The sequence below is a fragment of the Trichomycterus rosablanca genome, chromosome 19, assembly GCF_030014385.1.
Source record: "Trichomycterus rosablanca isolate fTriRos1 chromosome 19, fTriRos1.hap1, whole genome shotgun sequence".
In the NCBI taxonomy this organism is placed as follows: domain Eukaryota; kingdom Metazoa; phylum Chordata; class Actinopteri; order Siluriformes; family Trichomycteridae; genus Trichomycterus; species Trichomycterus rosablanca.
The window spans coordinates 2,341,354-2,413,442 of NC_086006.1; the positions used below are offsets into that span (position 1 = coordinate 2,341,354).

At 41.5% G+C, this 72,089-nt stretch overlaps 3 protein-coding genes across 4 annotated transcripts in view; all 3 read left to right on the forward strand.

Moving 5' to 3' along the window:
• Positions 1-18,722, forward strand: part of tamalin (trafficking regulator and scaffold protein tamalin) — a 20,886-nt gene extending 2,164 nt beyond the window's left edge. Inside the window, exons 2-8 of the mRNA XM_063015238.1 lie at positions 4,331-4,383; positions 5,787-5,841; positions 9,422-9,524; positions 12,482-12,575; positions 15,042-15,108; positions 16,903-16,969; positions 17,352-18,722. Of these exons, the coding sequence (XP_062871308.1) occupies positions 4,331-4,383; positions 5,787-5,841; positions 9,422-9,524; positions 12,482-12,575; positions 15,042-15,108; positions 16,903-16,969; positions 17,352-17,863 (951 nt within the window). The 3' untranslated portion in view covers positions 17,864-18,722. The remainder of the gene's footprint in view (positions 1-4,330; positions 4,384-5,786; positions 5,842-9,421; positions 9,525-12,481; positions 12,576-15,041; positions 15,109-16,902; positions 16,970-17,351) is intronic.
• A 29,562-nt stretch (positions 18,723-48,284) lies between these two features.
• nr4a1 (nuclear receptor subfamily 4, group A, member 1) lies at positions 48,285-60,103 on the forward strand. Of its 2 annotated transcripts, none has more exons than XM_063015695.1 (7): positions 48,285-48,371; positions 52,356-53,119; positions 53,794-53,923; positions 54,079-54,242; positions 54,328-54,530; positions 55,313-55,491; positions 58,288-60,103. In XM_063015695.1, exons 2-7 carry the CDS (start codon positions 52,358-52,360, stop codon positions 58,542-58,544), a joined length of 1,695 nt encoding a protein of 564 aa, XP_062871765.1. In that variant the 5' UTR covers positions 48,285-48,371; positions 52,356-52,357; the 3' UTR covers positions 58,545-60,103. The 2 variants fall into 2 exon arrangements, with proteins under 2 accessions (XP_062871765.1, XP_062871766.1); XM_063015696.1 differs by having other exon boundaries at positions 52,447-53,119.
• A 10,402-nt stretch (positions 60,104-70,505) lies between these two features.
• Positions 70,506-70,814, forward strand: rprm3 (reprimo, TP53 dependent G2 arrest mediator homolog 3). The gene has a single exon (XM_063014939.1). It carries the CDS (start codon positions 70,506-70,508, stop codon positions 70,812-70,814), a length of 309 nt encoding a protein of 102 aa, XP_062871009.1.
• Positions 70,815-72,089: the final 1,275 nt, after the last annotated feature.

Below are 72,089 nucleotides of genomic sequence, written 5' to 3' on the forward strand. Positions count from 1 at the left end.
CTACTAATGTCCTGACCAAAACCCTTATAAAGAATATGTGAACTGTACTGAAACGTTACTAGTACACTAAAAGTATTAGTCAGAACATCAACAAATTTGGTCAAACTCCAGTTTTACCTTTGATTATGGTTGCCCAAAATCCCTTATTGCATCAGAGGTAATCACGGGTTACCTTTACTTAGAAATAGTCAACACGCCACATCATTTTAATGTCATTGAGGAAATTTAGAACAACCGATTGCCTTATCCATGGTTTTGATAAGTGGGAGGAAAAATGTCCTTAAAAACAATCTGTACAGACACAGGTTTAACATTGGATTAGCTGCTAAAGTGAGTAATATTAGTGTTATTAAAGCACTGATGCAAGACTATACATCAAAACAGTGTGTGTGTGTGTGTGTGTGTTGATATTGATATATTACACAATCACATACTTTGGTTGCAGCAGTTGGATGTTTATATTACAGTTCATTGCAATAGTCGGTAATTTTAAGGAAACTTTAGGTAAAAGAAATGTGTAAAGTGGAGGGAATGTTAAGCCTATTTGATTAATATTACCTCTCAGGTTTGCATAACCTCAAGGTTTACAGGGCATAATAGAGGCCTTGAGTTTCACGATACAAAACCCTAAAACCTTTCCCTCCCGAGAGCTGTTTTTCTTTTAAACGGCCCTCGGTTGTACGAAACAGGAGAGACTTGGTGTTAATTGTGAGCACAGGGGGCTATTTTAGTTCTACGCCCGGGTGCAGACATATGGAATCGTGTGCACGGTGTCGGTGTCGCTACATCCTCTCGTTTGGACCACCCACACACACACTCTTGTGACCGAAGCTTTGACCTCACGTTCATTTGACGCACTGTAAGCAGTAAGCGGGGCGTAGTACAATGCCCCCCAGTGTGACTGGCCAAGCGGTTTACGAGCTGGCCGAGGGACAGTGGCTGTTGTCTGCATTGTTTTGCGATAAGTTTCTTGCGTCAGCAGTGGATACGGTTCGTCATTGCAGTCGCCGCGGGTCAGCGTGCCAGTCCCAGAATCAGGAGCTGGTTTATGCTTCATCTGAAGTTCTGAGAGCCATCGGGATTGAATTTTAGAAAGTCTGGAGTGTTCCTGGCTAATTAGAACGGAAGTTGTTCGGGGGGTGTTCAAGCCTGTCAGCAAAGGGTCACTGTGGATGTAGTTCTCACACCAACCAGACAGTTCTGCCTAGTTTTCTCGAACCATCTCAGATAAGAACCCTCTAGCGCTACTTGATTTGCATACAGTCTACTCGGTTTTTATGTGGCTTTGGTCAAAATTGCTGCAAGTCAGAGCAGAAGATGAAAGTCGCAGCTTTAGACGACTTTCCCTGAACGTCTCTTCTCTTCAGTGGTCCCTGTTTCTCAAAATGCCTGAGCTTGATCTATTTGAAGGGAATTATAAAGCCTGTGTTCTTCAAGTGTGACTTCCAAAAGTGGGTTTAAATCAGCCCACCTAATTGTGTTGAATGATCTTGGGTAAGCGTGACCAATGGTGATGCCTAAGACCCTTAATAAACGGAGAACTGGTTTGATGTAGATCACTGATGGGTTGTCTTCTCAGATTTGCATCCGATTTAAAAACACTTCAGCTTCCTTTAACCTAATCCTAATTCATTACCATGGATAGTAAAACTGACTGGGTGCAGCAGAACATCAGGGTGTCTGAAACCTGGGTTCAGACCTAGCCTCGGGTTGGGTCGGCGACTCTAAATGGTCCCTTTGTGTGAGAAAGTGAGTGTTATGTGCTCTGTTGGATTGTGACTTGTCCAGTGTGTGTTTCCAACCTTAATGTATCTTTGGACGCATTGTGTGGCCAGTCAGGAGATGGATATATATACACTATATACACTATATACACTATACGGCCAAAAATATGTGCACCCTTGTTATTATTCAGCCAATCCAACACTAGTGCCTGACTTCTCAAATGCTGTTTTGACTGAATGGGCACAGGTGCCCACTGACACACTCCAAAATCTGTCGGAAAGCCATACCAGAGCTGTACCTGATATAGCTGCCAGAGGGGATCCATATTAATGCCAATGCATTTTTGGAATCAAGGTCAGGTGTCTACATACTTTGGTGAATAACAAACTGTGCATAACAAACTGTTTAATAGTTTGGACATTTTGTTCTATATATTTTTAAAAAAGGTGGTAAAATGACTGACTTGCCTTGTTTACCATCCTACCATAACAGGTCTAAGTTCTATCAAAAGTAGCAGTTCCAATTCAAGCTAGAATTATTATTACTAGAAGCTAGAAACATTATTACAATACAAATGTGGATTGGTTTTCTTCTTATAACCATTTAATTTATTGTTTACTTGGACATTGAATTATATTTTATATCTTCAGTGAAGTTACTATTATAGAGGTCTCAGTACTGCAGGACATTGAAGTTATGTCTTATATTTTCAGTAGAGTTACTATTATAGAGGTCTTAGTACTGCAGCTGTAAGTGTATAAGTAAGACACAGACGAGGTATCACCTGCTTTACTGTGTGAGTACAGCACATTTAACAGAGCCGCTTGTTGCCCATTATGAACAGTCCACTGTTATCCCGCTCTCACACCCAAACCAGCCGTCGGTCACAACAGCGTATTGTCCGGCCAGCAGATTTTGCCCCCTCCTCTACGTAACCATTCCTGAGGGAGCCTGCGGGCTACTTGGAAATAAATGAAGTCATTGAAGAGCATTCTCCGAGTGTAGGAAAATAAAGAAAGGCCCACTTTTACAAGACCAGAAGGGCGCGGGTACAAAGTGCACTTTCACTGGAACAACACTCCGGCCCATTCAAGGTTGAACAGGGGTGAATTGACTTGAGTGCGAACACAGAACGTGGGGTGTACTTCTAGCTCGTCTACCCCGTGGCCGGGTGGGTCTCGTGTGGATCTGGCCCCTACCTCAATGCCGTTATTGTACACAGATGCCAGCAATTCTTTGCTTACACACACACACAGGTCTGTTCATGTCTGTCTGATGGATCGCTCTGGTCGGACGGTTCGAACAGCAAACAATGACTATTCAGCGTGGACTTATCCGAAACATCATCTCCAGCACGTGTTGTCCTGTTCGGAGTGGGCGGACGTGCATTTCAGGTTTATCTGTTGTCGTCGTAGCCACGTCTCAGCTTAGCAAAACAAACGCACGCGCTACGCATTCAGGTACTTAAAGAGTTCATAAAGGAGTTAAACCAGTTTTTTGTTTCTCTTTCCTTAAGGTTAAAGGTAGCGTGGACTCACAGAGAGGATCATTGTTTGCTTTTTCTTTTCTTCTTTGTCAAGCGACAACTTTGAAACTAAACACGGGCGACGAGTTTATTACAAAATAATATTAGAACTGCAGCAAATCACATTGAGCTACATGAATTCCTCAGCAGTTAGATCCCTTTAAATAGGTCTCAGCAGACAGAGAACATATTTATTATTACATACCGGCAATTTTAATAACATTTAATTGAAAATTATTATCAACCCCCAGTCTCAGTTCCTGCTGAAACATCTTTTTATACCTTTTATACCCTTTTTTAAAGCATCTTTACCCATTCTTCCCATGTAAAAGCTTCCAGCTCATTGAGGTTTGTTGGCGTTCATGCTGTAACTGCTTTCTTTAAATCCCACCCAAGATTTTCTTTGGGATTTAACTTGACTTGGATCTGTGTTTGGGGTCACTGCCTTCTGGACAGTCCAATTATCACAAAGATTCAATTTCAGCACAGAAGGCAGTCCATGATACCAGTCATGTGGTCAAGACTACCAGTTTCTCAACATCCTCATCATCACTGACCAGCCTCCTTGCTTAACCCTTGGGGTAGTATTCTTCTGGTCAAAAGCCTCACATGATCCATGTGGCTGAACGGTTCCAGTTTATTCATTCCTCTGTGAACTGTGTGCCAGAACTCTGCAGGCCATTTTTCAATTCACAATGGTTTATTCGTGTTGTAACCCAACTTTAGGTCCTACAGACTAGCAGTAGGTTTTAAGTGACATTGCATTATAAACAAAATCTTCCGCCTCTCTAAATGCTGCATTATTCTTTTTCTGTTGCTGTATCAACTATAAAGACTTAATTTTAAGAAAAATCCAGCTCTACAGAAGATTTTAGAGTTTGGGAGTTAGATAAACAAACATATAGATAGATAGACAGACAGACAGACACTTTATTGATCTTGAAGGAAATTGTCCATTAGTTTTTTGTAGCCGTATCATCTAATTTATCTTACAGCCCAGTCTGAATATTTATGTGACCATTATGTGATTATTCTGCATTTGTGTACACACACTAATACTTTTATCTGTCTATCTTTTAGAATGGAGGCTTACAGAAGTGGAAGCCCCTCACTCTGCCTCCAGAGCCTGAAAGGTAATTCCCCATCATGTTTCTTCTTTTCTCTCAGTGGTTTCAGTCTGAGTGGTTTTATTGTTTACAGGTATCTTAATCTGTCACTATGATTCCCCCACTGTCAACAACGTCAAAGTCGTGTAGTGTTAGATCATACGGTCCAGCCTGGGAATCACCTAATTCTCATAAACTAAAATCTTGTATGTGCTTGTATGATGATGTGTTGTAGTGTTTGCGGGCAGGTACTGATTATGACAATAGGAACAGATTTCTATTATTAGTTAGGTAATAATATCACATCGGCCAGTGTTATAGGTACACTGATCAGCCATAACATTAAAACCACCTCCTTCTACACTCACTGTCCATTTTATCAGCTCCACTTACCATATAGAAGCACTTTGTAGTTCTACAATTACTGACTGTAGTCCATCTGCTTCTCTGCATGCTTTGTTAGCCTCCTTTCATGCTGTTCTTCAATGGTCAGGACCACCACAGGACCACTAAAGACCAGGTATTATTCAGGCGGTGGATGATTCTCAGCACTGCAGTGACACTGACATGGTAGTGGTGTGTTACTGTGTGTTGTGCTGGTATGAGTGGATCAGACACAGCAGCGCTGCTGGAGTGTCCACTCACTGTCCACTCTATTAGACACTCCTACCTAGTTGGTCCACCTTGTAGATGTAAAGTCAGCCACGGGGTGCTGTTGGCTGGATATTTTTGGTTGGTGGACTATTCTCAGTCCAGCAGTGACAGTGAGGTGTTTAAAAACCATTGAACCATTGACCATTGAAGAACAGCATGTTAACAGCATGTTAACATAAAATAACTATCAACATGTTCTAATATTTATTTATTCTAGTATTTATTTGTAGGTAATCGGGCCCTAGCTCTTGCTCTTTCAGTCACCATCAGATCCAACAACACATATCTAGATAGATGGATGGATAGATACTTTATTTATCCCAAAGGAAATGATTATTATCTGGTAGGGAATCCCCGTGATCTCAACAGCTATTAGAGATGATTAAATTGGATTAAATGTTTTGATAAGGAGAGCCTGTTTTGATAATGACACGCCTGTAAATATCTGATTGAATCAAAGCTGTCGTCTTGTTTTGACGTGATTCATGATCCGCTCTCTGACGTCAGTTTTATTTTCAGTACACTGTCGTGATAGTTTTCTAACAAATAAACAAACATCTAAGAACTTCTGCTAAACCGTCTATTCCTGGCGCTTTAAAATAAGCCGGTGTATCACCGGTCTCATGACTTTTGTATACGGTGATGACTTTGTAGTAGCGGACGCACATAATACCATCAAGAGAATTGTCTGGCGGCAACAGGCGAGCCTTATCTGGGTAAACACGGCTGTATCCTTTAGACCTTTTACCCATAATCCTTTAAATGTGTCTTGACAGGAAGACGGTGGTCCTGGAGAAGAAAGATGATGAAACGTTTGGCTTTGAGATCCAGGTAAGAAGATCTGTTTTAAACATTATTAATTAGATGATTTATTTTAAACCTAAATGTACTCCATAACCTCACAGCCTCAGTGTAAATATGAGCAGTAGTTCTGAGTGCAGGTTTATATTTAGTGCTGGATGCTCGGTCGTTTTAGGACGTTGGACCCCTCCTTTCCGGCTTGTCCTTCAGATTTAGGATGTGACATCAGGACGCCGTCTGTTGGAGAATAACGACCTCAAGATGTCGTGCCTTAGGCCCGTTTTAACAGTCTGTGCGCCTCAGGCGTGATGGCCGACTGCCACATGAACACAAAGACGTTTTTGCATGTCGTGGTGCATCAGTGCTTCCGAAACCCCTCCGGGGTAAAAAGAGAAGCTTGAAGGTTTACTCAGAATTTGGTCCTGGGTTTTCGGGAGTTTGCGTGACTGTAGCTTCGAGGTTGTGGATTTCGTTTTCTCTGTGCTATGACGCTTGTCGTGTGTGTGTGGATTCCCCCATTCGTGTTTAGGTACAGTAGGTGTTACGTGCACCTCTTTCTATGACTGGGTGAAGTTTCGGGACACCCTCAGAAAGAACATGTTAACCTCAAGTACTTTTTTGGGGTTTAGGAAGTAACGCAAGTGACTCACAGACTCACGACTCGCGCTGTGACTTCCCTGAGCGTTAATAATGGAAATATGTGATGTATTTTCCATACTGGGTGTTACAGTTTATTAATATAGTGATATTAATATCTTTTTTAATGACAAATGGGTTCATGTGCTCATAATGTCACACATTTAATTACTAAACCAGTAAGTTTAATATTAACTTTGTTCTTTGGCTTTTGTATCAGCATCATTCATAAGTTGCTGGCATGGGGGCAGAAATATAACCTATTGGCGGTTAAAAGCAGGCAATCCACCTTCTGCATGTTATCGAGAATTGGAGGAAAACCAGAATACCTGGAGAAAACCCACCCGGACACTGGAGGCGAGACTAGAACCCATTTCCATGTGTTCTGTGTTGCTGTATGCACCCAATCCGTCAAGCATCCCTATAAAAAAAAGTAGCTCAGTGGTTAAGGGCTACTACTGGACTAGTAATCAGAAGGTTGCTGGTTCGATTCCCACTACAGCCAAGTTGTGCCCCTGAGCAAAGTACTTAACCTTGTGTTTAGTAACAATAATAAGCCACTTTGAATGAAAGCGGCCACTAAATGGCGTAAATGACAATAGGGTGGCACAGCAGGTAGTGTGGGTGCTGCGCAGCATCCAGGTCCTGGGGTTAAAAAAGTCATGTGAGATGGTTTGCATGTGTGTGATTCCCCACTGTAACCCCAAACCAGATAAAGATGCGTGTTTTTTGATTGACTGGTAATGGACAACTTTAATCCACAGTTATTAGGCGTGGCTTATTTCCTGTCGGGTAAAGGGTGATCATTTCCAAGTCGTTAAAAAGGCGCTCATTTGAATCTGTATTTTAGCAAGCAAAGTATCAGTGATACCAGTATGCAAATAAGATTTAACAACCTTTGCAACAGAGATCAGTGTGAGATGTGGAAGTGTGAGTGCTGAAGCTTTTCTTCCTTCAGTTCTGGTTTTATTTCTGCATGTCACAGAGTTCAGTCCGTTTCTTGCTTCCTCCATGTGTGTGATCTGGCGTGTGGATGGCACGAGCATTACAGGATGCAACGTGGAGCCTTCTGACCCCTGTTTATTAGGAACGTGGCGATTATTTATTATGTAAATCCAAAAGCAGAGGCCATGATCTTATGCTGCATTCGGTAATGAAGCTGGATCAGACTACTGTAAAGCTGTATGAGATTATAGTGAAGCTAAATCAGACTGTAGTGAAGCTAGATCATGCTGTACTAAAGGCTGATCTAGCTTCACTATAGTCTGATCCAGCTTCACTATAGTCTGATACAGCTTCACTATAGTCTGATCCAGCTTCACTATAGTCTGATCCAGCTTCACTATAGTCTGATCCAGCTTCACTATAGTCTGATCCAGCTTCACTGTAGTCTTATTCAGCTTCACTGTAGTCTTATTCAGCTTCACTGTAGTCTGATTCATCTTCACTATAGTCTAATCCAGCTCCACTATAGTCTAATCCAGCTTCACTGTAGTCTAATCCAGCTTCACTGTAGTCTTATTCAGCTTCACTGTAGTCTGATTCAGCTTCACTGTAGACTGATTCAGCTTCACTGTAGTCTGATTCAGCTTCACTATAGTCTAATCCAGCTCCACTATAGTCTAATCCAGCTTCACTGTAGTCTTATTCAGCTTCACTGTAGTCTGATTCAGCTTCACTGTAGTCTTATTCAGATTCACTGTAGTCTGATTCAGCTTCACTGTAGTCTTATTCAGTTTCACTGTAGTCAGATCCAGCTTTACTAAAGTCTAATCCAGCTTCACTACAGTCTGATCCAGCTTTACTATAATCTAATCCAGCTTCATTATAGTCTGATACAGCTTCACTATAGTCTGATACAGCTTCACTATAGTCTAATCTAGCTTCACTATAGTCTCATATGGCTTCACTGTAGTCTGATCCTGCTTCATTATAGTGTCATACAGCTTCATTATCGTGTCATACAGTTTCACTATAGTCTGATCCAGGTTTTTTATAGTCTGATCCAGCTTCACTATAGTCTGGATCAGGCTATAGAGAAGCTGGATCAAACTGTAGTGATACTGTGAAGAACTGGTGACCTGGATAATGCGGTGCTAAAAGAGGCAAAAATTGGATAAATGAATTTCCTGTCCATAAGCTGTAAACTAAAGGCTTTAAAAAAGTTCAGATCACTGCAGGACGAGCTGTTCTACTTCACGTCTCTAAACGGAAGAACCTCACCCAAAAAGAGAAGTTTCAGATGACTCGGGTTTCAGAATTACGAGTGAAATGAGGATGTGACCCGGAGCCCGAGGTTATTTCACAACGACACCCAGACCGCTGAAACTGTTCCTCAAACTGTTCGCCTGCAGGTTCAGAGGAGCTTGGGGTTAAAATTTCAGTTCCCACCAAACGTCGTAGGTTTCTTTAAACCTGAAAAGCATCTGTCAGATTCTCCCGTGGCTTGTTGTGATTTTCCTATTTACCCAGGGCATAGGGGTGTGCCTTGTTTTTAAGGGGGTAGTTGTAGGGTGTGTAAAGTGTCTATAATGTGACAGGCAGGTCAGATATAAATATTGATCAGTGCACAAGTGCTAAAAACCAACACATACGGTCTAATGCAGATGTTTGTGCACCGCTGGTTTAGACGGATAGAAATAAACACTTTTCCTTGTTCAAATGCACATTTTTTATTTATTTACATGTAACTCATTGTATTTAAATAAAACACAAAATGCAGCCTGCACAAATGTGTTGTATATAGCTGGAATACCTTGCAAATCTAAAAATAGACGACGTGTTTACTTGTTTGCATCCGTGTAATGACTGATGTCCTGTACCGGGTCAGATTTGTTTCTGAATCTACGCCCCGGACCGGCCCGTGACGAAACTGTTGCAACACAGTATTTGAAAGCTCCGTGTGTATGTTTACAGATTGCGAACGCCCTAGACACGCGAGACTCATCTATAACTGTTTGTTTCTTTTTTCCAGACGTACGGGCTGCACCACCAGGACGAGAACTCGGTTGAGATGTGCACCTTCGTTTGCAGAGTCCACGAAGACAGCGCGGCTAAACTAGCCGGCCTTAAAGTCGGTGAGTGTGTGCAAAGTGCATTAACACGTCTCGCTCGGTGTTTGATCAGGCCGGTGTCCACTTAAACTGCTATTCGGCACCCGGACTATAATAAACAAAAAACTAAATAGAGCGTGTTTATTGAAAAACAGTGATCCTTTAAATCACGATACTGCCGTGTCATTGTTGATGGTTCTTTCGGAATAGTACCAGCATTAAAATGCCGCAGTGTGAGAGATGTTTGTTAGGTTTGGTTTGTGCTCCACCCTGTCTTGTTTCGTGACCCGGAGGCCTTATGTTACTGTGTCAACACGGCCGTCTGAGGAAAGGTAAACATCACCTGTATGTGCGCCTGTTTTTTAGTCAACAAGCCCTCTAGCTGTCTGCTGAGGCCATGTGGAGTTCAGGACTTTCCTTCATCATGCAGTTAAACCAGATACTGTTGCTCAGACGGCCCTGATCTGCCCTGATTGTTAGTTTTTTAGAGACGCACGGTCAACACACTTTATTGTTATTAGACCTACTTAATAAGAAAGATTAGAGATAAGGCCAAAATTGGTTGTTATAAATCAAGCAATAGCTATAAAGCCAAGTCAAAAGCCAATATATCATTTACAGCTGTAATGAATGTGCCTGGGGAAAAGACAGACGTGTATTTTGCTCCTATGCACAGTGAGGAGGATGATAAAAGAAGCATAAATTTGATCATGATTGAAGATTGTAGTGTTTTGGAGTCGTCTAACCTCCAAATCATCTACAGTTAAATGTCACCTCCACGCATAAAGAGTGTTTTTCCACTAACCACCACCACAAGGACCTGAAGTTCCCCAAAACCATGCACTGTGGTCAGATAAAACAACAACAACAACAACAAATCAACAGTAGGGACTGTTTGGCTCCAGTATTCATCAAGCTTTTTCCTCTGTAGCACTCATAGGTCTCTCCAAATGTAAAAAGCAGCCGTCAGATCTATTTTCACCTACAAAAATAGCATTTACAGACCCTAGCTGTTTAGCATAGGAGTCTGCCATGTTTTTGGTGAATATAGACTTGTTGGGGTGTGTCTATAACATGACAGGCAGCCAAAAACCAAAAACACCCAGGTACCTGAATGATCTGGAGAGATCTTGGGTTCCTGGCTTTAGATTCTCCAGATAAATCTCATCAAGCATTACAGACAAAGACTCTGAATGACCAGGAGATCCTGACCTGATGAGGTTCCTCTGTATCATTTAGAAATAATAGATTGTATGTTAGGTTCAGCCTAATGCTTAGTTACGGCTAAACCACAATGATTGTTCATTTCTAGGTGACTGCGCCCCCCTACAGATTCATTGGAATGATCCGGTGTACTGGTGCTTTCCACTGGTGTGGAAATATTAAAAATCTCATTCGGGAAGTTTGCACGCCTTTCCCCTCTGTACAAGCAGATCATGATTGCTTTTCTGCCCTCGCTAATCAGCTAGCTGTAAACATGACGATTATTTTAGACCTAAACCGACTGACCTCAGATCAGACGTGGCCTCCTTACTGCCAGTTTCACTTCCTACATGCTTTACATACTTCTCTCTATTGTGCTGGGTGGCGTGCGCTCACAAACGTGTGACCTAATCACATTTGGTAGCGAGGCGTCAGGAAATATAGGATTACATCTTAATCCCGAAATACCAGAGTAATCATTCATTTAAAATAGCTGAAACTAATTCAGCCTCGTTATGTATTCAGCACAAAAGAAAATTGACTGAGTCAAAAAAAGTCACCATGTTATTGTCATTAAGTCATTATAAAGTCATTATAAAGAAATAGCTCAGCATTATTAGATACTTTAATAATAGATGTCCATTCTTTCGGCTGCTCCTGTATTTAGGCGTCGCCACAGGAACCTGGTCCCCAAACCAAACCTGGCACAGTTTTTACCCCGGATGGCCTTTCTGACCCTTCTATTTCTATCCGGGCTTGGGACCGGCACTGTGAGCACACCGACAATGGCCAGGCTGTTTCGGTTCAAAAGTATTGGGACGCCCTTTCTAATTTTAGAATTCATGTGTTTCAGCCAATGGGTGGCACGGTGGCTTGGCTCACAGCAAGAAGGTCCTGGGTTCGATCCCCAGATGGGGCGGTCCGGGTCCTTTCTGTGCGGAGTTTGCATGTTCTCCCCGGTTCTAGGTGGGTTTCCTCCCACAGTCCAAAAACGTGCAGTCAGGTTAATTGGAGACACTGAATTGCCCTATAGCTGAATGGGTGTGTGTGTATGTGTGCGTGCCTGCCCTGCGATGGACTGGCATCCCGTCCAGGGTGTTACTGTGTGCCTTGCGCCCATTGAAAAGCTGGGATAGGCTCCAGCACCCCCCTCCCCCGCGCAACTCTGATTGGATAAGCGGTTAAAAAAGTGAGTGAGTGAGTGTTTCAGCCACAACAATTGCTAACATATGTAATAAAGCAATTAAATAAAGTACGTGATATGCTTTCAACTTTACAGCAACAGTTTATGGAAGGTCCTTACCTGTTCCAGCATGACTGTGTCCCAGTGCACAAAGCAAGCATTATAAAGACATGAAGAAACTCTAGTGTTCTGCACTGAGACCCTGACCTCAGCCCCACTCAGCAGCTTTTGAATGAACTGGAACATCAACTGATGCGTTTTTAACCAACATCAGTCTTCTCAGTAGAGCAGCTGTTGTTCTAGCTGTAAAAACAGGTCACTCTATTTTAATGCAGTTTGGTCAGGCATCCAAATACTTTTGGCCATACAGTGTATATCGCTTACAATTGTATGAAAAGTTAATACAGGCAAAATGTTGAAATTACTGTTGATGGTGGTTATGTTAGAGCTCTAAAATCAGCAGTTTATTCTTATTTATTTATTATTTTTTGAATTGTACTAAATGACCAGCTAAGATCTGTTCACCTCTGGACCTTCATTTAATGTCACATAATAATAATCACCGTCACATAATCTTTCTTCTAACCCGATACAGGAGACACCATCACCAGTGTCAACGAGACCTCAGTCGATGGATTCCGCCACAAGGACATCGTCCAGCTCATCAGATCAGCTGGAGACACTGTTAGGTGAGCATGTTCTCCATCACCTCTTCATTATTCACACCGGGCCGGGTGGTGGACCTTACGTTTTGTGCTCTGGTACTGATATATGTAAAGGTAGGGCAGTGGAAGCCCAGCGGGTAAGGTACTGGACTACTAATTAAAAAATTGTCGGTAGGACAGTTGTAGCCTAGTGGTTAAGGTACTGGACTAGTAATCGAAAGGTCACTGGTTCAAGCCCCACCACTGCCAGGTTGCAACTGTTGGCCCCTTAAGCAAGGCCCTTAACCTTCAGTTGCTTAGACAGTATACTGTCACAGTACTGTAAGTCACTTTGGATAAAAGTGTCTGCTAAATGCCAAAAATGTAAATGTACAAACCCCACCATCACCTGAGGCCCTTAATCCAAAACATGTATATTATATAGTCAAAAGTATTTAGACACCTGGTTGTGAGCTTGCTGGACTACACAATTCAATAACTAATAGTAATAAATCTATCTATCTATCTATCTATCTATCTATCTATCTATCTATCTATCTATCTATCTATCTATCTATCTACTATCTTTTCACAATACACAGGTCAGGGATCTATGCAGGCCACCGAGCTTTTCTTCATGTCTTCATGCTGGGAAAGAAAAGGGCCTTCCCTAAACCATTGCTGTAAAGTTAGAAGCATATAAGTTCCTTTATATAATTAATTTATTACACCTGTTAGCATCTATTGTGGCTGAAACACATAACGTCAAAAATTAGCAGCGGCGTCCCAATACTTTTGTCCATACAGTGTATTTTCCAGTCCTGAATTATATATGGTATTGCAGTGAAGTTACCACAAAGTGCCACAGTAAATCCAACACGTCTGTTCCCCCGACTCTTTCAGTCTGATTAGTTTGTGGTACTTCAACGTTTTTCATAAACTCTGAGACGTTTCTTGATTGAAACCAAACCGCTTTCGGCTGATAAAAGATTAAAGAACCGGGAGAATGAAGTTCTGGTTATAAACTGGATGTGAGGAGTCAGAACCACATGAAGAACCAGTGCTGCATGCTTCTCCTCCGTGCACGCCTGTTAACGGCATTTATAAATACGAAATGCACCGGGCCTGTAAAACCGAACCCTCCGTGGCGTATCCATGTCCTCGAGGTGGGACGGGAAACGTAATACGTGCGTGGGAGTCGGTGCTTGTAAATTGCTAATCTCAGACCCAGACACGATTGTTGAGCAGGGTCTGGTGTTGAAGGCGCTTCAAACGTGCCTGATAGACTTACTTTATTGCTTTCCCAGTTCTTACTTATAGTATTGTGGGATTCGATCACACGACGTGTAAAATAAGCAACCACAAGTTGTCTGTGATTTTTACCCTGACAAAACACAAAAGGAAATATATTTAATTAATACAAATGCTGGCAATCTGGTCACACTGTGGTTTACAACATGTAACATAAAGCCTGATAAAAGTGGTTTATTTAATGATTATTCTAGTTAAATCTAGTTCAGTGACAGTGTCTGCAGCAGATACTAATTGGCCACCGTATCTGCTATGTGTGGGTGGGATCTTTATACGCTGTGGCAGAAGTGCAGAATGCAGGGGCGAGAAGAGGAGGGCTGTGCACTCGATTTGGCTTCCGCTGCTGAGGGATACCCGATTGCATCTGAGGAGAGCACGTCACTGCCCAAGCCTCTTCCGACACGGAAGCCAAATCGAGAGGAAAATGGGGAGAAAATGATTAAAAAAAAGACGTTCAGTGCAGATAATTCTTAAATACTGAATTTTATGCTATAATTAAACTTGGTGAGCTTAATATTCAGCTATGTAATACCATTATTAAATAGTTTGCTTTGTATAGCAACATGCCATAAATTACGTACCTGTTGTGTATTCCTGCTATGGTGGATGTAAACATCAGTAAGAGGGTGATAAAACTATGAAGCTATAAAACCCTGCAAATTCCTTTAAGTATTTTCATAAGCCGGTATGATTGGTGGTAGAATTTACTGCTGTGCCATGACAGACCGGAGATAAACACACTCACCCTGAGCATAGCAGATAACTAGAAGCGATGTTGCAATACGAATGGCTTACTTTTTTATGCACATTGCGGTGTAGCCTAGCGGTTAAGGTACTGGACTAGTAATCATTAGGTCACTGGTTCAAGCCCCACCACTACCAGGCTGCCACTGTTGGACCCTTGCGCAAGGCCCTTAACCCTCAATTGCTTAGACTGTGTACTGTCACAGTACTGTAATAAATAAATGTGAATCCTAAGCCTTTCGGAGTCCTAAATTTAGGTTTTAGTATTTGCAACACCCAAATTAAGTTGTCTGTGCTAATTCTTTTGCTAAATACTAGTCAATTAGTAAATTACTGAATTAGGGGGTTGTGTAATGTGTTGCGTAATAAGTGCTAAATGAACCTGTGCTTATTACACTGTGTTACTTTATGATATTGTAGTTAATTGTGCTGTTTTTTGTCTATTTTTATCCCTAGGTTAGAGACTGTATACAGCAGCGCTATAAGGAAAGCAGAGCTCGAAGCACGTCTACAGTATTTAAAGGTAAGCACGTACAAACAATGCAATTCACCCAGACATCTAACGATTAGCCATAATAATCCGGGCTTCTCCATCCACGTCGTGCGTTCTGTCTGGATTTGGATCTGAAGTTACATAAAGCCCATCATGAGCACACACCCACCGCGATACACGCCACCCGGGCCCTGCCGTTCCACCTGTCGGCATGCCTGTCCTCTTCTAATCCCCCCACATACCAGCACACAGCTGATGGAGCAGGTTTAAGCAGAAGTGCCGCTCACCACCGCATTCCTCTACAGGCGTACAGGCTGTTCTGCCGAAGCAGAAGTGGTTTAACGTCGTTACAACACGCTTCTCGGGACAGACGTGGTCAGTGCAAGAACACGTCTAGACAGATGATTTGCATCGCTAGTGCGGATTTCTGCTTTGCATTTGTGTGGAGCTGGATTAACAAATGTCAAGCATTTATAACATCAAGCTTTTATGATTGGGAAAAAGAAGGATCATTGTTGGTTGAGTACACCAAGAGAACGGTACAGGCCTAAATGCTTAACTACAGTGCCTGTAATGTATTGGAAAACATTTTCACTGGCGTGGTTTGGACTGTATTCCTTTTAAGAGTAATTTTTCAAATCCACACATGCTGACTGATATTTTTTTCATGATAGCAGTGGTCTTTTTCAGTATGACAAGGCCCTTCACCCACAGGGAATGGAGCTTTTTTAGTTACCAAAGCTCAACCTGTAGTGATTTTCACCATAAAAACATTGATGAAGGGAAATATACCATCCAGTACAGATCCAGAGACTTTAGGCATCTCTGCTAAGTGGCCAAACATCATATTATAAGATTTTTCTGGTGATGTCCTTCTATAAATTATGATCTTCATGTATTTCGAACAATCCGGAGTGCCAAATGTCCTGTCCGAATGTTTAAAATTCCTGTGAGAAGCCTACCAATACCAGTAGTTCAGTGATTGCCCACTAGCTGGTGCATGTCTCTCTGTTTATATGAGTGATGGGCTTTGTCGGGAGGCTCTCTCTGTTCTCACCTTTTTCTCTGTTTTATGCTTAATGTTTGCAAGTTCGAGTGCTTAGTTATGTACCAGAACTGCTCCAGTAACCACCAGCAGTGTGTGTATATATATTTATATTAATATACTACATTAAGGTTCATAGTTTTAGTACTGACAGCATATTTTGGCTAATTAACATCATCGAGGGTGAGAACTGACATTGATATGAACTTACACCTAATCAAACCTTTAATTAACACACATTATACTCCTTAGTCAATACAATCAAAGGCTCCACATTCTCATGTTGGTTATTTGTGGGTTTGTCACTGACAATTTAAAGGAAAAAATGTGCAGTGTACTGGGAAAAAGTGCAGATAATGCGTTAAACACAATCAGTCATACATGCGAACAATTCTGTATTATTTATCTACTTTATCACCATTTTAAAGCTTTAAAACTGACTGGCTTTGCACTGACACCATCCAGAGTCAGTCAGATGCTTTTATCTTGCAGTACTCATGCAACACATCATGAAAAGCAGCAGATTCAACAAGCACTAGAGTGTAAGGGGTGGGTGGGGTGGGTTCTAAAGTTATTTACGGTTTTCCTCACTCACAGGGCTCTTGTGCCCTGCAAATATCCAGTGAAGACCGTACCAGTTCCATTCAGACATTCTGCTTTGTCCTCAACAGAAAAAGTTTGCGTTCTTTTATTATGCACGGATTAGTTCAGTAAACATGTTCACTCTGACACAAAACCGTCCTGACATGATCTGATGTGTCTGTTCTTTTTTTCCCCAGCAATCCCTGCATGAGAAATGGGATGAATACCGGTCACTGATGGTCCAGGAGCAGAGACTCGTCCACGGTAAGGCTTTATCTAGCGCTCGTGCGACTGATACGTGTTATAGAGTTATAGAGTGGATATAATGCAGGCAGTTCTGTGAACATGTGGATCAGATCTGAGATGCAGATGTTTGATTGAGATGGTCAGTGTATTAGATGTTGCCAGAGTGGCTGAAAGTCCATTTTCATATGAAATAAGAACGATTGTAATGCACATTTGCTCATAAGACAATATAAATGACACAAAACGTAAAAAATATTTCTGGCCATGTATTGTGTCTTGTGCATTGCAGTAACTAACCAGTCAACTGGCCAATTATATTAAATAAAACGTTTAAAATAGCTGCTAATGAACTTAATCACATCATTTTAAAAAGAGTTTAACATGTTCTCCTTCGTCTCAGGCATCGTGATGAGCGACGTGGCCATGTACGAGTCTCTGGAGTCCGCCGGCGTGTACGGCAGCCTGGGCGCCCCGAGTCCCTCTGCATCACGCGCCCTCCACTGCACGGGCAGCACCAACAGCAGTATAAGCCAGCTCAGCGAGGACGACCCGCTCTACCAGACCTGCTTCTACCAGCCCGAGGCCGGCAGGGCCGACTCGGAGGACGCCAGCGACGGCTCCGCCAGCCTGGACGACAGGCCGCCGCGCTCACGCCAGCGTCTCCTCCGGCCGGCCAGCGAGCTCTTCACCTCGGCCAGGACGTCGCTGAGCCGCAGCGCAAGCACGCGCAGCTACCTCAGGGGACCCTCGTCGTCCGCGCCGTCGTCTTCGGTACCCAACGGGGAGAAGCAGCCGTGTGGCGGGTTTAGCTCGCTGCAGAGGAAACCCAAGCGGCAGAGCATCAGACGCAGGCTGCTGAAGTACATCCCCGGGCTGAACCGGTCCCTGGAGGAGGAGGAGAGCAAACTGTGATGCAAACGCACCCAAAGACTGCAGCCTGCGTACCAGCAACACACCTGAGACCAAAACTGAGACCAGGATGACATTTTTGGCATCAATCCGCTTATGCACTGATATTTGGTGGATATTTTTCTCACTTTAATACTGAAAAAATTGAAAACGACAACACAACAACAAACAGATGTATTCTGACAGTCCTGTACCTACAACGAGACTCACCATGAGATGCCAGTGCATCACTCCCATTATATAGTGGCTCACTTCACCTGACAGGCAGCTGGTAACCCGTCAGTAAGGTGCATTTAGCCAAAAAAAAGCCAAAAAACGGTCGTATCTGTGCCTTTCCTTCTTCTATTATCAGGCCAATCAGTAGTATTCCACACAGTGTCCTTACATTGGTGCACCGGGTATGTACGTACTTTGTCGCTTTGGATAAAAGCGTCAGCTAAGTGTCACAAACGTAGGTTTTACCACCACTTTATCCTGGTCAGGGTTGCAGCGGGTCCAGATAGGATAGGATAGGACAGGATGCCCGTTCATCGCGGGGCCCTCCAGCCCTCCCTCGACACGTGCCTAACCCAGTGTGTCCATTTGTTCCTGGTTGAACTAACAGCTTTGGAAGTATTGTTGCTGTCTAAAACCCGAGAGCTCGTTTAGTCAATAAACACGTGTACATAATGTCTGTAAGTTATTTATTTATTTTGATTTTTTTCTTTTTAATTTTCTAAAGCTGTAAAAAAATGAAGGATTTGTTTCTTTTGTATTTTTGGTTTTGATGTGATTTCAGTCGTGTTTGTTTTGGCTTTTGTGAACTTTGTGTCTTTTGTACTTCAGAACGAGCTTGACATAAAAAAATAAATGTGTGCTATCAGCTCTTGATTACGTGTCTTTATTCCAGCTGTGGATGTTTGTTTGAATGAATATTACAGGCTCTTACCTCAACATGAACTGTACTAACATAGTAATATATTTTCTCTCACATTACACATGACATTATAGGTTACTGAATTCTGGCTCTGTTGTGCAGCCACTGTTGGGCCCTTGAGCAAGGCCCTTAACCCTCTCTTGACCGTTCTCTCTGACCACAGCTACCAAATCAGCTGGAATATGTTGGAAAGGAGTTTCAATGTACGGTTCACATGTAGATGAGATGTATATATGACAAATAAAGGCGTCCCATCTGCTCTAGATTATTATTATATGAATGTTTTGGAAGTCTTGGGAATCAAAAAAAGAAGGAAGATTATCATTAATGAGAACTAAGCTTAGTCCCAAAAGTGAGTCTATTGTGAATACGTGGACTGTGAATGGGTGAATGGGTGTGTGTGTGTGTGTGTGTGTGTGTCTGCCCTGCGATGGACTGGCACCCTGTCCAGGGTGTTACTGTGTGCCTTGGGCCCATTGAAAAGCTGGAATAGGCTCCAGCACCCCACCGCAACCCTAATTGGATAAGCGGTTAAGAAAGTGAGTGAGTGAGTAATCCTTCCTTCCTTTCTTCCATCCATCCATCGCTCACCTATATTGCATGTGGGCTGTGCTGCACAACACCATCGTTCTGGAGATCTGTTTTAACTGCTAAAAATAATAAATAGTAAAATAATACCAAAGCAGGACTTGGAGGCCTAATTGTACTGTACTGGGTAAAAACATTCCACTTTTTGTACACAAACACCTCGAGTTCTGTTCCAGTTCAGGTCCTGCAGTTGCAGGAGAGTCCTTCAGTTCAGCTGCTAAATAAAATGTGTTGGAATGTGTAAAAGAGAGAGAGATGACCCCCACATTCCTCCTCTATTCTTTATCTCGAGGCCAGAACTGAACCTTGGCCTCCATGAGCTAACGAACTCGCGCATTTCCATGGTGCTTTCTCCTCAGTGTCTTCCCTGACCCGGAAGGTCAAATAATCTCCCCTCAACTCCTCTCTCGTCTCTAAAGCAAGCATTGTCCTCGACCACTCAGTGCCAGTCGGATCATGGTGCTCTTTTGGTGGCCGCTGGTCGTCCTGCGTAGCCGGGTTTAGTGTTTGTTGAAGTATTGTTCAGGCTGAATGACTGAAAGCGGGTAATTCTGTGGCTGACGTAAGCAATGACGTTTAAGCATAATGAAGTCGTTAGGGCTTTTAAAAGGCTGGGGATGTAAACAGAAAGTGAACGAGTGCTTTACAATCAACAGTTAAATAATTACAGTTAGGCACGACAGAACAGGAACCTAAAAGTAGTTCTGAAAATACAAAACCATTAAATGTATCTTGTTTTGTTTAGGAAAATATTTACACTTATTAAAATACCAGGATATACTGTATAAATGGGAATTAATATAATTTGGAAATAATCCCAAAAAACACCAGGGCTCACATGTGCACCTTAGGGTGCTCCAGTTTATTAAGGTGTATGTGAGTTAATGGGTCCTGGACAGGACGCCAGTTCTTGTTGAGATGGAGTTGGACTCTTTAAAACTGACCAGGATAAAGCTGCTAGTTAAAATAAATACATAAATAAATAATTGCACATCAGTACGTCGGCGTACGTTTCTTAGCTCGTACACGAAACGAAATATACAAAAATATACTCTTACTGGTTAGAGGAGGTGCTGGAAATTATTTTCTTTGTGCATCAAAACACTTTTCCGCGATCGCGACAGCGCCCGCCTGTATAATAGCTCAAGCCAGCCGGTCGGAGACGGTTCGGTTTTTCGTGCGCCACCCTGTACCATTAGTTGTTTTGGACTGGGATGTCCAACAAGCCCATGGTCAAATGTTCAAATACTTTTGACTACATGGCTTAGTGTAAAGGCCTCAGATAAGCAAGAGGTCACTGAACACATCGCTCCAGAGCAAAAGCTGCATGTGTTTGTATAGCGGCCTGTCAGTGTCAGACTAAAAGTGGATGTAGTTCTAATGCCTGATGGGAAGGGATTGAGTGGAGCACTTGTCAGTGAGCTCTCAGTGCCGGTCCCAAGCCCTGATAGAAATAGGGTGGTTGTGTCAGGAAGGGCACCCAGGGTAAAAACTGTCCCGAATCTGGTAAGCAGATCAGATCCACTGTCACGATCCCTAAATACAATATTAAAATCCCCATGAAAAAAGGTCCAAATTTTCACTAATGTGATTTATTTTGGATATTTTCTGTTATTATTTATTAATGTAGTAAAATTTCAGCTCTAGTGGTTTTTTTTTCTATTTTATTGATGCATTTTCTCCCATTCTCTCCCAATTTATCGTAGTCAATTTGTCTTCCGCTGCTGGTGGATCCCTGATTGCAGTCGAGGTGGGTATATTGCTGCTCATGCCCCCTTTTTTACCCATGCACTCTGCACAGGCGCCTCTATCTGCCAGTCAGGGTCCTTACACAGCGTTTGAAGACCCCACCCACATAGTCCGGTCATCCCGCCCTAGCAGAACCGTGTCTGCTGCAGGCACTGCCAATTATGCCCGCTAGATGGCGCCCAGTCGAGTTTCGAACCGAGCAGTGACTGAAGCAGCAAAGTGTGTCTTTCTTGACGCAACTAGAGGATTTTGAGGTGCAGGTTTAGCAGGGGAGGTCAGCATGTTTGCATTTGTGAGCAGTAAAGATTGTATTGGAGTAAAAGGTATGTGGAGGCACGTCTGTACTACGACTGTTCGAAGGAATGTAAACAAGCCAGCATGTCTTTTTCAGTTTTATTATTGTTCTACACAATTTATATTTATGTTTTATATATTAATTACTTTAACATTTCAGTTCTTTAAATGTTTCCACCTTAATAGTCAAAAGTAGAACAATTACTGACCAGAGCAAATTTACCTATTACAAAATTCAGTGTGTTCCTAATAATAACATAAATAGTTTGAGGTGTGGATTACGAATAATATCTATTTATAGTGACGGGTGTGAAGGTTCGTGCGTGTGTCCACGTAATTGTGTGTGTGTGCATTTTTCATGGGTGTGTGTTTGCTGACAGATCTAACATTCAGCAAACAATGTCAGAAAAGTCACATGATGCTCAGTCAGTTCAGTAGATCATATCAATACCAGAAGACGACACTTCTCTAAAAATCTGACCAAGCCGGTACGCAGGGATCATGAGGATCATGAGGAACTGACCCTGTGATGCAAAAAAAACTGCTGCCTCATTCAGGCCGCTCGACACAAAGCTCTTTGTTCTCGGGACACAATACCTGGCTGGTAGATCTAAAGAGGAAGTCTAGCGAGTCCCTGGAGTTCACAAAGCCCGCTTGATCCTTCAGCCTCCTCCCACATTCCCACAAACTCCCTCTGTTCCAGGAGTGTTCCTAATTACGCACTAGCGCGTTCTGCCCTGAGCACAGGGTTCCAATATAACGCAGCTATTGTGATGAGCTTCCAAGCACTCAAGTTAACCTTTTAAAATGATGAAGAGGAACAGTGTTAATCCATCACACTTAATATTAAATATCGATGGAAATGACCGGTCAGGAATACCCTGGACAGGGTGCCAATACAACAATGCTATTGACCACGCAGACATGATTGGCTGTGGCATTTGTGGGGGTGGGTGGAGGTGGGCACCCTGTCCAGGGTATTTGTGCCTTTCAGACCCCCTGCAAGAGGATAAAGCAGCTTATAAAATATAAACAACCCCATAATTAAAAAAATAGTTAAAATATAATATAAATATAAATGAATAACCCCATATTTAAAAATTAGTTAAAATGAAGTATAAATATAAATAAATAACCCCATAATTTTTAAATGGGTTAAATATAATATAAATAAATGTAAATTTTTTGCATTTAGCAAACGCTTTTATCCAAAGCTACTTACAGTCTAAGCAATTGAGGGTTAGGGGCCTTGCTTAAGGGCCCAACAGTGGCATCCTGGCAGTGGTGGGGTTTGAACCAGTGACCTTCTGCTTACTAGTCCAGTACCTTAACTGTTTGGCTACAACTGCCCTCATAAATAGCCTCTTAATTTTTAAAAATATAAAAGAAATATGAATAAATAACCCCAACAAAATGAGTTCAAATATAAATATAATAAATAACCCCATATTTAAAAAAATTAGTTAAAATATAATATGAATCTAAATAAATAACTATATAATTAAAACAATTGAGTTAAAATATAAATATGAAAAAATAACACCATATTTAAAAATTGGCTTGAAATATAATATAAACAATTAACCCCACATTTGAGTTAATCGTTGAGTTAAAATAAAAATAAAAATAAGTATAAACAACCCTATAATTAAAAGAATTATGTTAAAATATAATCTGAATATATAAATAAATAACCCCATAATGTTTACAAAAAATTAATTAAATTCCCATATAAAAATAAATAATTAACCCCATAATTAAAAATATAATATGAATGACTTAAAATATAATATGAATATAAATAAATAAATAAATAAATAAATAAATATAAATAAATAAATAGAATTAAGTTAAAATATAAATATTAAAAAAGCCATAATTAAAAACAAATGGGTTAAAATTTTACATATTATAAATATAAACAAATAACCCCATGATTTTTACAAAAGTTGAATTAAAATATAATATAAATATAAGTAATAAAACCCCATAATTAAAAATTGAGTTAAAATATAGTATGAATATAAATTAATAGCCCTATAATTAAAACAATTGAGTTAAAATATAAATATGTATAAAAACATAATTAAAAAAATGGGTTTACATTCATTATAAATATATAACCAATAACCAACCCCATAATGCATATTAACCCCACACAACATTACTGTTTATATTTGTGTGTACCAGTTTGTATTTCATACTTTTGTGTGGTTTTAGGTTCATATCATTGTTGTTGTGTTGCCATGGAAACGGTCATCACTTCTCCAAACAGAAGCACATCACATGTACATGTTTCAGGTGTGGTGAAAGGTTGACTATTGATTATCAAGAGATTAACAGGGTACGTTGCACCATCAGACCACCGATTGCACCACGCCCACCAACACCCTCAGATGGCACTGACTAAACCCATGATGTACCAGTGTTTACCGTTTAGAGTCTCTGAGCATGATACACCCTGACAGGAAGCGTGGTACTGTAACTTTTTACTCAGATGCCAACTTTAAGCCCGACTTACACCACATCAAGAGGTCACGTCATAGTTATTTTAGATATAAGTGGGTGACATCTATCATGTGACTCATATGAAGAAGCGCCATGTGACAACTTTCAAACCTCATGGTGGGCGGTGGCTGAACTTTCTATGGTTTTAAGGCCATTGTTATGGAAATGAAGTAAACAATGGTAACAACAACAGTAACATTCATTGTCTGTTTTACCACTGCTTTATCTGATTCAGGGTGGTGGTGGGTATAATTCAGGGGCAAAATGCAGGAAGCACCCCAGACAGGTTGCCAGTCCATCACAGGGCACACACACACACACCTAGGGTAATTTAGTAGACACGAAGAGAACATGCAAACTCACAGAAACACCCACTCCCTTGGAATCAAACCCAGGACCTTCATGCTGTGAGGCAACAGGGCTACCCACCAAGCCACCATGCCACCCGACAACAATAACAGAAGTAATTTAGCTGGCAGACCAAATACAGTAATCATGCTAAAACCACCACAGTTAAGAAATGGATCAATCAAAGCAACCAGGCTTAGAGGAACCCTGCTCAGGAGGCTATTTAGCAATTGGGGGCTTAGACTCTAAACCTTCTGATCAATAATCTAGTACCTTACATGCCAAGACATTAGTGTCCTATCTTAATATCTCACTCATTCCTTCACTTTCTTAACCGCTTATCCAATAAGGGTCGAGAGGTGGGGGGTGGTGGAGCCTATACCAGCTTTTCAATGGGCGCAAGGCACACAGTAACACCCTGGCAGACACACATATGCACACACTCATTCACCTATAGGGAAATTCATTGTCTCTAATTAACCTGCCTGCATGTTTTTGGACTGTGGGAGGAAACCAAAGCTCCCGGAGGAAACCCTTATCTTAATATCTTATTATTTTATTTATAATGACACGGCTTTGATAAAAAATATTAATTCCCTGAAAAAGTACAGAGCAATTAATTTTAAGAAATAAATTATTGAATAGGATTTGTAGCAATTAAATGAACAACTTCAATTTTTTAAATCAGACATTCATTCATCACTGAAAACCAAAAATACAAACGTTACACAAATGTTTTCCTTAATAATAACAAACAAAGAAAAGAGCTAAATATAGGAAGAATAAATGTGAAGAAGACAAAATTAGAAATAATAAACTTGGCATAGCATTTTTTTAGCGTGTGACAGATAAGAAGCAAGTAGACGTGACGTGGGCCTGCGTTTAAACAAGACAAAGAAAGAGAGAGTAAAGGGGAGGATGCAGATACAGATACAAGTGCTGCATATCTAGACAGGATGTGGTGAAGCACCCAGAAGGAAATGCATCACAATATCAACATCTATGAGAGAAAAAACCCTGAATGCCAAATGTTCTTTCCACGTACTGAAACATTTGTGGATATTTTTAAAGGGTACATGAGGACAAATGCACACGTTATGCATAGACTTGTATTAAAATAGTAGTGGTGATCAACTAGTACAGTCGTACCTTGAAACTCGACATCAGTTGGTTCTAGGAGTGGCATCGAGTTTAAAGGGGTTGAGTTTCAAGGTATTTTTTCCCATAAGGATGTTTGGGAAACCTGTTAATGCGTCCATGGTCCCGTAGAACTGCATATATTACATATAGTGGGTAGCACTGTCGCCTCATAGCAAGAAGGTCCTGGGTTCGATCCCCAGGGGGCGGTCCGGGTCCTTTCTGTGCGGAGTTTGCATGTTCTCCCCATGTCTGCGTGTGTTTCCTCAGGGAGCTCCGGTTTCCTCTCACAGTCCAAAAACATGCAGGTAAGGTTAATTGGAGACATTAAATTGCTCTATAGGTGAATGAGTGTGTGTGTGTGTGTGTCTGCCCTGCGATGGACTGGCGCCCATTGAAAAGCTGGGATAGGCTCCAGCACCTTCCGCAACCCTGATTGGATAAGCGGTTATGAAAGTGAGTGAGTGAAATACAATATAAGCTGCACTTTAGGTTTACTTATTTATTGTTTTCTTTTGCTTCTTAATCATGGAGATGCTTGATCTTGGAATACCATATTCCTTAGCACGTTCAGTACCGGCGCATTCACATGAGAAGCTGCTGTGCCGTTATTTCCTGTGTAGTGTGGCGGTTCACAAAGTTTAACGTGACTTATTGTACTAAAACAACGAGCGAGCAGTAATAAATAAGATAAGTTTAGTGCTCCTATCTCCTTCTTTTACTACATTAAACCACTGAACCAGACTGAAGAAGTCATTCGGATTGAGTGACGAAATGTATCTCTACAACAAACTTGTGTCCAGATGAACTGATTCAACTTTGTGGATACATTAAACCACGTTAAGCTTTATTTTAAACCAGAAGCGTTTTAGTCTCTGGGAGAAGCTGATTATGATTTTCACCATTTCTCAGAACCTCGAGCTGTAACACAAGTTTAAAAGTGAAACAGTGAGGAGAATCCAGATAAACACAGATACATAAGGAGCTTTCAGACCGGATCTGACGCTTATTCCACACAAATGCAGATTCGTCTCATATTCACACTTTGATGACGTTTCACTGCTCAAGTCAAGTGCTGAGCAAAGTGACAGGCACACACGTCGAGTTTAAGGGTACAAATTTTTTGCCTAAGGGTGTCTAGTTTTAAAGATTTCAAGTTACGAGGTACCACTGTATATAAAAAATATTGTTTATTAATGAATGTAAGGATGTGTAAGATGCCACAACTGAGTTCTAATCACTGATTTAAAAAGATGTAGCATGATTTCCTCTAAAGGTATGTGGCACTTTGGTGTGAAGCGAGACAGACTGTACCGCAGACAGAGGGACACTGAAAGAAAAAACCATGACAGACAGAAGCAACATGTATCAAAATCTGTGGAAACACAAACACAATGACTGCATGATTAAAAGATCTGCTGGTATTTAGCCAGGGTTTGATAAGAACCTGTGTGGGTGTTGATCAATTCTCTGCGTGGCCAGACTAGTTCCATCCACGCCAATATAAGCCGAACAACATTTGGTGTTGGCGAACGGCCCCGAGGCTCATTGTGGGAAACGAGAGGAGATCAAAGGCTGTAATGTGGAAGAAGAAACAGAAAAAAACCCTGAAGCTCATAAACGGCTTGTTTTGGTATCAGAGGTGGCCTTTGTGACTGCAATTAGAGGATTTAGTTGGCACCAAGTTTTATTAAAGTTTGAAAACTTGGTGACCGAGTGCAGATGGGGTTTGTTTGTACACGCAGTCGAGGGTCGAATTTCAATGAGATCTGTAAAAGAGAAGAGACGTCAGGGTAGCTTTTAGAGACTTGTTAATCTGCCGTTTCGATTAGGAAACTACCACGCTAATTTATTCAGTGCAGGTCCATACAGGGTAAAAGTGCGACATCTAGTCTATAAACAATTCTACAGCAGAGAAAAAAACATGTTATTTCAACCCTCCAGTGCATAAATCCACTTCAAATACAGACACAATGTCTTATAACTTATAAGGAAAAAAGTATTTCAGCAACATAAATGAATTACGTTAGTACTTTGCTCCAGTACTTTTGCCCCGGGTGTAAACTGTGATTTTAAGACATCTAAAGGAAGAAATAATTAACTTTACATATCACAATCAAAAGGTCATGTGTTCAAATCCCAGCTCTTCCATGCAACCACTGTTGGGCCCTTAAGTAAGGCCCTTAACCACCCCAGTTCCAGGGGCGCCGTACAATGATGCTGCACACAGAAGAAACATTTCATTGTACTGTGTACCTAAATATATGACAAATAAAGGTGATTATTACAATGTTTTACCATTATTATTATTATTTATTATCATCATTTTATCATGTTTATTATTATTATTATTCATTTTACCATGTTTATTATTATTATTATATTATTACTATTGTATTATTACTGTTATTATTATTATTATTTATCATCATGTATACCATGTTTATTATTATTATTATTATTATTATTCATTTTACCATGCTTATTATTATATTATTATTATTTATTATCATTAATTTATCATGATTATTATATTATTATTATTATTATTATTATTACTATTATTATATTATTACTATTACAATTATTAGTATTATCACCATCATTTTACCATGCTTATTATTATTATTATTATTATTACCATTATTATTATTATTATTATTATTATAATTTATCATCACCATAATGTTACCATGCTAATTATTTTATTATTTTTATTATTACCATTATTATTATTGTTGTTATTATTATTATGATGATGTTAGGTTATGTTGGGTTTGTTTGTTTATTAGGATTTTAACGTCATGTTTTACACTTTGGTTACATTCATGACAGGAGTGGTAGTTACTCAGAGATTCCTCAGTTCACACAAGTTTATATCGAACACAGTCATGGTCAATTTAGTGTCTCCAATTCACCTCACTTGCATGTCTTTGGACTGTGGGAGGAAACCGGAGCACCCGGAGGAAACCCACACGGACACGGGGAGAACATGCAAACTCCACACAGAAAGGACCCGGACCGCCCCGCCTGGGGATCGAACCCAGGACCTTCTTGCTGTGAGGCGACAGTGCTACCCACTTAGCCACTGTGCCGCCTGGTTATGTTGGGTACTGCTGACCAAAAGCGCTGACAGATAGACTTAAAGCCTCTGCTTTAGCTTCACCTGTAAAGCTGCCGTGTCCTAATGCAGCGTTATTGTTTATTATTTATTTTATATCTATTTGTGTAGACTGACTGGCAGGTTCCCTTAGCCAACAAGCGTGGCAAGTTTTAGGTGCTTTCTAAAGTATAAAAACCCCCAGAGAAGGAAACAAATCACCCACCTTCCTGCTCCAGAGGAGAATGAAGAGATCTTTAACATGTGCTCTACATTTGTAGGTGGGTTGAAAGTCTTTATAGTTTCATTACTAATAATTTACACATTAAATATGTAAAATGCTTCTGATAAGAGTTTGGAGAAGATGACTGTGACTGTGGCCCTGTGCATAAACTACGGTCTACAAAGGCGTGGGTTGTTGAGTTTGGGATGAACTGGAACTTTAATTTGAAATCTATATACCTCTATAAAACACAGTCAGTCCAGACAACAGCTGTATGTTGACTTTCTGTGGGTTTACCTTGAAGATTACACAGACATGCTCGATCCCCTCCTCCCCCAAAAACACACACCTGTCATGTCTTAGTACCTGAGTGAAAGAGTGTTCAATTCTATTCATACTATTCTATTCATACAATAGAGATGAGAGCACTGTTTCAGCTCGAACCCTCAGCAGCAGGTGAGTAAACACACGTCTGTAGTTGCGGGTTTAGTTGTATGACATTGTGGTGATTGATGTGGTAATTGGTGAGGTGTTGAGAAGGACACGACACTCTGCATAACCCTGTTATAACTAGCAATGATAATGATCGCCATTGTGGAACTATCATAAAGAAGAAGAATGTCCTCGCTGTTAATGTTTGCTGCTGTCTGTCTGCATGATTTCTGTCTGTCTGTCTGTTGCAGTGTGTTGTTTTGAGAAGAATCCTATCTGTCCTATCCTATCATATATATCCTATCATAGATATCATATCCTATACTATATATCATATACTATACTATATATCCTATCCTAGCCTATCCTATCCTATCCTATATATCCTATCTATCATATAGATATCATATCCTATACAATATATCCTATTCTATATATCCTATCCTATTCTATATATCTTACCCTAGATATCCTATCCTATCCTATATATCCTATCTATCATATAGATATCATATCCTATACAATATATCCTATTCTATATATCCTATCCTATTCTATATATCTTACCCTAGATATCCTATCCTAGCCTATATATCCTATCTATCATATAGATATCATAGCCTATACTATATATCCTATACTATATATCCTATCCTAGATATCCTATAATGGAGATCCTACCCTATTTACCCTATCATAGATATCATATCCTATACTATTCTATACTATCCTATACATCCTCATCATATATATCCCATGCTGGACATCATAGATATCATATCCTATCCTATCGTATACATCCTATCCTATATATCCTATTCTATTCTATATATCTTATTCTATCCTAGATATCATATATATCATATCCTACAATATATATGTTATCCTAGATATCACAGATATCCTATCCTATACTATATATCCTATCCTGGATATCATAGATATCATATACTATCCTATTCTGTATATCCCGTCCTATCCCGTCCTATCCTATCCTATCCTATCCTATCCTATCCTATCCTGTCCTATCCCGTCCTATCCCGTCCTATCCCATCCTATCCTATCCTATCCTATCCTATCCTGGATATCATAGATATCTTATATTATATATACCCTATTCCATATATCCTATTCCATATATCCTATCCTATTCTTATCCTATCCTATATATCCTATTCTATCCTATCCTGGATATCTATTCCATATATCCTATCCTATATATCCTATCATATCCTAGATATCTTATCCTATCCTATATATCTTATATCCTATACTTATATATACCTATATATCCTATACTACCCTATATATACTTTCAATCCAATCCTATTCTATCCCTATCCTAGATAATCCTAGAAACTCCAGTGACCTGCACAGAGCCCTGACTTCAGCACCACTCAACAACTCTGGAATGAACCTAAACATTAACAGCAGTGCCCAGCCATACAAACGCTCTTTTGACTGAATGGGCACAAATTGACACATACATGCTTTAAAAGAGGAGCAGCTGTTGTTATAGCTGATAAGGTCACACGGAGGTCGCATTATTTTAATACCACTTGTTTTTGAAATGGGGCGTCCAACAGGCTCACGGTTAGGCGTCGGAATACTTTTGTACCTGTATATGTGGTTGATGTTTGTACTCGAGCTGCTCTGCTGTATAATAAGACCTCAAACCAAAGCCACGATGGCTAAAAGCGGTCGCTTTAGGTGGCTGAAATTAGTGTGAACTAAAAGTGAAGCAGCAGTTGCTTTAAACTTCCTTCTCACACTCCTTGCTCACACTTGTCGGTGCTTCTGAGTGAAACAGGTGCTACGCTGGACGGTGCTGGACAGGGATGGATTTCTGCTGCTCTCCACCATGTGCTGGAGGTTAAAGAGCCGGAGCAGAACAAACAGCTGCCGGACTTAAACTCAGAGCCTGTTCACTTAATCAGCATGTTTACGGTCGGGCAGGAGGAAGTGTGCCAAAAGAGCCGTTATGATATGTGTCTGTGGTTTTAGCGTGGACACACACACACACGTCTAAAACTGGAGACAAACGTTCACTTGTGTAGCTGTGTAGCGTTCCAACAGCCGGCTTTCGGGCAAGGCTTCCGCTCCGAGTTTCGGTTGGAGAGTTGCTTCCTGTTTTTGGGCGGTTTATGATGTTTGCTGTCATATTGCGGCGGCTCTGATAAAGCCGTCGGCCTGCTGTTCCTGCAGCTAATCTCAGGCCGTGCATCCCATCCTGTGACTAATGTTAGTCCTAGCGTACATCCGCTTCAAAGATTGCGACGATTTCCAATAACGGTTTCCAAGATACCGCGGCATGGAGCATCAGTGCGAGTTAAATAATAACCTCAGGCCTGCCGTTAGGGGAACGCGGACGTTCCTCTTCATGTTTTATGGTTTTATAGAAGGACAGGAAGAGGCCGTCATCCAACAGACTGACTCTCTGAGAGACAGGATCAGAGAACTTAAAATTACTGCAGATATAATTTTATGGTATAGAAACTATAGACATTAAGCAGCTACTGTGCTGAGAAAAAGTATTTGCCCCCTTCTTCATTTCATTTCTATTTCTATTTTTGCATCTTTGCCACTTTCTTTTACCCTCGCAGCTTTAAGCAGACGCTTCTATCCAAAAGCCACTAATAATCACGACTGAATACAATCTGAGCACTTGATCAGGGGCCCAACAGTGCAATATAGGCAGTGGTGGGGCTACTATGCTTTCATGTTCATACTGTATGGCCTCTATACTTAAATGTTTCAGACTATAAAACTACTTTTAATATTAGACACAAATAACCCAAGTAAACATAAATGCATCTATTTTTTTTTAAATAATAAGTTCAGTTATTTATATTTCTTTAAGTGTTTTCCTCCCATTTTCTCCCAATTAAGTGTGTCTTCTGCTGCTGTGGATCCCTGATGGCAGTCAAGGAGGGTATATCGCTGCTCACGCCTCCTCCGCCCCACATGCAGCCCTTAATGGAACCCTTTTCCACCCATGCACTCTGCACAGACGCCTCTATCCGTCAATCAGGGTCCTTACACAGCGTTGGAAGACCCCACCCACATATTCCGGTCATCCCTCCCTGCAGGCACTGCCAATTATGCCCGCTAGATGGCACCCAGCCAACTGGGGGCAACGCCGAGTTTCGAATGAAGGAGTTCAGAATCTTGGCGCTGGTGTGCTAGCTGTGACACCTGGGCTCCATAAGTTCAGTTATTAAAGGAAAAATGCAGTTCAGCCCTATCTGGTCCTATGTGGAAAAAGTAATCGCCCCCCTTAGCTACTGAATCAACTGCCTAACCAAATTCACCAGCCACACCCCAGCATGGTTACTGCCAGTCCTGGTAAACCTTAAGTCACTTAAATAGAACCAGGCTAGAACGTCTCAAAAAGCAGCACATGATGCCACATTCAAGAAATTCAAAAACAAATGCAAAACAAAGTGATTGTAATCTTCCCGTCTGGAACAGCTTACAGTCACTGCTGAGCTTCCAGGACTCATTAAACTTAAATTAACATTATTTTTTTATTAGGATTTTAATGTCATGTTTTACACTTTGGTTACATTCACTAACATTCACCAACACTAATACACTTGATTTATCAGATTAAGTTTTTAATGTTAAACACAGTCGTAGACAATTTTGTATCACCAGCTCACCTCACTTGCACATCTTTGTGTTGTGGGAGGAAAACGGAGCAAATCTAAAACGCTCTGCATCTTCTTTCCCTTGACTCAAAACATTAACGTTACAGTCGCAGAAGAAGAACAGTTGTAGAAATCACTGAAATGCCAGGGCTGCCGTGCCATACATGTTCCTTACGAACATACGCAAACCTGCGACCCCAAGTTCATAACGGACACAAACAGATCGTACGAGAGTGATTCAGCACCGGGGATTTTCAGCGAAGGTTTTGAGGTGACTGTTGTTTTCCAGAAACTTCAGAAGGAAAGTGGAACACACTGTGCAGCCAGGTTGTGTGTGTGTGTGTGTGTGTGTGTGTGTGTGTTTAAACAGCTTGACTCTATACCCCTGATCCCTGCTGTGTGGTTTTTAGCGGAGCTCAGGATGTTGACTCATGAGAGTTTTCCAGGACCCCTAACTGGCCGTTTCAGGACAACAAACAGTCACAGGACTGAGCGAGGAGAAACTGTACAGCATTCCGGCGTCGTTCCTGTACTCGAAATGCCACAAACATCCAGCTGTGAAAAATTCCAGTCACTGTAGGTCATCCTTATCTGCTCCAGCTGCCTGAGATTACGTTACTCGTGCTCAAACGCTTGAACCTCATCAGTAAAAGGTTTGAGACGATGAAGGCTCTTATAGAAGGCGCTTAAATGCATCTGTCTGCAGGACACAGCTGATTACCAGAACCCGAAACGTTGTGACCATGAGGGCCAAAGGACACAAGGAGGCACTTGCTATGGCCTTGATCAGGGCCACCACTGTAGTACATATCATCTCTTACAACTGGTGTTTTTCTGAGCTTAAAGAGATTAAGACACTATGTAAAGTCACAAGTTTAATGTTGCAACCATCTTATAAGCCAACAAATAAAATCCCGCCCCCCCCCCTCCAGTTTTCCTCCCAATCTAGTCGTATCCAATTACACAATCTCATTTCGCTTCCTCTATTGCTGCAGACCTGCACTCCTGACCATGACTAACACACGTCCCCTCCAATATGTATTCAATAGCCCGCCACTTCTTTTCACCTGCACCAGGCGGGTTCATATGGAGATGCGTATCGTGTACGGAGAGTCACGCATCGATCTCTGTTATCCCCCATTGATCAGCCAGCAGAGGTCGTAATTGCACCCCTATGGCATTCCCACCCTTATGGAAAAGCCAATTATTGAGATCCGTGTGGTTTAGATTGGTTAAAGTCGTGTAATAAAGATTTACATGTAAAGAGTAAGAAGGGAAAAAAATAATAATATTAGATATTAAAACTACCATCCAATGTACCCATGTTAGCCTGGACCAGTGATGTCCAAACTACGGCGCTTCAGTGGTCCATTTAAGGGATGTTACTATTTTCATAACGGCTCGTGAGGTATTTTAGAAATAAAATTAAAGTTGTGCTGCTGTTTAGCTGGTTTAAAAAAACTGCTTGGGTGTCGCTCTTGCATAAAACAAATCTAAATCTCTCCCAGTCTTCTTTCCCCCGACTCAAAACATTAATGTTACACCTACATTAACCTCCGGCAGCTCAGAAGAAGCAAAAACAAGACGCCGAACGCAGAAGATTTCAGGCTCGCTGGGAAAATGAATATATTTTTACTCAGAGTTCAGAGGGAAGTGGGTATGTTTAATTTAAAGCAGTATAATAATCTGCCCATTAGGATTATAAACTGGTGAGTAAAATGGCAAAATCTTAGTTTACACAAAACTGTTGACCTGTAGATCATTAGTCAATTAAATAAAAAGGAAGTGGAATCGTTAGTAATCAGGTAGTTCCTATTATTATATTTTCATTTGTTTTATTACTACATAATTTGTGGCCACGTGTTTGCTTATTTTTAACTCCAAGAAGAAAAATCTGGACACCCCTGGCCCCTGGTTATCTGTTTAGTCGAAGGCCTGTTTTGTCATTCTGCCCATCATTCATCTATCCATCCAAAATTAGTCACTATGATTCTCAAAATCTGTAACACCTTATTCAGTCATGAGTTCTTGGTACGAGAAAACGTCCCTAAAATAACGACATTTTAACATTTGTATGTGATGCAAAAGCCGATGCACACACGTGTTAACGAAATGGAAATTTAGAGCAAGAATTATTCAGCTGTTGATGATTTTGAATGTCATGGTATGACGAAGTGAGACATAAACGATATTAAAAGAATGATATTAAAAGAACAGACGTAACAGGATGAGTCTTGGCACTAAGGGGGCGTCATGTGAGCGGTGACGGGAAGTCGTGTGGTTAACAGGCCAACTGCAGCCAGCATCTGATGATTAGAAATTGTTTTTTTGTGACTGAAGAGTGACCGGCCAGGCATGTGGAGGTCGAGACTCGGACCAGACACTCGTCGGTGCACCAACCGAGCGCCGTACCATGCAATGATGAATGTTAATGGTCAACTGTGGGTGCTGTTAGTGGAAACTGGAAACAACTAAGAACAGCTCAGCCATTAAGTGGTGAACACATGTTCTTTCCACCTTTTTAAACCAGCGTTTAAAAGAAAATCACTGATGGTTCACATTTGAACAACCGCAAGATGATATCAGGGAGCACCGATGGAAAATGATTCTGAAAGTCAGGGGTTTGTAGATCAAAGATAAAATGAATGTTGCAGTGCATTTTAATCAGATTCTGGGATTTTTTATCTGTAAATATGTGTGATTTATTTTTGAAATGACGTCAGTGTGATGAGAAGATAAGGAGTAAAAGATTAGTTAGTAAGTAGTAGTGATGGGCAAAAATGTCTATAAAAACCTTCGAAGCTTTTTTGAATGCGCTTCAGTTCCTATACTGATGTTCTGCATTACAGGGCAAGCGACTGAAAAATCACACTCACCTTAATCTGAAGATCTGCTCTGAATGGTGTCAGCAGGTTTATATACTCTGGACAGTAGCTGCTGATCAGTACGGGTGGAGCGATATTTAGATTTAAGTAGGTCGATCCAAAAATGCTGTCATATATGTGGCACATTTTCTTAAGTTTAGATATTTTTCCTCAGCCAGCAAGTTCCAAAATTGTCCAGCAGAGGCGCTTGACTTTATATGAATATCAGATTGTAGGGTTAAAGTTTCTGTATGTAACCTGAGATCTGAAAATTCTCTGTCAGCCTCTTCTACGTATAAACGAAACAGCGTCTCTGCAGCGTTCTTGCCCGAATCGAAGCGTTTTTGGTTGCTTCGATGCAAAAATGGCGCAAACTGGCTACTGATGAACGAAAACTTTCTAGATTAGTGGTGCAAATTAAAGAAACAGTGATTGATGTATTGGGCACCCCTGGTGTATAATGTCATTAAACATTGTGGCACGGCCTCCTCATTCGTAGAAGTGATTCTCAATGGGATAATGTGCTATTAAAAACTACCTGGAACAGTGGTATCTTGCCAAGGTCAACAAGAAAATCCCACCTGCCGGATTATGCTGGATATTATAATCTAAAAGCTACCTGTTAGCTATGTGTGTGAAACAGAAGGGTGATCAGAAGGGTGTTCATGTTATTTTGTCCATCTAGTGAGGGTGCAGCCATACCCCTATGTCCATGATTTTACCCCGTGCTTTAGGTGTGTTTCAGATGGTGTATTTAGTGCTCTGCAGGTAATGAGTTAAAAAAAAAAAAAAGCAGGAAACTCTGACACAAGCGCTCGGCCGTGCTCTTTATGATCATTTACGTCTGACCATCAAGGAGCCCGAAGGAAAGGAAAAAGCCGTCCCCGAGCCAACATACGTGAGTGTGAGATGGCATCTCTCCCGCTGTTGGAGAGCCATCAGACAGCTCACACAGCGCTGGCAACAGACGCGTATTGGACCCGGCCCTGTTTCTCTCTGGCTTTTCCTGAGTGGGTCTGGAACTTCCTGCCTGCTTTCCTGTACAGTTCAGGGAATGTGGAGTCCTGGTTCTCCATCCTGTAGGACAAACACGCCCAATACAAGAGGAATTTTCTTCAGATTAAAGACGCTGGTTCACATGCACTACAGAACGCTTATTTTGTAAGAGAACAAGCACGATAAACATGTGGACCTTCACAGAACTAAATCAATCTCACATTAAGGTTGGTTTTTAATGCAGTGTCATCTGAGGGACTGAATGTCACAGACATTCAAAATCTCCCCAGATTCTCTGAATTTATTCATAATGTTATGGACTGTAGATGATAAAATCCATACATTTGTTGTCCTGGAAAACTTTGACCAATCCTTGCTCGTAAATGCCTGAGCCTTTTATTAATGCTTCATTTATAACCAATCAAGGTATCATCACCAGCTATTTACCTGAGGAAACTTCCCAGGTTTGCGTTGCCCCGTCCCAACTGTTTTGAAATGAGTCGCAGGCCACAAATTAGGTATTAATATATATATATAAAAATCAGTAAAGTTGGTAAGGTAAAAGGGGCAACACAGTGGTGCAGTGAGTAACTCTCTTCTCACCTCATAGTGAGAAGGGCCTGGGTTTAATTCTTTATTGTGTGGAGTTTGTATGTTCTCCCCATGTCCATGTAGGTTTCCTCCTGGTGCTCCGGTTTCCTCCCACAAGTCCAAAAACATGCAGTCAGGCCAACTGAAACTACTCAGAATTGCTTTAAGTGTGTGCTGTGGGCGCCCCAAAGGCACAGCAGGATATTCCGCTAGCACACCAGTGCAGAGATTCTGAACTCCTCTGTTGCCTCTGGTCGGCCGGACGCCATCTAGCGGGCATAATTGGCAGTGCCTGCAGCAGACACGTTTCTGCTATGGCGGGATGACCAGATTATGTGGACGGGGTCTTCAAACACTGTGTAAGGACCCTGATTGGCAGATAGAGGCGCCTGTGCAGAATGCATGGGTGAAAAAGTGTTCCGCTAAGGGCTGTGCGGGGGTCGAATGAGGCATGAGCAGCAATATACCCACCTCAACTGCAATTGGGGATCCCCCAGCAGCGGAAAACAAATTGACAACAATAAATTGGGAGAAAATGGTAGAAAATGCATCAATAAAATAGAAAAAAAAGTGTGTGCTGTAAGTAATCAGACCTACTGTGACCCTGACCAGGATTAAGCGGTGGTAAAACAGACAATGAATTAATGTTAAGGTAAACTATTAAATGTTTCTTCTTTAAAATGTTTTAATTAAAAACCTTATTAAATAATAGTCTGTCATAAATCCCCGCTTTCGGTTGTAGTTGCATTTAAGCTTTTGTCCCAACTTTTTTTTTTTATGTATTTGTAATGATTATAAAGAAACTGTCATCTATAGGTTTAAAAGAACTATATTAAAGTGTAGCTTGTAACCTCAGTATAAACCAGCATGTTATTCCCTCAGTGTGAGAGTGCTGTGCTGCATTTAAAAGATAAATGAACTTTTTTTTAAGTAAAATTTGACTTTGTATGAAGTCACTTAATTCGATTAGAAGATTTTTCTGCAAATAACAAATGCCAGTAAGTTAAAAATAAACGACTCATGGGCGTGTTCACTTTATATTGGATAAATCTAATGGGCACAGTTAATTAAGTTTTTAGTTATGTAACAGATGATTAGTGTGTGTGTGTGTGTGTGTGTGTGTGTGTGTGTGTGTGTAAAAACAGTTTGTTTTGACCAAAACAGTGTAGTAGGAGACCAATGGCTGAGATACGGAAAATCTAACTGTGTCCAAAACAAGTCAAAAAAGAAAACAACGTGTTTTGAGTTTAAAATTGAAATGAAGACTGACTTCCAGCTCTGCAGCCCAAATGTTATATGATGGAAATATTTATTCTGGAGGAGCTGGAGGAACATGGGAAGAAGTGAATGAAGTGAGAGAGAAAGTGAGAGAGAGAGAGAGAGAGAGAGAGAGAGAGAGAGCCAGTATGAGTGGGTAGGGAATGTAAGTGTAGGCGCTCTTAACAAAAGCTTCTACCAGAAACCTGAAACAATAATGTGGCGCCTCTGTGTGCCATGGATGCCAAACCCTCTCCAAACATCTCAGGGTTAAAAGTGTTAAAAGAATTCACACTTCACTCTCACCATTGGTGCAAATATTTATAATATTTAAGTCTTAATATTAGTAATTATTTATTAGCTGGATAAAACTATGTGGACACCAGACCATGAGCTGGTCGGACATACTGTTCCAAAAAAACGGGCATTAATATGGAGTTGACTTACTTCCTAACACTTAGCAGCCATTCGCTTCTTCACACAGGGATCAGTATTACACATGGAAAGTCACGGGGGACAATACACTGATCTCCATCATCCTCCGTCTCTGTGCAGGCTCCATCGACCAGCCAGCAGAGACAACGACTAGGAATCCCTTCGGCCGTCCCACCTTCAGACACAGCCGACCAGCCAGATGATAGCGGAGCTCAGATTAGAACTCGAGAGCTCAAGATCTCAGCTATATCTGGACTAGCTTATTAGATCACTGTGCCATCCGAGCACCCCACAAATAGTGTTCAACATGAAGCGTACAGTTCTCTAAAATAACAAACTACAGTTCATTAACTTGTCTTTTGTGGCTAAATTGATGCAAAACAGTGGAAACTGTTAAAGGTGGACCAGTTTTGTATTAATGCCGGGGGTACAGTGAGTGCCACACAGCAATATGCATTCGGGGACCAGGTTTTAAATGTTTTCCAGGGTCTGCATGGGTTTCTATTCTGTACTCTTGGCGTTCTAGCATTTAAAGGTAAATCGTGTGCTCTAAAATAATAGCACACAAGTGAATGTGTGAATGTGCATTGCCCTACGATGGACTGGCACCTTGTCTAGGTTGTGTGAGCCAGGTGGTGCCAGACTAGTGGAAATCAATATAAGAACGATGTAAAAGTCATATAAACCGTAGACATAGTTAATGGCAGACCAAAGCACAAGGCTGGTTGAAGTAAGAGAGCAAAAAACACCATGTGGACTATTGAGAAGCAGATTACAGGTCGGATTATAGGCGCCCTCTTGTGGTCTTAATTGAACATTACAACTGGAGCTTGAAAAGAACTACAACACATTTTAAAAACAGTCTACTCACGACCCTTTAATCAACGAACATTTAAATATACAAACGTCCGTGTCTGTTTGTTTAGAATTTGTTTAAATAAGTATAAAATAAGTCCAAAATGTAAAATTGTGCCGTAATTTTATATTTGGTATATTTGGTAATTTTATATTAGTTTGTGAGGTCAGTTCTTGTCTCTGCCGCTTGATGGCGCACTGATCCCACGCTGAGGAAAATGGAATTCGCACAATATGCGGCATATATAAACTTTATTTTTGTATTTTATTTAATGAACGTTTCAAAAGAAAGATTAGAGATTTGTGCTCATTATACGCTTTATTTTATGTCCGAAGACCTATTACTGTGTGGTGGAATAACTACAATGCTAGATGCCTAAGCTAACTTTGTTGGACATGTAACATTTAAACTTTTGTTGAACATAAACGCATATAAGTAAAGGAATTTAAAAAACATTTCAGGCTGTTTAATAGTTTGTAATTGCAGTTATTTATTGCGCATTTGGGGATATAAAAAGAAAATCGGAGCCAGTTCTAGTCACTAAAGTACCAAGTAGTCGCCAGCAGGGGGCGCTGTGGTATAAATGTAGAACATACATATAGATAGATAGATAGATAGATAGATAGATAGATAGATAGATAGATAGATAGATAGATAGATAGATAGATAGACAGATAGATAGATAGATAGATAGATAGATAGATAGAGACTGATAGACAGACAGATACAGACAGATAGACAGACAGACAGACAGACAGATAGATAGATAGATAGATAGATAGATAGATAGATAGATAGATAGATAGATAGATAGAGACTGATAGACAGACAGACAGACAGATAGATAGAGACAGACAGATACAGACAGGCAGGCAGACAGACAGACAGACAAATACTTTATTGATCCAAAGCAAGCAATTAAGAGTTAAGGGCCTTGCTCAGGGGCCCAACAGTAGCAACTTAAAAATAGTGCAAACAAGCACCGAACTTGTTCGAATTTTATTTAAGGAACAAAGTTATTCAACGCCCAAAACCCCCTTGTGATAAAGTAACTGCCTTGTTGGTTACTCAGTTGACCAGTTCAGCCAATTTAATTGGAAAGCAAGTTTAGCTAATTGAACACAGACTTGTTTTCAGCAGCCCTATTGAAAATAAATGTCACTTATCTTAAACCTCATCATTAAAAGCTTAAAAAGCCTAAAAGTTTCTACAGGACCACTATAGCAAAATAAAGAAAATTCCCAAAGAGCTGAGAAAGGAAAAGTTGTTAAAAGGTTCACAAGTAAGAATCATAGGTGCTTAAAAACGGAAAGAACCTGAGCTAACTAAAAACACAGCGCTTGTTTATAAAAAGGGGAAGAAAATAAACCAAACACACCTAAATGTCCTCCGGATCATTTGTTGATCAGATGTTCTATAAACAGATAAAGTAGAAAATTCTGGGACAAAAAGCAAATACAGCATTTTACTATAAGAACGCATCAAGAATCAGACGCTGCAGTGTTAATGTGATGGTGTGGGGTGCTTTGCTACATCAGGACCTGGAGAACTTCACACATGAATGTATAAAAAGAATTAGATTTGTGGAGTGTCCTTGCTACATTCATGTTTCTGCATTACAGAATTACTGATTCAGATATTTCAGGCTAGATCAGGTTAGGTCTTAATAAACAAGAGCGTTAGTAAACAACAAATAAACAACTACAAAAGTTTAAGTCTGAATTAAATGCCTTTTAATGGCAGCAATAACTAAAAGTGGTTTTAAAACCTTTTTATAATGTATTTGTAACTTAAAGGTTTTTTTTTCTTTTATTTGTAAAATGCCTATAAATATAGTATAAATATAGCTGTAGATGATAGATATACTAAAATAGATGATCATTTACTGTATATTTAAATAAAACTGTTGAACCACATCACTTTAACCCACAAAATAAAATCTCTGAACAGCTGAGGCTTCATACATTTGTTGGGATGGAAAAGTCAAAAGTGCAAATAACCAGTTCTGCTAGCAGCCCACGTCTTCCTGTCTGTAAAATGTAAGCTTTAAAAAGATAAAGATGAAAAGATTTCAAAACAACAAACAACCCTTTAACCCGGTTATCCAACGATGAACTTCATGTATTAAACTTGTTATTAACTTCTTTAAAAAAAACAAGTCATGAACTATTAACTTCTGAAATGATAATTCAGTCCAAAATGTTATATTTATATATCAATATCAATGCTTTTTTAATTACAATAAATAAAATAAAAGTCGTTTAATAGCATCAAGGATCATTTAGAGATTTTATGAGGAGTTCTGAGTTTAAAACTAATCTCTGTTGAACAGTAATAAAACAGTAAATATAGTAGATGTGTCAGACTAGATTCGACTAATTATCAGTAACTGAAAGCATAAACTTTATCACTAATATAAATGTAAAACCCACCAGAGGTCTGTTTTTTAACTTGCAGAATTCAGAGTTAATTCTTTATTCCCATATAAAATGATTTAAGCTGCTTATGGCCAAAAATATGTCAACATCTGATCATGTAGAAAACGAAAACAAGAGCATTGATATGCCGTTGTTTCTGGCGTTCTCTCTCTTCAGGTTCATCAGGGAAGGCTTTTCACAAGGATTTTTGAGTGTGTCTGTGGGAATTTACCCCATTCATCCCAAAACAAAAAGCCTGTTGTGCTAAAATCATCCAAAAATGAATCTTTATGTGATACGAAATGTACAACAAGCCTCACGATTCTTTTATTTAAAGTGACTTACAATTATGACTGAATACAGTTTAAGCACTTAAGGGTTGAGGGCCTTGCTCAGGGGCCCAACGGTGGCAACTTGGCAATGGTGGGCTTGACCTGGCAACCTTCTGATCACTAGCACAGTACATTACCAGCTGACCTGTAACATGTACAGTGAAATGCAAATGTTTAAACAATTCTGGTAAAATTGTGGTAAAATTTTCTAATAAATATAGGGTAAAATCTTATACACCGATCTGGCATAACATTACGACCACATTACTAACTGACTGTGCGGCTATGCAGCTCCATACGCAACAAACTGTATTGCTCTGTGTATTCTGACACCTTTCTATAAGAACCAGCATGAACTTCTTCAGCAATCTGAGCTACAGGAGCTCGTCTGTTAGATCGGTCCACAGTTTTGGAGATGCTCTGACCCAGTCGTCAAACTCGCTCAAATCCTCACGCTCGCCTATTTTTCCTGCTTCTAACATCAACTTTGAGGATAAAATGTTCACTTGCTGCCTAATATACCCCCCCCCCCCCCCCCCCCACTAACAGGTGCCATGATGAAGAGATAATCAGTGGTCATAATGTTATGCCTAATCTTTGTATAGACATTTTTGGCCACATTTGGTTTTCTTCTCATTTAAGGACGTAACCTTATTCTCAACCTTTTTTGACTTCTGCCTGCTGGTGTGTACACATTGATTTCAGTGTGTGTGGTAAAAGTATGTCCAGTGGTGTGTAACACACCGGTAAAGGAAAAGTGCTGCGTCATTTCCCACAACTCGAGGTGAGTAAGGCCCAGTCCTCACACTGTAATCTGCTGGGCTTCCCCATTTCTAGGATTCCTTCTACGCAACAGTCCAAATGAACTAGAAATCTGATCTACGTCACCGTGGTGGTTACTCGACTTCCTTTCCTCCACTCTGACTGAAACGTGGTGAGAGCTCAGGGGAGGCTGCACATGCGCAAGACGGGCGGAAGTGGGCAGAGCTCTGGTACCAGCTATGTGGAGAATTTACCATCACTGAGCTGTTCACAGTGGAACGTGCTGCCAAAATGAGTGGTCGTGATGATGAAAGAAAAGACGGTTTACGATCGCAGTGCAGGTAAAGGAGGTGGAGGTGGAAGCTTTCAGTGCTCATGGGAATAACAGACGGAATAACAGCAGCAAAGAAATCCATCCATCAATAGTCCTACATTCTAGTCTTAGTCCTACATGCTTCCTCAAGCTCAAGTCCCGTAGTATTTATAAATACAAACAAGCTATGGACAAAAACTTCAAGCTTCTAATTCATAGTGGAGCCTCTTAGTGGTTCCTGGAACACATTTGGGGTCTGTTCGAAAACCTAGAAATCTCTCTACATAGACGCATTTACGTCACCCTACACTCCTGAGAAGAGGGCGTGTCTAAATTCTAACCCTAGATAGCCTCCTCAGCACTGAAGGCAATCCAGTGCGGCACGACTCTCCTTAGAAAAAATGACAAATATGATGGATGAATGCAGAGCAACCAACGGAGTTCTTTTCAAATTTCGGCATTTAGCAGACACATTTATCCAAAGCGACTTACAGTATTGTGACAGTATACAGTCTGAGCAATTGAGGGTTAAGGGCCTTGCTCAAGGGCCCAATAGCAGCAACCCGGCAGTGGTGGGGTTTGAACCAGCCACCTTCTGATTACTAATCCAGTACCTTAACCACTAGGCTACAACTGCCCTATAAAATTAATTCTCACTGATGTTTAATCTGTATAAAGGTGTAATTACACAAGTGTCTTTGTGTAATTTGGGCTCATCAGGGACGGTTTAACCATTTTCGGTACACAGAGGGAGACGTTAGCTGGCGTGCTAGCGGGTCATGCCGCCTCAGCTTATTGGTTTAAATGGCCTGAGGCTAACTGTGTTAGCTTAGTAAGCTAAAACTGCAGTGATGTAATATGTAATCTCTTTTATTAGAATCCTCTCTACTGAGGCAGCTGATCAGGTAGGCAGTAGGCAGCAAGGCAGCTCACTAGGTTTTCAGACAGACCCTTGATCATAATCTTCTAAGCAATGAGTGAATACTAGCCTGTGTAGCTATTTATTAGGATTTGAAGGTGATGTTTTTTACTTTGGTTCCATTCATGACAGGACAGATAAATACAGTTACCCATGATTCATCAGTTCAAGTTCAATATCAAACACAGTCAAGGCCAATTTTGTATCTCCAGTTCACCTCACTTTTGGATAGAAAGGACCCAGAACCCAAGACCTTCTCACTGTGAGACAACAGTGCTACCCACCGAGCCACCGTGCTTCCTTTAAGTGAGCTAGAAGGAGCAACAAGCATTCACAAGGTCGAATTGTCCATCAGCAGATCGGTGCATGGTTTACAGCAAGCGAACGTAGGCGTTATTTGAATGTGCCGGCTGTGGGAATGGCACAGCGAGGGTCTGGATTATGTGGCTGACAGAAAAAAAGCAAGTATATGGAAACTAATATGCAGAGGAGGTGATGGGAGACTATTATTGACTCAGCACTGGTCTGTTAATAGCTCCTTCTTTCAACCTCTTTCTTTCAACAGGCTGGCTTACTCACGCAGTGTGCAACTCTGGAGGAAACACAAGGGTAGTGATGATTATTACACCAATATATTACAACAATATATCTGAGCACTATTAAGACATGGATTGTCGTTTTATGAGCTACACCTACTGTATAGATGCACTTTGTGGGTATATATGAGGGATCTTTTAAAAGTTTCCTCACTTTTATATTTTGGTTATAAACGGTGAGGGAGGGAGGAGTAATCGGTCGTATCTGAGAGACTCAGAGACGCTTATAGTCCGGATTTAGCTCCATCTGATTTCCACCTTTTTGGACACTCAAAGAAGCTTTAATAAGAAAAAGATGTTCATGTGATGATGATGTGACAGCAGCGCTACATCAGTGGCTACGCGCTCAACCAAAAACATTAAAAAGTTGGTACGACGCTGAGAAAAATGCATCGGAAGGTGACTCTGTAGAAAAGTGATGTGATTTGTTTTTGAAATTCTTAATAAATAGAGTTTAAAAAAGTAAGGAAACTTTTTGAAGAACCCTCGTAATTACCATCAGTAGTCTGTTACTCGGTACGTTGGCAACCCGCTGTCCTCCTTTTCTCAATCAAAATGAACCCTAATAGTACACTTCTTGAAGTGTGTTGCACTGTTATGAGAGTCTTAGATGCAGCGATGTTGTTGGAATTTCTCATTTTAATGTCAAAGCTGATGGGAGAATAGAGCTCCAACCAAAAAGAAAATAGATCCAGAGATAACAAGTGTGTTCCGAACAACACTGCTGCACCTGATACAGTCATACCAAAACAACACACAGTACCATGTGTCAGTACAGTGCTGACAGTAATAGACAGACTACATTTACATTTTAAGCATTTAGCAGATGCTTTTATCCAAAGCGACTTACAGTACTGTGACAGTATACTGTCTAAGCAATTGAGGGTTTAGGGCCTTGCTCAAGGGCCCAACAGCAGAAACCTAGCAGTGGTGGGGCTTGAACCAGCGACCTCCTGAATACTAATCCAGTACCTTAACCACTAGGCTACAACTGCCCTACCTACTAGACTGTAGACTGATGTGTGTACAAGAAAGATGTTCCTGATTTGTGGGTGTTTTGATTTGTAAACAATAAAGTCAAACACTTATATTTAGTAAATATTATGATACATTTTTGTACATAACACCAACAGGATCAGCAAGCAGTTGAACTGAAAAAAAAAAAAAAGATTAAATACACAACCTGCATGTTTTCAATTCTAACATAATGAATTGATTCTGTCTTCTGGTATAAGAAGATATCCATGTTTCAACACCTTCATGTTTTATCTGCTCAACTTCATTTCATTTATTAATAAACATCCATTCCTGCATTTCAGGCCTGCAACACATTCCAAAAAAAGTTGGGACAGTAAAGCATTTACCACTTTGTAATGTTGCCGTTCCTTTTATTTTGTCCCGCTCTTCCTGCAAACACGGCTTAAGATGTGCAACAGTACCGGGTCGTTGACGCATTTTTCGTTTCAAAATTCTCCACACGATCTCTATTGGGGACGGGCCAGGACTGCAGGCAGGCCAGTCCGGTACTCGTACCCTCTTCTTCCGCAGCCACGCCTTTGTAATGTGTGCAGCAGGTGGTTTTGCATCGTCTTGTTGACACAGCCCCATACCATAAAAGATCCTGGCACTGACACACCCCCATACCATGACATGCTCTGGCTTTTGGACTCATGTTGCTGATAACAGTCTGGATGGTCCTTTTTGTCTCCATTTTTTCCAAAAAAGACCTGGAATTGCTGATTCATTTGACCACAATACATGTTTGCACTGTGTGATGGTCCATCCTAGATGCCTCCGAGCCCAGAGAAGTCGACGCATTTTGACAAATTTTGAAATGAAAAATGCGACAACGACGACCCCGTACTGTTGCACGTCTTAAGACGTGTTTGCAGGAAGAACGGGACAAAATAAAAGTGGTAAATGCTTTACTGTCCCAACTGCAGGAATGGATGTTTAATAATAAATGAAATGAAGTTGAGCAGATAAAACATGAAATATCTCAGGTTCATCCTGTCTGACATCAAATAAAAGTCCAAGTCAATGTAAGAAACTCTGTGTTTTTTATTATTTGTATTTTCCATACTGTCCCAACTTTTTCTGATTTGGGGTTGTACATTGAGATCTTAGAGCAACATGTGCTGCCTTCAAGACGTCGTCTTTTCCAGGGACGTCCGGCATTTTTCAACAAGACGATGCAAAACCACCTGCTGCACACATTACAAAGGCGTGGCTGAGGAAGAAGAGGGTGCGGGTACCGGACCGACCTGCCTGCAGTCCTGACCCGTCCCCAATCGAGGACGTGTGGAGAATTTTGAAAAGAGTTTGCAGGAAGAACGAGACAAAATAAAAGCTGAAACACTAAATCACTTGGTCTCCTCGGTGCCAAAACATCTTTTAAGTGTGGTGAAAAGGAACGGCAGCATTACAGAGTGGTAAATGCTTTACTGTCCCAACTTTGTTTGGAATGTGTTGCAGGTCTGAAATGCAGGAGTGGATGTTTATTAATGAATGGAATGAAGTTGAGCAGATAAAAGATGAAACATCTCAGGTTCATCCTGTCTGACATCAAATAAAAGTCAAAGTCAATGTAAGGAACACAGTGTTTTCCATACCGTCCCAACTGTTTCTGATTTGGGGTTGTAAACAGACCCCTCAGCCCGGGGAACTCGTAAACACCATGAGTAGGTGCTGTGAAGGGATTTTCACACCGCACATCCTTTCATCTCTCTTTATTTTTAACACCTTTTTTCTTTTCCTTCGACTATTTTTAACCGGATTCACGGGCTCTGATCCCCGCCGTCCCCGCGTGCGCGCGCGCGCCGCCGCCGCCGCTATATTTAGCGCGACAGACGCTCGGCTCTTGTTGTCGTTGCGTCAATGGAATCCCGCGCGTGCGTCACAGCGCCGGGTCTCACGCGCACCCGATTGGTCGGCCGCCGGAATGAAGGAGAAAACCGAAGAGCTCCGCCCCCCCCGCCCCCCGCCGCCTCTGCGCGAGCGTGCAGCGCCAGTGGAAAGCCAATAGGAGGCCCCGGAGCGGTGACATCACGGCAACAACAACACGCGCACACCGGCGCGCGGATAAATGCGAGCGCAGAGAGCCAGTGCGGCTCCAAACGTCAGGGCGCTGCAGCACGAGACATCGAGCGAGCGCGAGCGGTGATGCACGAGCCGCACTCGGAATACGCACCTTACTGAGCGCTGTGCAGAACTAGTCCGCATAAGCAGGTAGGTTGTGATTTTATTCGGGTGTTTTGATGCATTTTTTGACGTTTTATTGTGCGAATGAGCCGGTGCATGGATCAGTGGAACAGCCACCGATCTCTGTATAAACAGAAATGCATAAAATGTCAACAGAACACATTTTTGCGCAGTGCATTTGGGTCTTTTTCTTAGATTTGCAGGATCACTCGACTGTTCTGTTGCTCAGATTAACACCAATTGCTAAACGAACTCAAATCGAATCACTTTAACACACGTGTGAAAGGTGAGCGAGCATCTTAGGTGCACAGTCCCTCACAGCAGTAATACACATTTAATCCAAGTTACAAGTTTATTTGTCAACATTTGTCAAACATATGTTTTGGGAGGCTTGGGAACTGCGCAAATAAGCAAACATAACACAAGAGAAATGGAGAGAATAGGAAGGATAACATGGGGGTATATGAAAATATACATATATATAGTATACCTACATATACTAGCACCATCTGTTCAATATATACAGATTATAGTTTGAGGCTATTAATGTACAGATGTACAAAAGTCCAATATGTACAGGTGTTGTACAATATATGATTTATATATAGTATGTATGCATGAGTGGTGGATATAGATAGACAGATGGATAGATAGACTGTATAGATGGATAGATGTTCCATTTATCCATGTTATACTGCTAATGTGAGATTTTTGTATAGTTTTTGTATAGTTCTGGCAGAAGTAAATCATACTGGTACTTGTAGCACATTTTGAGCACAACTGTTCTGATTTATTCTCTCGTTTGCTTGGATGAACCTGTTGCACTACTGGACAGAAATGGTGCTGAAACCAAACAAGCAGTGCACTATGCAACTCGATCTTTAATACTTTGAGATAAATATGATTATTAAAATCTGAACCATGATATTACACTGAGAGTCAGAAAAGAACCTCTGTACTTTGCCCATAACTTATTATAATATAAATTATACTGCTCAGCACAGCTTAAGCATGAAGCTATTAACAATACATGACAACTTTAACTGTGCACAATAAAATGTCATACGTGACCAAATTCAACATCAGTTACCTGTTTTTGCAGTTGCAAGTTACAAACAAGGTTCGTGTTAAAGCTTAAACATTAAAACTTTAAGGTCCCTACTTTGACTCACAGTGTACTTTAGTATCATTGTAATGTTGTACCATAGTTTTACCATGCATTACCATGCAGAATACAAACATTACGGATCAGTTCTGTAACTATAAGAACAGCAATGTTTTAATGTGTAGAACTTGCAAACAGCAAAACAAAGTCAGTATATTTATTAAAAACAGATTAAATAATATTAATAGAAATAATAATAATCCTTTAGTTAACTTTGGATGTTTGACCTCAGATACATGTCAGTTTAAACTCTAAATGTTAACTTATATATGAAAAATACATACACAAGCTGCACCATTCTAGTGACGAGCAAAGGTACTAAGCATGCCTTCTTACACAGTTGGTCCTAATCTATCCAAAGTACTAAACTATAGCTTTTTGGGTTGGTACCCTTAAGAGTACTTGCATCTTGTGTATCCTAGTTATGCATATTCCTCTTAGAAATAAAAGGTAAATTAAAATACATAGTCAGACATTGTAGGCCACTCATGTGGTGCATCAGTAAACTACCTCAGAGATCTGGGGTTTGAATCCTAGCCGTCTCTACACAGAATTGATTGGCTATGTCTGAGGCCAAGCTATTAGGAATGCACTTATAAGTCCAGATAAAATACGGAGGGTAGCCCCAGGAAGGGCATCCGGCGAGAAACCATGCCAAGTCTGGTATACGGGCCAGAATGAGCCACCGTGGTGACGGGTGCAGCCGGAGAAGAGTGTGAACAAACTTGTTAGAGAGATGAGTGTGATGGCAGTCTTGGGATTTGAGTGTTTTTACCCAAGTTTATAGTCGACTTTTAAGGAAAATGGAAAAAAAATATATATATATTTTGTTTTTGGAATGTACTTAAACCAATTCAACCAATCAAGCCTGATTGGAAAGTCAATTAAAATAAGTAAAATACTAGACAGTACAGTTCAGTTGTGTTCAGTAATGTAAAACAATCGTAGCCACAGCACACACCGGTCTGTTTTCACAAATCATTCACCAAGGCCTTAACAAGATGTTGTCGGTGCGTTGGAAAGAAAAGAAGAGTGATAATCCCTTCAGGGTCGAGGTCTTCCAGCACCCCGCTTGGACAGAGAGCTTTAAATAGACCTCCTCTATGCCACACTCGTGCACACATCCGCGTTACTCACTGCACTGCGAACCGTCAGTCGCACCTCACAGAGGGCATTGTGTTCAAGTTTTGATATTCAAAATCGCAGTAGATGGCATCTGGCATAAAGGACAGATGGCCAAATGGAAACGGAATGATCGCAAAGACCCAAATTTAAATCGGAATGTTCCTCTTTCTCTCGCCGTGTTGGTACGTTGGATATTTGTGCTCTCTCATTCATGTTTCCTACAGCACGGATGCATGTCTGAAAAGTGCTTCTAGAGTTTCATCTAAAGTTATACACACTCAGGCGGTCGTCGTATAAATAGGCATCGCGCTGGGGGACCGCTGTCCAGGCTCTCTGTAGTGCCTGCTCTAAATCAGGAAGACGAAGGGCTTTATATACTGTATTCCAAACTGTTCTCTGAAACATAAAGTTAGGCGACAATTTTTGGTTTGGTTCCATTTATAAAAGGACAGGTAGTTTGGTTGGTTGGTTGATTCTTAACACCATGTCAGCTGCTATGGCTGTTATCAAGGCTGAATAAAAGGGTCCATCTTCAAAAACTCATGGAGAGACTTCATAGGGATTAGGGTGTTGTTTGCAAGTCCTACTGCTTGTAAGAATTTAAGCAGGTGAAGATTTTGAACTGGTAGTAACCGGTTACCCATGATTAATCAGTTCAAGTTTAATGTCACCGGCACATCCAATTTAGTATCTCCAGTTAACCTGACTGCATGTCTTTGGACTGTGGGAGGAAAACGGAGCAGGGTGGCACGGTGGCTCGGCACTGTCACCGCACAGCAAGAAGGTCCTGGGTTCGATCCCCAGGTGGAGTGGTCTGGGTCTTTTCTGTGTGGAGTTTGCATGTTCTCCTCGTGAGGTGAATTGTCCATGAGTGTGTTTGAAATTAACACTTGTGAACTGATCAATCTTGTTTAATGAGTAACTATCGTTTCTGTCATGAATGTAACCAAAGTGTAAAACATGACGTTAAAAATCCTAATAAATGAATAAATAAGAAACCGGAGCACCCGAAAGAAACCCACATGGACATGTGCAAATTTCACACAAATTGGACCCAGGCTGCTCTACTTGGGAATCGAACCCAGCCCAAGTTAGGTGACTGCCAGATATTTTATTTCCACTGTGGGTTAAAATGCAAAGTGGGACTTTTAAATGGGCCGACACATCAGTAAAGTGCTTTAAAGTTGTCTGTGTGGATTTAAGATCTCACAGCGCATGTAGTCCACCTTAAAAATGACCGTTTCTTGTTACAGTATTATGACAAATCAGTGAAGCGGTGTTCCCAAAGGTACATCTGTACGTTTAGTATGTACAGTTAGTTATTGATTGTTTTTCTGTAACTGAAGAATAAAACACATAGTATAAAAATGTTTATTGTACATATTTTAAAAGTATGCTGGGTCTGAAAGTGAACAATCAGTTACGTAACATTAACTGTATGGTGTAAAATGTTCCATTATGTCAGTTGACATGCTGTCCATAGTCAAGTCGGCTGGACATTTCCTTTGTCTGCGTGATTAGTAACATCTCTGTGGTGCTTGACGTCTCTGCTCAAATTTACGGCAATCAAGAGCAACGTTGTCCATTCATCCTACAGAAATTTTGCTCGGATCGGTAGTATTTTGATTTTAAAATTGAGTTTCTAGACACAACTTGTGTTGAGCTCTGGATAAAACCTTACATCTATATTAAAAAGCAACTGTTGTGGTTCTGCCCCACAGAAATGACCTGTGTTCAAAGCAAATATGGAGTCCAGCCTTATGAGAGCATGCTGTTTAGCTCAGACTTTCTGAACCCTGACTTCACCTCCAGGTTGGCCGTGGACATGAGCGAGACACGAGAGCAGATCTCCACCTCCTCCCTGCCGAGCATCACCTCGCTGGTGGGAGGTTACGCCGGCGAATTCGACACCCATTCGTGTCAGCTTGCTTCTGTAACCGCGAGCACGCCGCCCTTCACCGGCGCCGCGTCGGGCCACGACGGCTTGAGGATGGACGATGTTCCGGTTTACAGCTGTTACCCAGGCACGTTCACCCTGACCTACATGGACGATGCGATGTCCGGTTCGAACTGTTACGGGAGCCCGGTCTCGGCTCCTTCACCCTCCACACCGGGTTACCAGTCTGTCCATTCCTGGGACGAAACGTTTGGTTCCTGCTCTCCAGACGCTGGCTGCTGGGGCTCAGAGAAAACGCCTTTACCTCAGTCCTCTTCCTACTTTACTTTTGGGCCTCTTCCGGGCGGGGACATGTCTCCTCTGGGACAGATGCAGGCTCAGATGTACGATCAGGATCCATTCTCTCACAGCCATCAAAGCAGTTACAGCACTCTCAGTAGGGACAGTTCGGTCCTGATGGATAATCAGCTGTCTCCCAAAGCCAAGAGTCCCACAGGAAGTGAAGGGTGCTGTGCGGTGTGCGGGGACAATGCCTCCTGCCAGCACTACGGAGTGCGTACGTGTGAGGGCTGCAAAGGCTTCTTTAAGGTGAGTTAAAGTGTTTTTGGATGATTTACACTAATAAGTAGGGGTGTCTAAGTGATGAGGATGGTAGGTCTATCTCCAAAGATGCTGTAGCTTCAGAAGACGGGAATCCAAAAGAGCAAAACTGGTCCAGATCTTAAGGAAGGAGAGATTCCTCTCTTGAGCCGATCATTGACGTCTTTGGTGCAGTTAAAAAAGTGATTTTTTTTCCATGATGCATTCAAAGTAACTGACAAGCTGATGGTCTGAGCTCTCCAGCAATGTCAATCAAGTCTCTTGTAAAGGAAATGTGATGTAAACAAACGTGTGTTGATACACTGATCTAAATTTACATTTCCGGCATTTAGCAGATGCTTTTATCCTTTTAAAGCGACTTACAATTATAACTGAATACAGTTTAAGCATTAAGGGATAAGAGCCTTGCTCAGGAGCCATCAGTGCCAACTTGGTGGTGGAGAGGCTTGAACCGGCAATCGTGACTGAATACAATTACAGCAATTGCGGGCCCTAACAAAGGTACCTTGGCAATGGTGGGGTTTGAATCAGCAACCTTCTGATTACTAGTCCAGTACCATAACCACTCATCTACCACTGCAGATCTTTTTCAAGGGGGCAGTTTCAGAAGTAGAGGGGTTGTGTTATCAGCATTTTAATGAGTGGCTGTTTGTGTATTTTAGCGCACAGTGCAGAAAAACGCCAAGTACGTGTGCCTAGCCAATAAAGACTGTCCGGTGGACAAGCGGCGACGGAACAGGTGCCAGTTCTGCCGCTATCAGAAGTGCTTAGCAGTTGGGATGGTCAAAGAAGGTGAGAAAAGCCCAACAAATGACCTTCCACAGACATAACATCTAGATCAATATAATTATTTCACATAAACATGGTGTTTTAATGCTGATGTATTAGCAGTTGTCATTATTTTATCGCTAAACTATAATTCCTGTGTCGTTCTTGCGTCTGTCCAGTGGTGAGAACGGACAGTCTGAAGGGCAGAAGAGGTCGCCTGCCTTCTAAACCCAAACCAGTTCAGGATCTGGCGTCCGCCGTCTCTCCAGCGAACATCATCGCCTCGCTCGTGAACTCTCACAAAGACTCGGACCCAGTCAACACGAAGCTCGACTATTCACAGGTTAGCCTAGCATTGTGATCTGTTCAAGACAACGTGTGTGTGTGTGTTCGTTTGGTCTTTTGCTTATCGTTTTCTTTCCATTTAGTACCAGGAGACTGTGGCGCTCGTGTCCAAGAAGGAGGACGCTAATAGTGTCCAGCAGTTTTACGACCTGCTGACAGGTTCCATGACCGTGATAAGAAAATGGGCAGAGAGCATCCCAGCGTTCGCCGCCTTCTGTAAGGAGGACCAGGACTTGCTCCTCGAGTCGGCCTTTGTCGAGCTCTTCATACTGCGGCTGGCTTACAGGTAGCTAACTGTAATATTTACTGGAAGTTTACATACACTTGTAGGATACGTGCACGCTATATGGCCACAGGAATTTGGACACCTGACCATGGTATTAAAATAGAGCAACCTCTATGTGATCTTCTCAGCTATAACAGCAGCCGGTCTTCTGACAGCGTTTCTCACTTTGAAGTGACCGAATTTGTGACCATTTAGTCAAAAAAAAAGCCATTCCGGTTCATTTACAGGCAGCCTGTAAGACCATGACAAAACATTATACACACCGACAAGGCATAACATTATGACCACTAACAGGTGAAGTGAATAACACTGATTATCTCATTATCACGGCACCTGTTAGAATATATTAGGCAGCAGGTGAACATTTTATCCTCAAAGTTGACGTTAGAAGCAGGAAAAATGAGGATCTAAGGGAGTCTGACGAGGGCCAAATTGTGATGGCTAGACGACTGGGTCAGAGCATCTCCAAAACTGCAGCTCTTGTGGGGTGTTCCCAGTTTGCAGGGGTCAGTGTCTATCAAAAGTGGTCCAAGGAAGGAACAGTGGTAAACCAGCGACAGGGGAGCGAAGGCTAGCACATGTGGTCCGTGCCACTAACCCTGTTTATATGGACGTAGTAGAGTGCTCGGCTTTGCTGATCAGGAATTTGGAATACGTGACACAAAGTTAAATGATATTATAAAACCAAATTAATAACTGACGTTGCTGTAATGCAGATCATTACAATTCCAGCACTGCAGCTAATCAATCCTAACAGAGAACTTCTCCCATCTTGTTCCAAGATCGAACCCGGAGACAAACAAGCTGATCTTCTGCAACGGCGTGGTTCTCCATCGCCTGCAGTGCGTGCGGGCGTTCGGCGAGTGGATCGACTCCATCATCGAGTTTTCTCAAAATTTACATCGCATGAACCTGGACGTGGCGTCGTTCTCCTGTCTCGCTGCACTCGTCATCATTACAGGTAGGTTTAGTGACTGTTCACTGTAGGTGTACATTGATGAGCAAAACATTAGGACCACCTTTCAAAAATGTGCATGGCGATGCGTATTTTATAACAAATGTACATATGATTGTCAGGGATTTAATAAATGTCGGGTCGATGGGAGATCTAGTTCGGGTGTTGAAAGCTGCAGATTCGAGTGTCGAAAGCTGTGACAAATGTACAAACGGTGGGGTTAAAGTATTTCCAAAACAGCGAGGGGTCTCGCAGGCAGCCGTGGTGAGTACAGGTTGTTGGACGGCAAAGACTCGTTTGATGCCAAAGGACAGAACAGCTCCGGCATCTGGTACAAACCAACAGAAGAGCTGCTGTGGTTCAAATTACAGATCATTTAAATACTGGTGACGAGGTCAATGTGTCAGCGCATTAAATCCTGCTGTGTTTGGGGCTACATAGTGTAAGCTCCTGTCAACCCTCAAAAGCAACTTCAATGGACATGCCAACGTTATGTAGGAACCGTTTCCTATTAAATGCCTATGAACTCTTGTGATTGAGTTTAGGTGTTTCAGCCACATTCATTACACTAGCCCACCACACGGCTTAGGTCTAGAGGTTTGGGACTTGAAGCCCTGTGATGGACCTGCCCCCTGATTATGGTGTTCCTGCCCTGTGCCCAGTGTTTCCTGGTGGAACCAGACCTGCCACGACTATAATATGGATAAACTGGCTAATGAAAATCAAATTAAAAAAAAGGGTCGGCCCCAAGTTTTTGCTAACCGGTGAATTAAATCAATAAAGTCAAGGCTCTGCTATGCAGCCATTGTTGGGTCCTTGAGAAAGGCCCTTAACCCTATTTGCTCAAGGGGCGCCATACGATGGCTGACCCTGCGCTCTGACCCCAGTTTTTAAACAAGCTGGGCTATGTGAACAAAGAATTTCATTGTACTGTACAACTGTAATGTATATATGACAAATAAAGTATATCTTCTATCTTCTTTTACTTTTTATATAGTGTAGATATATATATATATATATATACAGTGTATCACAAAAGTGAGTACACCCCTCACATTTCTGCAGATATTTAAGTATATCTTTTCATGGGACAACACTGACAAAATGAAACTTTGACACAATGAAAAGTAGTCTGTGTGCAGCTTATATAACAGTGTAAATTTATTCTTCCCTCAAAATAACTCAATATACAGCCATTAATGTCTAAACCACCGGCAACAAAAGTGAGTACACCCCTTAGTGAAAGTTCCTGAAGTGTCAATATTTTGTGTGGCCACCATTATTTCCCAGAACTGCCTTAACTCTCCTGGGCATGGAGTTTACCAGAGCTTCACAGGTTGCCACTGGAATGCTTTTCCACTCCTCCATGACGACATCACGGAGCTGGCGGATATTCGAGACTTTGCGCTCCTCCACCTTCCGCTTGAGGATGCCCCAAAGATGTTCTATTGGGTTTAGGTCTGGAGACATGCTTGGCCAGTCCATCACCTTTACCCTCAGCCTCTTCAATAAAGCAGTGGTCGTCTTAGAGGTGTGTTTGGGGTCATTATCATGCTGGAACACTGCCCTGCGACCCAGTTTCCGGAGGGAGGGGATCATGCTCTGCTTCAGTATTTCACAGTACATATTGGAGTTCATGTGTCCCTCAATGAAATGTAACTCCCCAACACCTGCTGCACTCATGCAGCCCCAGACCATGGCATTCCCACCACCATGCTTGACTGTAGGCATGACACACTTATCTTTGTACTCCTCACCTGATTGCCGCCACACATGCTCGAGACCATCTGAACCAAACAAATTAATCTTGGTCTCATCAGACCATAGGACATGGTTCCAGTAATCCATGTCCTTTGTTGACATGTCTTCAGCAAACTGTTTGCGGGCTTTCTTGTGTAGAGACTTCAGAAGAGGCTTCCTTCTGGGGTGACGGCCATGCAGACCAATTTGATGTAGTGTGCGGCGTATGGTCTGAGCACTGACAGGCTGACCCCCCACCTTTTCAATCTCTGCAGCAATGCTGACAGCACTCCTGCGCCTATCTTTCAAAGACAGCAGTTGGATGTGATGCTGAGCACGTGCACTCAGCTTCTTTGGACGACCGACGCGAGGTCTGTTCTGAGTGGACCCTGCTCTTTTAAAACGCTGGATGATCTTGGCCACTGTGCTGCAGCTCAGTTTCAGGGTGTTGGCAATCTTCTTGTAGCCTTGGCCATCTTCATGTAGCGCAACAATTCGTCTTTTAAGATCCTCAGAGAGTTCTTTGCCATGAGGTGCCATGTTGGAACTTTCAGTGACCAGTATGAGAGAGTGTGAGAGCTGTACTACTAAATTGAACGCACCTGCTCCCTATGCACACCTGAGACCTAGTAACACTAACGAGTCACATGACATTTTGGAGGGAAAATGACAAGCAGTGCTCAATTTGGACATTTAGGGGTGTAGTCTCTTAGGGGTGTACTCACTTTTGTTGCCGGTGGTTTAGACATTAATGGCTGTATATTGAGTTATTTTGAGGGAAGAATAAATTTACACTGTTATATAAGCTGCACACAGACTACTTTTCATTGTGTCAAAGTGTCATTTTGTCAGTGTTGTCCCATGAAAAGATATACTTAAATATCTGCAGAAATGTGAGGGGTGTACTCACTTTTGTGATACACTGTATGTATGCAACTCAGCAGTTAAGGTAGTGGACTAATAATCAAATGGTTTCCAGTTCAAGTCAGTGTTCTTGGTCAGTGAGATGGATTACTATATAACAATCAGAACGTGAGGTAACATGAGGTTTGTTCTCTATAGATCGTCATGGCCTGAAGGAACCTAAGCGAGTGGAGGATTTCCAGAACCACCTGATCACGAACCTGAAAGACCACTTCATCACGAGCGCCATAGAAGCATCGCGTCCCAACTACCTGTCCCGACTGCTGGGGAAACTGCCCGAGCTCAGGACTCTGTGCACTCAGGGTCTCCAGCGCATCTTCTACCTGAAGCTGGAGGACCTCGTCCCACCGCCGCCCATCGTGGAGAAGATCTTCATGGATACTCTGCCCTTCTGAATCGGACCGGGATTGTATATGCATATGTTAAAAAATGAGACGTGACGGAGGCGGAGCAGAACTGTAAATCAGTGGACGATGTAACGTGGTGTGTTCTGCGTTCTTGATGATGTTCCTGTTCACCGGTGGACGCTGGTCTGGTTTTAAACATCACACATGCAAAAAGACTTTATGAAGTGACCTTGTTGGAACATTTTAGAAGATTTTAAAGCAAAAAACAGGATCAAGTGTCCCTACATTTCAACAACCACACTGTTTAAAATACAAGATTGGACGAATACTCAGAGTACATGGTGCGTGAACACAAAAGTATCTTCCCTTCGGTTATGGGATTATGGGCAGTATTACCGGTCAGCAGCAAGGTGCTTCAAACTAACACCAGTATATTATGAAGAGCTAAATGGACATGGACCAAATCCTGATATTGTTTACGTGGCTGCACAAAATCATATCATACAAAACAGAGCCTTAATTAATCATATCCAAATACACCTGAGTCATGAAATGACTGCTGAATATATGAGGGTTCTTCAAAAAGTTTCCTCACTGTTTTTTAACTCTATTTATTTAGAATTTCAAAAACAAACTCCATCACTTTTCTACAGTCACCTTCCAATGCATTTTTCCAGCATCGTACCGACTTTTTTATGCCGTGTGTAGCCACTGATGCGGCGCTGCTTTCACATTATCATCACATGGAAATCTTCCTCCCCTTAAAGCTTCTTTGAGCGTCCAAAAAGGTGGAAATCCAGACTATATGCATCTCTCGGTCTCTCAGACACGACCGGTTACTCCTCCTCCACCCTCACTGCTTATAACCAAAATATAAAAGTGTGGAAACTTTTTGAAGACCCTCGTATATATACATGTTGATTAGATCAGTGGTCCCCAACCACCGGGCCGCGGACTGGTACCGGTCCTTGGGTCATTAATTACCGGGCTGCACAGAAATAATAAATAATTAGAGATCACTAGAAAAGCAGTTTTCACTGCTCATATTTCGGGTGTTATTGTCTCATATCACCACTAGGTGGGAGCGTCTCGTTGCAGCTAAAAAAACCCTAATTTTACATAGTTTGTGAGCAATATTATTAAATCCTCCCGCTCCCGCCAGTCTGTAAGATTATATCTTATATGAAACCGGTCCGTGGTGTAAAAAAGGTTGGGGAGTGCTGGCTTAGATAAAAGCACACCTTCTATATATTCTTTGGTTTGAAAACCAAGTCATTGTGCATACAGAGTATGCCAAGCTATGATTGAATATATAAATCAAGAAGTGTACACACTGCCATCGAGTCATATTTTAAAGATCGTGTTTCGCGCCCCTTGCCCACGTTTGAGTATTACCACTGACTGAAGAATCTGAGTACCAGCCCGACTTCAGCACACACCCGTGTGTACGTACTGTATGTATAGAGATGGATAGATACAGATATATTTTGTAGCTGACGAGCCTGGGCATTACGGTGTTTTTTTGATAATATTTTTGATATGGTTAGATTTACAGTAAGTTTGTTGTTTGTTACTAATGTTGTTCATTAAAAATCAAAAACTAACAAGTTCGCTCTATTTTGTTTTCTATGCTTCATAAAAACCTGGTGTTTGTCTTACTCTGATGAGCCAAAATATTAGTACCACCTGCCGACCACGCTGCCAAAACGACTGACCTGCTAAGACTTGGATTCCAATGGACCTCCACTAGACCTCAATAGGCCTAGGCTCTATATAGACATAAAGAAAAGCTCAGTTTAAAGAAACTCCAGTGACCTGTACAACCCCACTAAACAGCTTTAAAATGACCTGAAACATCAATTAGGATCTTTATGACCAAAATCAGTGCCCAACCATACAAATACTCATGACTGAATGGGCACAAATTCCCACAGTCATGCTTCAAAGTCTTGTGAGAAGCCTTCTCAGAAGAGCAGCTGTTATAGCTGGATCATCACATAGAGATCATGCTCTATGTGATGCCCCACAGCAAGAAAGTTTCGGGTTAGATTCCCAGGTGGATTGGTCTGGGTCCTTTCTGTGTAAAGTTTGCATGTTCTCCCTGTGTCTGTGTGGGTTTCCTTTCACAGTCCCAAAGACATGCAGTCTAGTTAATTGGAGAAACTAAAATTGCCCCTAGATGTGTGTGGTGCCCTGTCCAGGGTGTTTGTGTGCCTTGTGCCCATTGAGAGTCGGGATAGGCTCCAGCACCCCCAGTGACCCTGATTAGGATAAGCGGCTTAGAAATACTTGTGTCCAAATACTATATGGGTATACAGTGTACATATTTATCGGTTGTACATTAACAAATACAAAAATAGAAGCATTATTGATGTTATGCAGTTATTTCCACTGATGTGTTTTGTCCTAGTTGCTTTTTAAAATCGGCTCTCCGGAATCTCAGCCGAGCAGATTCCCCGAGTGTGTTATACAGCACGTCCTAACCGGCGTCACATGACACCCGGGGATCACAGACTTATGTGGCCTAAATTTGGGCCACTGTAATTCGCGCCGCGGCCGGCGAGGAGAGTCTCAGACACTTTGTACACACCGTCGGTGTCACATGTAAATCACCCACAGCTGAGAGGAGAAACCTTCAGCCCTGACTGTGTACATTCAGTACAGAGCGGTCATTAGACCCACAAGTGCTCTGTCACTCAGGAACATCTCAGTACAACTCAGTAGTAGTGAGGCGACCAAGAGGTGTCAGAAAGATGATGCAAAATAGAAATCCTTAACTGAACAGGCGTCCCAAAGGCTAAATTATGTACTTCAAAATGCAGCTCTGAAAGTGGCCAAACGATGAGATCGGTCTGTACATAAGCACAGCATACTGAACATCACTGTACTAATTAGCATCTGGTAAAAAATTGGACCAGTGTTTCCCAGTGAATTCGGACCCACTGTGATCCTGACCAGGATGAAGCAGTTAATGAAAATGAAATGAAATGCAGCCTGGTTTGTTATCAGCATCATTTGTTTTGAATAATAATGTAGCTAAAGGTATTTAGACATGCAGCAGTTTGTGTGTGTGTGAATCAGTACGAGCTTCCAGCCTTTGCTTTTGCACGAAACACAGATGGGGAGTGACGGAGGAAATCCTACAGTGTGTATTTATAGATCATTGTGGTTGAGTAACTCGACCATCGGCTTCTTAAAGCAACAAAGAGTGACGGTGACAGAAAGGTGGTTGTGCTCGTTCCTCCACTGACATCACAGAGGAGGGCTGGTTTTAATTCCTTCTGATACAGAACGCTTAAATTAAAATGAATAAGTAAACAAACAAAAAGCATCAAATACAGTAGTACCATGTAACTCGACTTTAATTGGTTCTGGGAGTGACGTTGAGTTTCAAGGTATTTTTTCCCATAAAGATGTTTGGGAAACCTGTTAATGCGTTCCATGGTCTCGTGGAGCTGCATATACGTATTTTAGGCTAATGTAAAATAATAATGTTTTTGACACAAACACTGAAAATAACACAAATATAATATAAAAACACGGAAATACAGTAAAAGCTGCACTTCAGCTTTACTTCTTTATTGTTTCCTTACGCTTCTTAATCATGGAGATGCCTGATCTTGGAGCATCGTATTCCATTCAGTACCGGCGCATTCACACGAGAAGCGGCAAAATGTGCCGCTATTTTCTATGAAGTGTGGTGGTGCACAAAGCTTAACGTGATTTATTGTACTAAAACAAGCAAGAAATGTTATTAGTGCAGAGAACTTATGAGCAGTAATAATTAAGAGAAGTTTAGTGTTTTTTATGTCGTTCTTTCAATACATGAACACTCAACTGAAACTCAACTGAACACGTTGAGTTTAGGGGAAGTTGAGTTACAAGGTACCACTGTATAGATTTACACAGTGCCTGTCAGATGTGCACCTTCAGATTTTACTTTAACTGTGATTTCATTACAAGGAAAAGAGGAAAAAATATGTTGAATATATTGCAGCAATTTATTTATTTATTTGAATACAAGACAAGAGTTAAAATGTACAGTACATACAGCATACAGACACAGACTACAGCTGGTGACTTCTCTGTGCCCATAAAAAGAAGTCTGACTGCAGCACCCTTTACAAAACAGTTTTGTGTCAGGTACTCTGTAATGGGTGCAGTCGGACCAGCCTTAAAAATCATTTCTTTTCTTTGTAATTTAAAATGAAGATTTAAGAGGATTAACGTCACATTTTATTTATATTGTTCTTAGTGCGTTTTACAGAATGTTAAGGGGTAATTTTAAGGTGCCAGTTTTAGAGCGGCTGGCACAGCAATAAGCCAATAAGACTATGCTAAGGTAAAGATGAAAAGCTTGCTTGACCATGGACAGCGGCGCCAATGTTTCAGCAGTACATACGTCCTAGCAGACCTGACTTTGGCCAGAATTAATCAACTTTTTCCTTCTTGTTTTTTTTTCTCGGCTGCTTCCGTATTTAGGGATCATCACAGTGGATTATTCTGATCTGCATCTGGGATTTTGCACATTTTTACACGATGGCCTAACGCGACCCTTCTTATTGTTATTTGGGCTACAACTGACCACCCGACATAGCCAATCATGTCTGTGTAGACGCCAAATACACTGATAGCAGCGGGCTCTTGGTAGAGGGTTAGCATGGGGATAATAAAGATCGGTGTGAGACTCTCCATGCACGATACGGCTCTCCATACGAACTTGCCTCGTGTGGGAGAAAAAGAAGAGGTTGGCTACTGCGTACGTCTCACCGGGGGCGTCTGAACGGCATTTTAGAACACGTCAACCCTCGAGACTTCTGTCTGACTAAAACATGCCATTTAAACCAGATCCTAACACTATGGCGGAAATCAAGATTAACCAGACCACGCAACGTTGTATAATCTTCAGCTGACTGGTTTAGTCCAGTGTAGGTTCAGATTTTCAAACCTGCTCGTCTGGCACTGAAATTCAGACAAAAATTTTTTTAGGTGAACAGAACTGAAGCTCTTGTTCCGGGTCTGATTTTTGTGCATTGTGTTGCTGTCACAGAACTGACTGACTGGATAATTACACGAATTATCCGGGAGTGAAGAACTGATCTGCACAAGAGACGACGTTTATGGTGCAAAGTTGACGTGAAGCACATTTTCCTTTTAAAAAAACATTATTAAATAATGGACAAACATACCAATTGGAGACTCGGGTAGAGTCCAGACGCTCTTCTTAATCTGAGTGGACTCACATGATGCTTGTTGTCATGGTAACGTGGTATAGTAAGTGGTACTCTACATGTGAGCATCATTTTGGACAGGATTACTTGTAGTGTGTGTGTAAACGGAGCTTTTAATCAGATTTTTAAATAGATTAGACATTTAAACATTAGAGTCTATAATCCCAATAAAATCAGTTGGATTGGAGAAAATGACAACACTGACAATAATCACAAGCAATGCGAATAGTTTGAAATACACCAACCAGGCATAAAGTAAAGTGAATAACACTGATTATCTCTTTATCACGGCACGTTAGCGCCAACAATGGGCATGTGAGCATCAGAACTAGACCTCTGAGCAATGGAAGAATGTGGCCTGGTCTGATGAAACAAGTTTTCTTTTACATCACGTGGATACCCAGGTGCGTGTGCGTCGCTTACCTGGGGAACACACGGCACCAGGATGCACTATGGGAAGAAGGCAAGCCGGCGGAGGCAGTGTGATGCTTTGGGCGACGTTCTGCTGGGAAACCTCGAGTCCCGCCATCCATGTGGATGTTACTTAAGCGTTGTTGCAGACCATGTTCACCCTTTCATGTAGACGCTATTCCCTGATGGCTGTGGCCTCTTTCAGCAGGATGATGCGCCCTGCCACAAAGCTAAAATGCTTCAGGAATGATTTAAGGAGGTGTTGACTTGGACTCCGAATTCCCCAGATCTCAATCCAATCGAGCATCTGTGGGATGTGCTGGACAAACAAGTCTGATCCATGGAGGCCCCACCTCACAACTTACAGGAGTTAAAGGATCTGCTGCTGACATCTTGGTGCCAGATACCACAGCACATCTTCAGGGGTCTAGTGGAGTCCAGGTATCGACGGGTCAGGGCCGTTTTGGCAGCAAAAAGGGGACCAAAACAATATAAGGAAGGTGGTCATACTGTTATGCCTGTCCAGTGTACTTATGTATTATGTACTTATAACAACTAAATTGTTTTATTTGATAATAGATAATCAATTCACAGTTTTATTATTACAGTTTATAAGTAAAGCACTGCACTCCAGGATCATTTGGCTTTTGCTTTGGTATCTATTTCCCACAGAGAATAATAAAATTTTTATTGACGTGGTAATACAAGCTACTAACATAACTAACATTTCACCGCAGCTCTTTCCGTCCAGCCCCCGCTGTGACTTTTAATGCAATTATCCGTCTGGCATGGCGAGCGCTTTTGAAGGACATAAAAACGTTACTCATCCAGAAGGATGTAACTGGATAAAGTCACTATAACTCTGATTACAGCTGTTATGTGAACGCAGCGTCCGGAAATAAACCCCCGGCCGGTCCACACTGTGCTGAACAGAGCACACAGAGCGTGCAGAAAATAGCCAGGATCTGCCCTTTGAAATGAGATCAAATTCGATGAAGCCCCATCCCCACCGCTGGCACAACCGACCCCCGGGTTAACTCTCACACCCGTTCTCGGAGAACGCAGCGATTATGAAAGAGAGTGACAGGAAGGCTAGGGTAGGGTTGCAGGAACACGGTCTTGGCCGTGAGTCCGTGGCTGAGCTAGTGGTAAGAACGAGCACTGAAAGTGCAAGCTGGCGCTCCTGAATTTTTTCTGGCAGGTGAGAACTTCTCAGCAGGCGCCATCCGCTCACGCAAGCAGGTTTATCTTCTCAAAAGCGTAAAGTGGTTTGTTTTCTTAAGGGAATGACTTCCTCAGAATGCATCGTGTCGTCATTAAAAACCCGTTTAGCAACACCGGTTTAACCTACAGCAGCTATGCGAGCTATTATTCAACGTACAACGTTTACAAAACCCAGATTAACCAAACACAACACCAGCGCCTCTTTCAGTCACCTGCAGAGGTGAAGGAATTTATGCAAATGCCTCAGTCCTCATTGCCTCATTGCCTCATTTCCATTTCACTGGTGATGCCGGCGGGTAAAGTCAGCCATGAACAGACGTCAGAACAGTTGGGAGTTTTCATTTCCCGCTAGACATAGAAAGTTCCACTCCCAGTCTAACTGCTCCGGTGGATGTTTTAACTGACTGTGTGTTTGCACAGAAGAGCAAATAGCTTTTAAACCAGTTCTGCCTGAGCTGTTGCTGCTCCTAGACCCAGTTTTACTTGGTGGAATTTGTACATTCAAGCAAATTTGTTAGTTTTCCAGCACAGACTTGACATTTCAGAACAATGCACAGATTTGTCTTTGTCTTTCTGGTGCACATAATTGGTTTATAGTTTATTCAAGACACCAACAGCCATCATTTCACTGTTGCATTCTTTCACCAGTATAAACTTTATGTATTACATAATCATTAATTACTTCATACATTCATTCATTGTTTTACCTCTGTTTTATCCTGGTCAGGGGTGCGGTGGGTCTGACTCTTTAAGGCGAATGGCAGGAAACAGCAGTCCATCACAGGGCAAACACACACACCTACACACACACACTTACACACACACACTTACACACACACACTTACACACACACACTTACACACACACTTACACAAGGGCAATTTCTAGTAGCTCCAATTGACCTGACTGCAAGTCTTTGGACTGTGGGACAAAACTGGAGCTCCAGGAGGAAACCAACACAGACACAAGGAGAACATGCAAATGTGTGAATGTGTGTATATATACACCGATCAGGCATAACATTATGAGCACTGACAGGTGAAGTGAATAACACTGATTATCTCTTCATCACGGCACCTGTTAGTGGGGGGGGGGGCAGCAAGTGAACTTTTTATCCTCAAAGTTGATGTTAGAAGCAGGAAAAATGGGCGAGCGTGAGGATCTGAGCGTGTCTGACGAGGGCCAAATTGTGATGGCTAGACGACTGGGTCAGAGCGTCTCCAAAACTGCAGCTCTTGTGGGGTGTGTCCCGGTCTGCAGTGGTCAGTATCTATCAAAAGTGCTCCAAGGAAGGAACAGTGGTAAACCGGCAACAGGGTCATGGGCGGCCAAGGCTCATTGATGCACGTGTGGTCCGATCCAACAGACGAGCTCCTGTAGCTCAAATTCCTGAAGAAGTTAATGCTGGTTCTGATAGAAAGGTGTCAGAATACACAGAGCATCACAGTTTGTTGCTTATGAAGCAGCAAAAGGAGGACCAACACAATATTAGGAAGGTGGTCATAATGTTATTCCTGATCAGTGTATAACCTATAACTCGCACGGCATACTTCTTGCACATTACATGTTTACAGTGCATATATGATAACATTGTTTATATAGGTTTATTTTGCACATTTGTACTTCAATTTTTAATATGTTTATTTACGTTTTCTATAAGGATATATTCTTACCTAATTATTTCTATGGTGGGACAGTGACCAAAGCGTTTTACTGCCAGTTGTATTGTGTATGAATATTTATGTGACAAATAACACACCCACTGTGACAACTGTTAAGCATCATTTACAAGTTTACACATTTAACCTGTTTATTTTTAATTCAAGCAAAAAACACACATTCATAAACAATAAACTTATGAAAGCGCTTAAATTAATTACAAGTAATTTTAGAGAAAGTAATGTGTGCTTTAATTTTTTAGTCACAAAAGAACAGATGCCGAAATTATTAAAATCCAAAACAATATCCCCCATACAAGTGCACGTAAATGTTTGACCAGTTAGAACATAAAGTCTGTCCTGTGTAAAATCTGTTTACTGGCCATTTCTATAAATCCAAACCATAAACACACTTTACCTAATATCTGTCACTATAGAACGAATGATTTCACTCTTATGAAATTAACATGAACACACAGAAGAGCAGCACAGACACGTGCAGTAAATATTTAACACCATACAGCATGTTCTGATGTGTGATTTTAAGATGCCGTGGTGGTCACAGCTACTTAGCAGTGACTGGAACTTTAGCTTTCAGTTTAAAAATATCCACCGCTCACATGAAATCCATAACGTTACCAAGATGTGAGAACTGGCAAGGACACGACCCCCAAGATTATCACACCACTGGGTAACTGACACCCTTAACCCATGTGTTGTGTTAACATTGACTTTGCTGCCGTGTTCCCTGGGGATCCAGAGACCCCAGTGATTTGTGGGTACAATAAAATTACATTAAGTTCAAAATTTACCAAATTAAGCAGATAGAGAGAGATTTTGTAAATGGATGTGTGTGAGTGTGTGAGTGTGAGTGTGTGTGTGTGTGTGTAAGAGTCAGCTGTACCCTCAACACCAAACCAAAACTAAAACATATGAACATCAATTTATTCGTGTATTCTAACTCTGTATCATTGATCCATTCATACATTGTCTGTTTTACCACTGCTTTATTGTGGTCAAGGTCGTGGTGGGTGCAATTCACTGGGCAAAGGGTAGGAAACACCCTGGACAAGTCGCCAGTCCATCACAGGGCACACACACATTAGGCAATTTTAGTAGTTCCAATTAACCTGACTGCACGTCTTTAGACTGTGGGAGGAAACCCATGCAGGCATGGGGAGAACATGCAAACTCCACACAGAAAGGACCAAGACTGCTCCACCTGGGAACTGAACCCAGGACCTTCCTGCTGTGAGGCAACAGCGACACCTCGAACAAAAGTGTATAAATTTGGAACTCACAATATCAATATATTAACGTCAAATTATTTGCAGATTCCATAAAATTAGAAAAAGGCTCAGGATATTTTATTAGCTGTTCAAGAGGCTCTGGGGGGTCTCAGGGACCCCAAACACAATATTAGGGTTAAGCTCATCTACAGGACAGCGAACATGTCAGTGTTTAAGACCGACTGTGTTTGAGGCTATACAACACTGCCATCATGTGGTCATCTACAGAACTGCACCACAACCTGTTTTGTACTGCTTACGTTCCCTCATTATATTTATTACAGAAAAACAGTAAAATTGGGCTGTTTTATGTAATACCAAAACTTTGGGGATTGTTTATTATATTTATTTAAACAATTCACAAGAAAAACCCAGAGTAAACTGAATCAATAACTGAATACTGTGTCTGAACTATGCATGGAGAGAGTCAGGCAAAAACTATTAATGAATTATTGCCCCCTATGAGGCAGTTTTGGAAACAACCTTCCTAATTTTCATTAAATTCTTTCAAAACTCCCTTAATTATAGAGATGAGATATTTAGGGGTGTCAGTTAGAACTGAGATGTTAATTTGTAACGTTTAAGGGCAGAAATCTGAGAATTTGCATCCTAAAATCTTAAAACCATCCACTTTTGTTTTGTTTTTAAAGCAGTGCTGTTTCTTTAAGATGTATGCTCAAGGGCATAACACACCTTAGAAACTTAGCAGGACCCACATGTAGGTTAGATACCGTGACATCTATTTCAAATCCAAGAGATGATTTGAAAATAGCCTGACCTTTAGTTCCTTGGTAATCCTTCTTCTTAAAGGGGTCAAAAACTCTAAATATGAACCATCCAAAGTCTTCAGGACCAAACAGCTTTAACTTCAGAGGGTAAAATGTCATTTCTGGACGCTATTCTGAGTGGTGAATCAAACATTTTAAAACTTGATTGGTTCGGTTCACTTAAACGAATCTGCTCAGATGAATCGATTCAGAAAGTGAATATTGGATAGTGAAGTGGATTACTGTTGCTCTTTCTTCAGTCAAACAAATCAGTTTAGAGGAATCGAGTCAGTAAGAGTCAATTCTGAGAATCACGCCATGTGAAGGTGAACCGATCACGTTTTATTGCTCTTATTATTTTAAACATGTGTAAATATGTCTAGAACACAATCAATCTAAAATTCTCATGTGTGTAATTGTAGGGTACCATGCAATGCATGATGGATGCATGATTAATAATTAGTAACAGCCTTCCCTGATCAGGGTCACTGTTGGCCCAGTGCTTCAGTACAACACTGAGCACAAATTAGGATTACACCCTGTATAAGACATCAATTCATTGCAGCGCATCTCACACCCACTCAGAAAGTCGATCTTGTACATCTAGGCATCATTTGAAGTAGCCAATCCTCCTTCTGCATGTGCTTGGCGAACTAAAGCAATCAAAGCTTCAATCGATTCAATTCAAGGGTAGTTTTACTGGCATGACAAATATGGACACACACTGTCCCTTACCTGGTGGCAGGTGTGTGTGTGTGTGTGTGTGTGTGTGTGTGTGTGTGTGTGTGTGTGTGTGTGTGTGTGTAGGTGTGTGTAGGTGTGTGTGTGCATTTTATGGTAACCCACTGTCCCTCACCTTGTGGCAGGTGTGTGTGTGTGTGTATGTGTGTGTGTGTTCATGGTCACCCACTGTCCCTCACCTTGTGGTAGGTGTGTGTGTGTGTGTGTGTGTGTGTGTATGTATGTGTGTTTTATGGTCACCCACTGTCCCTCACCTGGTGGCAGGTGTGTGTTTATAATACTGCTAGTGTGCTGCTCTCTCTGTGATAGTAGGTGGGGCAGTTTGAGTTTGTGTCTGGAGGGAGTTAAAGTTGGGGATGATGGTGTTGAATTTGGGGAAGAATTGGGTCCGAGTGTGGTGGTATTTGGTGCATTCGGTGAGAGGTTTTGCTCACTCAGTCTGGGCCTCGTCGAATCAGTGAGAGTCGATTCAGTTTGTGTCGAATCATTACGATTCGAATCAGTAAGACCAGTGAAGAACAGCAGTAAGGTGTGGAGGAGACATTTCTTACCATCAGACAAACCTGGTGGAGCACCGAGAGGAACTTTCTGGCATTTTGAGCTGTTTAAATGAGGAGCTGGAGTCGGTGACCCGCGGTTGCGGTCAGTGCGCTCTCGGGTTGACCGGGTCTTGAACAGGTCGGTCGGTATGAACGCGTCTGAAGGATTAGTGGTGCTGAACCGGACACTCAGCTCTCCAGACCGGGGTCAGCTGGACGGAGCGAGAAGCTGCTGTAACTTTTCCTCCTCCACCGCGGCTGCGTCCGTTACCGGAGGAGATCCGTTCCTGCACGAGCGCCTGGTCCAGATCGCTGTGGTGTGCGTGCTGTCTCTCACCGTGGTGTTCGGGGTTTTCTTCCTCGGTTGTAATCTGCTGATTAAATCAGAGAGCATGGTGAACTTATTAACGGAGGACCGCAGACCGTCCAAAGAAGCGGATCTCATCACTGCTGCGTAACCGCGGGGACCTGCGGGGACCTGGTGCGCTTTTGCGCAGAACATGATTTCTGATGGGAGTACCACAGCCTGAAATTTATTTATCAACTTTATTTTATTGGTTTTAAATTATGGACATGACAGCACCGATGTGTGAAGTTTTGGGTGGAAATATAAAGTATGATCAAATGAAAAAACGAAAGCTGGAGGGTTTCCACAGCGTGGACGTTGATAAAGAATTTTGATGCTTTTGTTGACAGTCTCAATCGAAGCCTACACCAAGAAAAACTTCACACATATTTGGAAAGCTTGTCTTGATTATTAGGTACAATTAGTTCAGTCTTTGAGACTGGATTGAGGGCATGACCACAATTAGCTTCTATTATGGACTGATTTGGGAAAAAAAAGATGGTTTAATAAACGTTTTTATCTAACTGGAATATCACTGAACATGCGTTTGATAGGCATTTTTATTCACCCATTCATTCATTAATTCATTCATTGTTTATTAGAAGTTACAGGTGATGTCTTTGGTTCTATTCATGGGCAGGACAGGTAGTTACAAATTCCCGTGATTCATCAGTTCAAGTGTAATGTCAAACACCATCACATCCAATTTTGCATCTCCAGTTCATCTCACTGGAAACCCACGCAGACACGGGGAGAACATGCACAACTCCACAAAGAAAGGACCCAGCATGCTCCATCTGGGAATGGAACCCAGGATCTTCTTGCTCTGAGGTGACAGACCTACCCACTGCACCACCGTGCCATCCTAGACATTTTATTTATGTATTTATTTTAATATTTTTTTTTATGCTTTGTGAGCAGAAAGCAGTCACTTCAATCTTTGAACTCTTGCTTTTGAACTGATGGCGTGGACAAAATTATTTCTGATGATCTCAGTCTAAGTCTGAACCATGTACATGAAGATTCTGGTCTTATGATTGTGATTGTAAAGCATGCTGTAATAAAAATGAATTTTAACATATGTGCATGTTATCATGTAAATGCTTCTATTCAGGTAAACTAAGTCACATTAAAATGGAAATAAATACACAAGCTTTCATGGGATTTAAACCAATCCAGTCTTTGAACATTGTTTATATTATCAGCATGTCTGTGGTGATCGTACGTGATTTGTTTATGGGTTAATGTTACAGTTTGTCTTTATTAAGCGGTCCCTTCAATCTTTAACTTTCTTTCTAAAGGACATGGACTCACTGAGCTCCTGATTTGGGGTTTATAGAATAAAACGTGCTGAAGAACAATAGATAAAATGTAAATGTAAAACATA

Bases quoted from the DNA above. Each gene is read 5' to 3' on its own strand.
- nr4a1 (XM_063015695.1), top strand. From the start codon at position 52,358: ATGACCTGTGTTCAAAGCAAATATGGAGTCCAGCCTTATGAGAGCATG. The intron at 53,120-53,793 runs GTGAGTTAAAGT...TGTGTATTTTAG, and splicing joins GCTGCAAAGGCTTCTTTAAG to CGCACAGTGCAGAAAAACGC. The intron at 54,243-54,327 runs GTTAGCCTAGCA...CTTTCCATTTAG, and splicing joins CGAAGCTCGACTATTCACAG to TACCAGGAGACTGTGGCGCT.
- rprm3 (XM_063014939.1), top strand. From the start codon at position 70,506: ATGAACGCGTCTGAAGGATTAGTGGTGCTGAACCGGACACTCAGCTCT.